Here is a 72089-nt window from a genome sequence, read left to right as displayed (position 1 = left end):
CTCCATCAGGATATTGAACAATTTGTTCAATACTTTCAGAACGCTGTGCAATGGCTGGAACAGCATTAGCAAAATGCCAATTTTCAGGGAACTCAACATCTTTCCACAAGATCTTCTTAGGGATGATGAAATCTAACTTATCTAGCATATCTGAGTGAAAGTAAGTGGTCTCACCTTTAGGACTGGTGCAAAGAGCCCCAGATCCAACGCTTGTGTTCATGCTCTTATAGGCAAACCTGGTTATGATTGAAACAGGACTGTTTCCTGGTTTGATCTTAAAGCCGTGAGTCTTAATATGCAGGACAACGGAATCTAAGATGTCTACATCTCTTATTCTAATTATGAAGTTAGGATAGCACTGGAAATAAACTGGGTCATCATTCAGTCCAGCTTGGACTGCGCCTATAATAGAATCTCGATATTCGAGATGCCTATTATCCCTTAAACACATGACAATAGAGGTGTTTAAACCTAATCTTGTCAAAGGCTTAGCTGCTACTTGAATCATACCAAAGTGTATGAAATTATAGCCATCTTTCTTATGCTTATCAATGGATCTGTTATCTAGAAGTCTTATGACTTGGTCGTCTTGTTCTAAGCTGACTGACATTTCAGAGGTCTTAATGGTATAATCTGTGAAGAACTTAAAGGTTTATTTCTTATAAATTTCTTGATTAGACACCTTGGGTAACTTCCAATCATCTAAATCATTTTGGATCTTAGGATAATTGATCTCTTAACTGTTTACAATAGTATCTTGAGAATCACTGGATCTCCTAGACATGGTTCTGAAAATTGAACTCATTTTAGGGTTTTTGAACTAGAGCCTAATAGCAGATTGACAAACCTTATGAGACGTCACCCCAACCCTCTTACAGCCTAACAAACGCCTATCCACGGCTAACAACGGCTCAACCGGCAGGGCTCGCGCTCCTAGGCACACTGCTACCTATCCTAAGATAGGCCAAGAACACCCAAAATAAGACCCAACTTCCCTCCCACATGGCTCTGATACCATAGACACCCAGGACAAGGTCATATGCAATGAAAACAGGAATTATGCCATGATTCAAAACAAAGAAGAGGGTTAGAAAATACAAAAGATATCCAACAATGAAATTTGAAGAGAAGGAACGAAAAACTTGTTAGTTCATAATAAGCTTAAAACCGACCATGTAGGCGGTACAAGAACATAAATAAAATGAAAACAATAAAAAACCATCCATATAGGAGGTAATCAAAACAGTGTCCCAAGCTTCATGATTTTAGGTGGTATAAGGAAGTCTTCCTAACATATATATATATAAAGAAAGAGAGAAAGAGAGAGAAAATGAGAGAAAGAGAGTTTTTAGATGCTTGGTTCAATTATCTAATATGTAAATCTCATTTCAAAGATGACGACCAAATTTAATCAATAAATAATAAACCTACACCTTCACCCTACTCTCAAAGAAATATGTTTTAAAAGTAAAACAATACCCAATAGTTAATACAGATCAATGATTTAAAAATCGGACCGGACTAGCTAGTCCGATTAGTTCGACCATCGAACGGCGACCAAACTCGTTCGATCCACCTAAAAAACATTTTGGGCATTGAACCACTTGTGAATCGGATGAACCAGCGGTTGAACTAATGAACGGCCCAAACCAGGCGATTCTTAATGAACAGAGCAATGTTTTTTTTATTTTTATTTTTAAGTTGAAAAAGTTTTGTTTTTTTAAGGCCAAAAAGCTTTTTTTTTAAGCCAAAAATACATTTTGATGCCCTAAGGGAACCAGAATACTCCATGAGGAGCCATCCAACCCAATAAGCTTTTAGTCTTGCAAGTTAATGAAATTTTTTTTTTGTAAGCGGGAGAGCTTGAGCCTAGGACCTTTAGGTGTAAAAATTGAAACTTAACCATTAAGCTATTAAACTTCTTCATTGTATTATATTTGCAAATCAAAATATATAGCAAAATTAATATTTTTTTTTTCAAATTTTTATTGTATAAATCTCTTTCACATTTATTTTTATAATAATTATATAATGCAATTATAAAAATAATATAAATTAATTAATATAATAATTTCAAAATAATAAAATACAAAAGACATGCAAATAAAATTAAATATTATAATTTTTTTCATTTTAAATATATATTTATATTTAAATATTATATATGTTCTATTTAATAAAATTTAAAATATTAATATATTTATATTTCTCTTCATCATTTAATTTGATATGTCAAATATAAAAAATGAAATATATTTAAAAATTTTAATTATATAAAATTTTAATTTCTTATAATTATTTAAAATTTTATATAAGATATAAATTATTATTTTTGATGTCACTGATTCAACCGCGGTCTGATCACTAGTTCGACCAGTAAAACGTGAATCGATAACTTTTTTGGTTCAATCACCAATTCGATTCTAAAAACATTGATATAGATTATGTTTTCTACACACAATAAAGTATAAAACTATAAGCAAATTACTTTAGGTCACTATCACATTAATTTCCTAGAAAAAATTTGTCAAAAGAAAAAACAAACAGAACTTATGTAGATTTCATTAGAGCAAATGAGCAAACGTGTGAGCAAAATTGGGAAGGCCTTGCTTTATCAAACCGATCACAATCCATTACAAGAGATGAAAAACCACAAAGTTGACCTCATCTTTCTTCTTAAATAAACCATTCAAATGCCTCACTGACAAATTAAAACAAATCAAACTTTTGTGTTATATAATTGTGCCTAAAGTATTCCCATTCAACAAACAAATTGGTATTGTCCTATGGAGATGTTCCCACAACTGCATAAATAAATAAAATGACACTATTTATTGACATAGTTATCTACTCTAATCTCAGTTAACAACGATTAAAAAATCAAAGGAAATCAAGTTGTTGAAGTCTCATTTGAAATCCCAAGTAAAAACAATTGGTAACTAAATTTCATGTGACATTCAAACCTCTAAACAATCACAAATAAGACAAAAAGATCAAATAATGTACAATTGAATTGAAATCTCATTTATTATATGTTTATGTCCATGCCTTTGCTTGAGATAATTTTTTTTTTTTTAAAAAAAGTAATTTAAAAAAATCCCAGATTTCTCAAAACCTAATTCATTTTAAACAATTAGCACATACATTGCAATTAAAATATATGCATCCACATGTTCACATAAAAGAAATTACTTGGAAGGCGTCCACTTGAAGCAATCGATTTATGCATAAATTGAAGCTTGAACAATAGGAAAGACCAAAAAAAAGGATTTTTTTTTTTCAATTTTTTGATAAATCAAATTAAAAACATAAATAAATAAAAAAACAATAAAATGGTACAAAGCAAAGATCTTGACATCTAAACAATACCCTAAAAAATAACTAAATACTAGCAATTCAAAATGCATAAAAATGATAACTATAATTTTGAGAGTTCAGAATCCAAGAGGAATAGGCCAAGAAATTCAAGAACAATCCTTAAATTTATGATTAACAAAATATGAAGGTATAAACCCATTACCTTAACTCGTGTTTTTTTATTTATTTTAAAACTAGACCAAAAAAAAAAAAACACCTTAATCAAATGCATGAACTTGCTAAATTCTTTTAGAAAGAGAGTTAACAAAGAGACAAAAATCTGAAAAACAAACCATTTGAGAAGAACAAAGTGTACCTTTGAGGATATTGAATTTCAAGAGAGAAGAACCCTTCTCTATTCTCTTCTGTTTTGTTTTGTTATCTTCCTTTCCCACATTTTTTTTAGAAACTACATGGAAAAAAACATACCTTAATCAAATGCATGAACTTTCTGAATCATTTACGGAGAGAATCAACAAAAAAATTGAAAATTTGAAAACAAACTATTTGAGAAGAACAAACGTACCTTTGAGGAATTTGTCTTTCAACAGAGAACCTTTTTCTATTATTTTTCATTTTGTTTTGTTCTTTTTTGTTTCCTTTCTTATTTTCAATTTGAAAGGTTTTTCTTTTGTCTTTTATCAAGGGTAATTTAGTCTAAAAATGGTCATTTATCATGTTTGGAAAAGGCAGAGATTATTTTTCTAAATACCAAGTTATTTTGCCATTTTTAACCAAATATCCTTATAAATAATCGAAATATTGAAAAATATTTATATTAAAAATTAGTGAAGAAATTAAATTTACAAATTTAATGATTACTTCATCTTTTTAATCAAAAGTTCAAATTTTTAAGAGATATTTGAGTTCTATTTCAAATTATTTTCAAAAATAGTTTTAAAAAATAGTTTTTGAAAACAATTTTTTAATATTTTATAAAATAAAAGTCTATTTGGGAATTTGAAATTTTTATGTTTTTAAATATGTTTTAAAAATAACTTTTATTTGTATTGCTTTATTTTTAATCATTTTGCATATTTGTATAATTTTTTTTATAAAAAAAATAACCTAAGAAAATAAGTGAAAACAACAAAACAATTAAAAAAAATAGAGACAATTATACTTTAGGGGCTATTGGGGTTGAAAATAGCTCTAAAAGGGTTAAAGCTTTGCATAAGTAGTTTGGAAAGTTAGAGAAGATTATGAAATTGCTTTAGAGGATATAAGGCTAATTTATCATGTGTAAATACCCAAAATGCCCTTAGGAGCATTTTTTTTTTTTTTTAAAAGTAAGGTAGAGTCTCAAATTTGAATGTGGCATTAATAAACCTAAATGAGCAAAAAAAAAAAAAAAAAAAATCCCTAAATCTCCGAAAATGGAAAGCCCTAAAATCTCTCAAACTCCCAAATCCCGACTGACATCCTTAAAATCTCTCACTGAATCATCCTTTTTGGGAGGTTTGCTTTGTGGGTCTTCAAAGGTGATATCAAAACCATGTAAAATGTCGTATTTTAGTTTGTTATTTGGTTCTTGAGAAAAATCGAGGGGAAATGGAGGCACAAGGATTATGATTTTTTTGTTTAATACTACTTATTTTGGGTTTTTGGTTGGTTGAGAAATTGATACTCTTATTTGGTTGCCGAGAAAACTTAGGGAAATTTTAGATTTTCATCATTTCGAATCCAAGATGAAATTTCAGCATTAAGATGGAAAGTGTAGCAACTCAAAACGAAGGAAACTAAAATTCAAATACAATCCAAAACATTCTTTTGATATTTTTCCTACATTTTCTCAAGAACAAAATAGAGGAAGATTAAGAATATTTTTTTTAAAACAAAATTAGGATTTTAAGACTGAAATAAAAAGTTACTAAAGCTTCCAATCAAACAACACTTGTAGAAACTCCAACTGTACATAGTGAAAAATAGCTTCTTTTAGTTTTGTGGCAGTTGCTTAGCTTTTGAGAAAAGTTAGTATGGAATGAACCATAATAAGAGCTAAGCGTAAAAGGAAATTGAGGTTTCATGAAATTAATGGGATACTAATGTAATTTTTTTTTATATCAACTAAGGTAATTTTAGGTTCTTAAAATTTTTTCTTCATCATACTTATGGTAATTAAATTTTCATCCTACTTTTGGCTTCCTTATAGCTCATTTTTTTGAGAATTTTTTTTTTTTGGGCTTTGTAGGTTTGGAAAGCAATCATTTGTTCCAACCAATGACAAGCATAGTAAGTGTAATTTTCTTTTTATCCTTCAAAATTTAATGGCATAAAGTAAATGTGTCCTTATGATTTTAATGAGGAAGAATGCACATGGAATTTTTAAGTCATTATAAGGTTATGTGATTTTGAGTGTTTTGAGTTTGTTTCTATTTCTATGGTGTTATGATCATAAATCACCGTGCAGAAGGAATAGATTTCCTCATATGACAATCATTCATTTGATTGGAGAGGAATTTAATTAGCCCTTACATGATAGTGCATTTCTGGTTAGTCATATGGCAAGGCCTATACTTTAGCACCTTATGAAAAGTTAAATTAATTAAAAAAATAGTTCTTACTTTTCCATTTTGAGGATAGATAAAAGTCAAAGAGAAATATTGGATGAGTAGAGAATTTTTATTTACTATTCAGTATTCCACAGTGTTTATGCTGTAAACATAGAGAGTACATTCTAATTACACTTGTACATTGTGTATGTTATTTCTAAAATTGTTTCTCAACCATTGAATTATAGCATTATGATTTTCAAATTTCTTCTTAATCTGTAACTTATTTGGCAAATTATAGATATGAGTCTTAGTTAAAACTTATTCTATTATGGTTGAACATTCAAGAGTCTTATTATATAAATGTCATGGATATGATCAAATCTTGGTTTTAGTGATTGGAAAAATCATTTTACTTCAAGTTATCAATATTTGTATTTTAATTGGTAATAAGAATATTAATATAGTTTTTTTTGTGAGTTATTGCATAGTATGCTATATTGTTTTAGACCTTCTGTTCTTGTATTTCCTCATTATATTATATCTTTTCAATGATAGAAATATATAAAGTGCATTTTATTGATTGATGTATGGTATTTCTTTTTATGAAAAACGTGCCATATGGGAAGGGCTTTTTTCTCTTTCTTTTTAGCAAAACAATATTAGAAGTTTTGTTTGTTGATAAACATGTAGTGGAATACTTTTTGAAGTCGGTACAAGTTCTTTTATATATTTTAGAAAGCTTTTCTTAATGTATTTCTCCTTGTTTAAACTGATGTTCATGCCAATATATTTGTTGAGTATATATGTTGAGAGTTTAATATATTTGTTAACAATGACGATGACTTCGACAAGATTTAAATGGTGTTATTTGCATTGTTTTATTTTCTAGGTGGTAGTTTGCGACTTATTTTTCCAACATGACATTAATATGCAAAAGTATGAGTTTTATATGAAGCACACCCTATCTAAAGCTATGTCAAATTTTTAAGTATTTGTTAAAGAGGTGTTTGATTTCAAGAGAATCATGAGTCTTGTTGGTTTCATTTAAAGAGAATCATGAGTCTTGTTGGATTCTTAGCAATGAGCTTAATTGTAGTGTGGCTGCATAATTCTGATAGAGAAGATATATTTATTATGGGCACCCTATTGTGTGGAATTATATATTCATTATTGCATACTTTCAAATAGAAGAAGATTTTTTGTATAATTGTCTTGAAGAGTGTCCTTTTCTTGCATATTGGTTATTGGTTAAGGTCTCTTCACCACTAATCACTTGAAATAGATTAATAGTATGCAAGGTTGTACACAATTTGTATAGTTAATAGAAGTGACTTATACACTTAATAGAAGTCACTTATACATTTATGTAAAATGAAAAAAGAATTCACATTAATGCATGTTTATAAACAATGTCTCTACTAGTTCCTTATTAAGAAACATATACATAATAAGTAAAAAAAATAAGAATATATTTTGACAATGGTAGGCTTATAAATCTAGTGCAAATACCTTGTACTTTTACTATAAGTGTTTTGTACATTTAGTACAAGTTTCATGTACATTGGTAACAATTGTATTGCACATTTAGTATAATTTTGTTGTACATCTAGTATAAATGTCTTTGTACATTTAGTAGATTTATCTTGTACATTGAGTACATATGTTTTGTACCTTTAATAGAATTTCTTGTACACATTGTCCCAATATGCAGAACACTTAATTTGAAACTATATATCCAATATAAGTTCACCTATTGCCATTTAATTTAGTGCAAGATATGTACATAGTGCTGAAACATTGATAGTCACATTTCTTTTTCCATGTTCCTAATTAATTGTTTAAAATTGCTATTGACCAATTTCCTTGTAATAGGTCAATAGAAATGAGAAAAAAAAAACTTTTGTTACATTTTTAAAGGTGACAAAATTAGAAGAGATAACAATGGATAATCTAAATATATAGGTGGACAAGTTAATCCTAACTATTAGGACATCAAGTCTTGTTTATAAGTTGACAATTTTGTTCCAATTTATGTTTGGCCATAAAAGTATTTTTAGATAGTGACTTGCTCTCCATTGAAGATCAAGGGTTGTTGTTCGTCCAATCAGAAAGTCACAAGTACGTCTAAAAAGGTTTGACTTCTGGAATATAAGGCTTATTTGAGGTATGAAAGATTTGGTATCTTTTTTAGACTTAAAAATATTTTTAAATAATTTTTTTTAAAAATTCAAAAAGTAGGGACCACTCAAGTGGTTACAGCGCTCAAGCGGTCTAAGTCTACTCAAACAGTCATGACAGTTCTATTGAGTTTAGAAATGTATTTAGAATGAATTTCAATCAAACTCAAATTTGGAAACTTTAGATACCAAAATCCATATGGCTTTTGCCTATAAATACCTCCCATATAACTCATTAAGGGTTAGAGTTTCCAACTTAGAGATTCAAGGCTAAAAGATCCAAGAGATCTAAGACTTGATACCTCTTATCCTTTTGAGGTACTCTTTGGTGAGGAAAGCCTTATTGTCATACTATTCCCGTTCTCTCATTCAAGGATTTGATTCTTTGAATTGTTGATTAAAGACCGTAATCCCTTCAAAGGGACTAAAGGATCAACTAGGGAGCAAAAAATAGTTGTTGCGTCGTAGATATGGATCAAGATATAGGTACTGGAAAGTAAGTTTTTAGGGTAAAGCGACTAATTAAATCTATGTGACTTGATTTCAAATAGTGGATTTTGATTGATAGGTCTTAGACCTTGTGGTTTTTTTATCTCCATGGTTTGTGGGGGTTTTCTACGTAAAAATTGTGTATCTCATTGTCTATCACTTTATATTTGATATTTCATTTGAATTGCCTAGAATAGTTTAATTTGTCTTAACCCAATATCTTGTAAGGCTATTCTAAAAGGTTTTATATTTATTCCTGCATCTATTCTGGTTAAAGATATTGAATATATTGGATTGATTTGTTAATTGGTTATTGAGTTTGTTGAATTAGTTATCTTGTGGTGGTTATTCCTATAACCAATTATTGATTTGTTGGGATTATTGTTAAATTTGTTAGGTTGGTCATTCTAGTAGTGATTATTATTATCCCTAACATATTTCAATATATATTACTAATATTTGGATATCAATTAACCATAAAAATCAAATTTTTAATTGGGGTGAAAATTTATTTGAATATCCAAGTTATCCCTATAATATATTTGGATAAGAAAAGTGATTATAATTTACAAATATTGTTTTCAATTTTTTAAAATCATCAATTCACCACTCATCCAAGCGTTTCCTATTGGACTTTCGGTTATTATTTAAGTGGTATTTGCACAATACCCAATTTTCACTAACAAATAAAAATGAACATTTGTACAAGTTCCTTATAAGTGAATGAAGTTGTATTAATTAGACATTTTCAAAAAGAGAAGATGATGTCAATTTTATGATCAAGACAAATTGTGTTATTTCATATTTTGGGTTGAATAATTGATTTTTCTGTATTTTTTATTTTTATTTTTTAGGTTTCTACTCAAAAGCCATTGATAATCTCCTTCAAAGAAAGAGTGATGAATAGATTGGAAAAGTGGAGACTTATCTGCTTTTGTTATAGCAATGGAATTGTGCATGATGTTAGTTGTCATGTTTTATCAACTCCCATAATAGCATGAAGATGTCCTAACTCTTTAATGAGCATAAACACTTAATTAGAAAATGATGTTTTATGGTGTTTCATGGTTTTTATCCTTTGTTGCTATGAATATTAGGTAGTTTTTCCTTAGTTGGATCCTTGTTGACAGGTTAACATTTTTTATTTTTTATTTTTTGTATTCTAGACAATCACAAAAACAAAGGCATTTTAGCAGCCTTTATAGTTTGTGGAACTACCCTTAAGCTATTATAAATAAAAAATTCTCTCCACTTAGTGGGTAAATTATGAGAATAGGTACAAGATATGTTTTGTTCGAAAGGAGTTGTTTTTGCTTTCATATTTTACAATTGCTTGCCTCTTGGAATGTTCTAGTGACCTCTTTGTTATTTGTCAATTAAAGTTTCTAATCTTCAAATTCCTATACATTTTTTTTAAAACCTTTGTAAAGGACATAACTAGCTACTTCCAATAGAAATGGCAAGTGGTAAATCACTATCCATGAAGTGATTTCTTATTCATTTTTATTTTTAAATTTTCTTTTTAGTTAAGATATGCAAGCATAATTTGTTGTCTATAGAATGACAATTCAACATTTTTAGTTTGAGTTCATTTTTGATATATTAACTAAGAAATTTTAATTAGGGATATTTTGAATGCTACTTTTGGAAATGTAATGAAACTAATTATATCAATTTATGCTTTGAAAAATGGCATGATAAACATTGTTCAACAATCATTACTAAGCCCAATTATGTCGAATGTTTCATTGGTGTTTGGATGTGCATTCTTTATGGTGGGATTGTTTTCAATAATAGTCATGGTAATTCCCTAAAACTATTAATGGAAGACCTTTCCATTGAGGGTAATGAGCAAAAGAGTTGTTCAAAAGGGAAAACCCCCCAAATTGCTTCACAAAAGATACCATTGTACACCTCTTATGCAGTTTGGCATGTAGACTTGTACAGTTATGATACATTCCTTGTACACATGGTGTAAAACCTTGGTATAATCATGGTAATTCCTTAAAACTGTTAATAGAAGACCTAAGTTAAGGAAAACGAGCATAAGACTTGTTTAAAGGGGAATGCCCATCAAACTTCTTCACAAAGGATACCGTTATACACCCTATGTACACATTGGGATATGGACTTGTATAGTTATAGTACATTCTTTATAAATATGGTGTAAAACTTTGGTACAACTACAGTAATTCCCTAAAACTATTAATAGAAGACCTATTTGTTGAGAGAAACAAACAAAAAATTTGTTTAAATGGGAAAACCCCTCAAATTGCTTCACAAAAGATACCATTGTATAGTTGGTCATATGGACTTGTACAGTTAGAATACATTCTTTGCACACATGGTGTAATACCTTCGTACAATCATGGTAATTTCCTAAAACTATTAATGGAAGACCTAGTTGAGGGAAATGAGAAAGAGAGTTGTCCAAATAAGAAAAGTTGTTAAATTGCTTCACAAAAGATACCCCTGGACACCCATTGTACAGGCAAGCATATGGACTTGTATAGTTAGGGTACACTCCTTGTACACATAGTGTAAGACCTTGGTACAGTCATGGTAATTCCCCAAAACTATTAAAGGAAGACCTAGTTAAGGGAAACAAACAAAAGAGTTTTTCAAAAGGTAAAGTCCCTCAAATTGCTTCACAAAAGATACCATTATACACTTTGTATAGTTAGGCAAATGGACTTGTACCGTTAGTATACAATCCTAGTATCATGGTTTAAAATCTTGGTAAAGTAATGCTTATTCTCTACAAGTGATAATGGAAGACCTTGGTTAAGGAAAACACTTAAAACGTTAAAAAATATTTTTCATATTTTCAATTATTGCTTACAACATCTACCAAAAACAAAAAAAAAAAAAACCCTAACAAAGAGGGAGATATCACATTCTTTGATCGGCAAACTAATGCTCTCTTCATAAATCACATACAATAGGGGTACATGTATTGTTTTTGTAATGCAAGTCTATTATTAACATCGATTTTATCTCAAGCATTAACAAAACACAAATAATTGAACATAGGTTCATGAATAAGATTTTCAGAGGCATCTAATTATGAGATGCCGATTAATGGTACTAAACTTATGCATGATAAATGCAATGGCTCAAGGCCCATGCATATTAAGATAACACCACAATTCTCCTTCTTGTCGTTTCCCCTCAAACCAATATATGTATGTTACAAACAAAAAGTGAATGGTAGTTTTAAATTTAAAATAGTCTTCCATTAATAATTATGGTAATTGCTAATTAAAATGGAGTAGTGATCTAGGAAAAATGAGCATTGAAATCCTTTGTTGCTCTACCAACTCTCTTAGACTTTGAGGCTATATCAAATGCCTTAAATTTAGCTTCCTCTAACTAGTATGCCTAGTTAGAAAACATGTAATTAATAATATTTTTCTCAATTCACTTCTTCTTAGAATCATCACATCCTTAAAACCTCTTTATCTTTTAGGGTATTAAGGTATAACACCATATCTCTTTTTTTGATAAGTCTTTTTATCTTTTATAATTAATAACTATCTTTTATTTTTATTTTTATCTTTTATAATTAATAACAATCTTTTATCTTTTACAACCCCTTAGACTTTTACGTATTAACTTTTTTCCATATTCATTGTCTTTGGATTTAATAGTCATACATTATAAATATTCTACATAGTAGTCTTTATAAATTAAAAAATATTCAATAAATCAATAATCTCTGTAATAATTTCTCTTAGTCTTAATAATATTATTTTACAGGGGTTTATGCAAATATGGTTATTGAATGGATGCATGGTATTAGAAAGCATAGTATATTGTTACATGCAAAAAACTTAATAAATTGACCGCATAGTACAATAGATTAGCACATCGGACTTCAGATCAGAAGGTTGTGGGTTTGACTCCCACTGTGGTCAATTTTTTTATTTAAGGTTAGTAATAGATAAAACCCATATTATAAGATTATAATATAATACCAATTTTTATAAAGTTATTATCTTCTCAATTCTTATATATATATATACATATATACATATATATTTTGTGTAAGTAATTGATATGTTTTTTTTTTTTTTAAGTAGAAGACAAATTTTCATGTGTTAAATAAATTCATCTTTGCATGATGTGTTGTTTTGACCTATTTTTGAGCAATAATATGTTTGGTTAAATCTAAAATAATTTGTGCATGTTTAGGTCCTTTAGGCTTTAGAGTTGTATTCTAGACACTTCGAGCATGTTGTACAATTTTTGTTTTGATTTTATTTCATCTCTAACTATTTTATTAATATTTATTTTTTAAGTACTTGTGTGTTGTCCAACTTCTATATATATATTTTGAATAAACTTCTTGATTCAACCTCTTTTTGCATAGTTTTAACCTTTTTTGACCTTTGATTTATATTATAGGTATCTTGTACATGTTAGACAAGCTTATTTTTGTATCACATATCTTTTTTATCTATTTTATTTGCATTTATTTTGAACCTTGTGCATGTTTGGCATATCTTAACTCATTTTGATGCTAGATTAGTCATCTCTGCCTCTTGATTTTGATTGTATATATCTTGTTTATATTGTTTGGCTTTTATTTTGATATTGTATCTCTTATCTTACTTATGAACTAACCTTCTTTTCTTATGTAAGCATGCTGCCCATTATGAGAATTATTGAGGTTTGCTCCATTTTTTTGTTTTATTCCTATGATATACATGGCATGTTTTGAGTGTTCTTTGTCCATAGCTCTCCATCACCATTGCCTAGTTATATTGATGTTCATGTTCACATAGAATATGCGAACTAGAAGAGGATAATACAAACCATGTAAGGTAAATAAAGACTTTCACCATTTCTCTTTGAGAATGGCAAGGAAAGGAGTGTCTTGAAAGGCACAAATGTTGATATAATGCTCGACCTTAATGCAACAACTCTAAAAATGAGCATAGAAATGATCATGTGCCTCCTGAGAGTAGAAGTACTCTATAAGAAGATCAGAAGGATCAAAAAGACCCTAAAGAGTGATGCCCTAAATGGGCTCAGGTGACCTAAGACCTCTCATTGACGCCTATGGCTAGACATAACTAGTGGAATATGAAAAGACAGAGAAATATACGAAAAAAAATCTAAACCTCTAGAAATGTCTTAAAGGATGTGAAGAATAATACTATAAAGTCGAAAACACGAAAAATGAAGAAAACTAACTCAAATGACAAAGAGATGGAGTCCTAGAGCACTTGAGAGAATAGGAAAATGTTTGAAATACAAAGGACACACTCGATGGGTTTTTATCCTTAGATGTATCGTTGGATGTAGATTAGTGCTCAAGTGAGATGCTCGATGGATGTGCTGCTGGATCTAACTAAGAGGGCTTGAGTAGTAAAAACATTGGATATGGCTTGAGCACTTGAATGTTAAGGACAGTGAATGCAGTGCTTGAGCGACCAAAGCTTAAATTGAATTCTAATAGGGAATAAAAGATTTAACTAACTAACATATAAAGAGGGGTTAACACCAGTTGAAATAAATTTAAACTAAAAAGAGTAGACAATTAAGTTCAGAAACTTTCAACATTAGCTCAATTAGTAATAGATGAAGTAAGTTACTTCAAATAGTACACATCAATCTAAACAAGAATGAGGTTTCAAGTTCACAGGTCAAAGTTAATCACAATCTCATATTAAAAAACTCAATGCATAACCATCAATGTATACGAGAGCCAACATATAAACATAAGTTTTGATTTTCAAGGGAATATGAATTACTGTCTGGTTCAATATTTCGAAATTGATCACTTAGAAGAAATCCAATCATCTCTTTAGTCAAATTAAAGAACACATCAGTTCAACTTGAACTAAGATCGTCGGATTTCTGTTTAACACGACCTCATTGATCTACATACAACACAACTTAACTCCCTCTTAATATGATATTTTTTTATTTTATTTTTTTCTTTTTCTTTTGAAAGTGGAGGCATTGTACAACATGATCAATATTGATTTGTCTCTTTGTTTTCATTCATGGTTGCCTTTGTGTCCACTTTTGGGGTGTTTCCAAATGTTGCAAGTGAGCAACATACCTTTAAGAGCATGAATCTTGAACAAGAGTATAAGAGTTATCCTTAATCAAGGATTCATTATTTTGTACTGACTTACCTCGGGAAACAAATAATGATCATAGTCAAACAGGGAACAAGGTATGTGGATAATAAATTTGAGCATGACAACGGATCCTTCCAAAGCAATCAAAGTCTACTTCATGAATTCAACTTAAGAAGTCTCCCTCTTGATCAAGTACAAGATGTAACCAATATCGATTTTTTCACATACAAAGACATTTAATTATTAGAAATGAAATATATCAATAGTGATTAACAAAAATCTATAATTCCATCCACATCACAAACTCGAAACATTACGAATCATGCTAATATATCAAGTAAATAAATAAAAATCATATGCCCAAAACAAAATAACGCCAAATGAAAAAAAAAGATATAAACACTAAGCTTAAAACCTTTGAAGTCTATACCTATGATGATCAATTGATTAGGCATATGCCCAAGGATTTCCTAAGGTACTCAAACTTAAAATAACCCAGGGATTTGGTAAGAATATTTTCTAATTGAAGTTCAATGGGGACAAACTCTAGAAAAACGACTTTTTCTTCAACGAAGATCCCTAATGAAATAATGACGTATTTGAATGTGCATAGTATGGGAATGAAGAACATGATTCTTTAAGATATTTATAGCACTAGAGTTGTCACATTCATAGTCCCTTGTTCAATTCCATAGTCTTTAAGCATTTGCTTCATCCATAGGAGTTGCATACAACAATTCCCAACAACAATATACTTAGCTTTAGTAGTAGATAAGGATATAGAGTTTTGTTTCTTACTAAACCAAGCCATAAGACAATCATCAATAAAAATAAAAACAAACACCAGATATTGTTTTTTTCTATCCTCAATATTTTCGACCCAGTAAACATCAAAATACCCAACAATTAGAAGAGAAGAATCATAGGGATACCACAAACTATAATCAAGAGTCTCATTTATATAATGAAAGTAAGCTTCCTATCATCTATAAAGCTTTTGCTCAACATCTTTTCTAAATGCATCCTTGCTAAGCTTAGTGGTAGTGCTCATAAGTGTTGCAGAGTGTTTAGAGGATTCTAACCCAAATTTCTTAACTAATTCCCTAGCATATTTGGATTGAGAAAGAAAGATTTCATATTTTAGTTGTCTAATTTGCAATCCTAGGAAGAAGGTAAATTCACCTACCATGCTCATCTTGAATTCAATCTTCATTTCGTCAGCAAAACTAAGGGCAATGTCACTTGATGTAGCTCTAAAAACTACTAACAACTCATCATTAGACCTATTTATAAACAAGGTTCTATCAACTCCACATATTTCAATCTTTTTCTCTAAAAGATAGGTTGGAAGCCTTTCATACCAAGCTCTAGGAGCTTGCTTTAATCCATAAAGGGCCTTCTTTAACCTATAGACATGATTAGGGAATTTAGGATCCTCTAATCCTTAGGTTGCTCAACATAAACCTCTTCAGTCAGAATACCATAAAGAAAGGGCACTCTTAACATCCATTTGGTAAAGCTTTATTCTCAATAAGCATGCAATTGCCAAAAGTATCCTAATTGATTCTAATCTAGCTATGGATGCAAATGTCTATTCATAATCAATCATCTCTATTTGTGAGTATACATTGGAAACTAGTCTAGCTTTGTTTCTCACAATGACCCCATTTTCATCTTATTTGTTTTTTACTATCCATTTTGTACCTATGACATGTTTATCTTTAGGTCTAAGGAGTAAGTACTACACATCATTCCTAGTAAATTGATTTAACTCTTCCTAGAGTGCGGTAGTCCAAGATTCATTTCTTAAAGCTTCTTCTACATTCTTTGGCTCCAATTAGGAGGTATAACATACAAGAATCATCTCATTTAATCTTGATTGTCTCCTAGTAATCACACATTCATTAACATTTTAGGTGGTTCTTAGGTATTCTGGATCTATGCTTATCTTTTATTTCCTGAGGAGTATCATCTAGAGGTATAACTTCATCATTATCAGGGTCAATGTCTCTTTCAAGGATATCATTAGGGTTATCTTTAATAGTCTCCAAGTCTTGAGGGTTATCCTCAAATGATTCTTGGATTAAAATTTGATTATCAATTATATCTTGATCATACCCAGTATCATTTATAACTACATTAGAAGATTCTTGGATGACTTGTGAATTTTGATTATAAACCCTATAAGCGTTACTCATAGTTGAATAGCCTAGGAAGACACCTACATCAAATTTAACATCAAACTTTCCAAGGTTCTCCCCATCCTTGAGTATATAGCACTCACTTCCAAAAGTCTTAAAATAATTAAGGTTAGGTTTTCTCCTAATCCATAATTCATAAGATGTCTTATTTGTTTCTAATTTAAGAAAAATCTTATTGGCAGTATAACAAACAGTATTAATAACTTCTGCCTAAAATTGCATAGGGGTATTATGCATGTGAATCATCACCCTAGCCATCTCTTGTAGCACTTTATTCTTTCTTTCAACTACTCCATTCGGTTTAGGAGTCATAGGGGTTAAAAACTTATGTTTAATTCCTTTTGATTCACAAAGGATGTCAATATCCATATGGTCAAACTCTTTCCCTTTATCACTCTAATCCTTACAATTGGATGACCAATTTCCACTTGTATTCTATTAAATAAAGACTTCAAATTTTCTATGGCCTTAGATTTCTCCTTAAGAAAACTTACAAAGGAGCATCTCAAAAATTCATCTACAACCACAAGGACATTTTTTTTTACCTCTACTTTCAGTTCACATTAGACCCATAAGATATATGTGAAGAAGATCTAAAGGTCTAGTATTCCTTATCTTCTTAACTTTTTGTGTGAACTCTTAGTTTGTTTTCCTTTCATGCACTCACAACAAATGGGTTTAGGTTCACCACTAAGTTTTGGGATTCTTCTATTTTTTTCAATATTCTCTAAGTGCATGAAATCCCTATAGTTTATGTGAATAAGTCTTCTATGCCAAAGCTCAATAGGATTAAGCTTAGCCCTACTGTACATAAGAGGTGTTTTAGAGTTAATTGTCCTATGTCTTGTGATGACTACCTTTCTCTCTTTATTAACTACCTTGCATAAGTTTTGGTGAAAGTTCACTTTATGGTCTTTGTCCCACATTTGACTAATTCTTAAGAGGTTTGCCTTGAGTCCTACAGCATATAGAACTTCATCTAGTTTGGGACAACTAGGGATAACTATACTACCCTTGCCTTTCACTTTAGCTAGGTTTCTATCTCTAAAAGTAACAACCCCACCATCATAGTTTTCTAAAGAAGTGAAAAAGGATTTGTCTCCTATCACGTTTAGAGCACCCACTATCAAGGTACCACTTACTAGAAAATTTAGCTTTAAGAGCATTTAACATAACTCGACATTTGGACTTATCCTTTCTCAACCAAACTTGCTTAGTCCTAGGTGGTGACTTGGAGGAACTAGATTGACTTCTAGGTTTCTTATTGGTTTTATTCCCTTTTCCTTTATTCAAGATTTTATTTTTAAGGGAATTAAAGTCATTCATAAATCTATTAATTTGACTTTCAAACCTTTCTAGAAACATACTGTAGCATCTAAATTAAGAGTGCCTAATTTTCTTACAATGTGTGCATAGTGATGTTTTTTTATGATATTCTACTTAGTTACAGGTATTATCTTTACCTTTGAAAAACATAGTTTCTCCACTATAGGGAGTTTCATCTTTTTTGATATACCTTAAACCTCTTTTATTACCATTGGTTTTGCATTTATGAAGTATTTCATTAAGCATTTTAGTTCCAGGGTGAAAATTTTCATTCACATATGAAGAAGGCTTATTATTCTTGATCTCTTGAGTAAGGGCATTATTCTTCTCAATGAGAGAATGATCCTAAAATTAAAAAATTTAATTTGCTCAAGAAGATTAGTTTTTTCAGCCTTAAGTACATCAATCTTATTTTTATGAGCATAAAGAATTTTGTGATTTTTCATATAACTCTTAATTAATCTTTCATGCTCCATAACAAGATTATCAAAGAATTAAACCCTTTATTCATTTGTAAACTACTCATCATCACTATTACTATTGCAATAAGACTCATTCTCATGCTCTATAGATGCAACAAAAGCTAACATGTCATTAGGATCATACTTTGTACCTTCAGAAGTTATAGAAGCACTGTTTTCAGAATCTGTATCACTCCATGTTTCTTGCATAGACTTTTTGATATTTTTAGGACTAGGACACTCTTAAGAGTAGTGTCCCACACTTCCATAGTTAAGCATTCAACTTTCTTACCTATGGAAGAACATTTTCCTTTTTCACTAGATGATTGTTCATTTGGTATTTTTCCTTTTCCAAATTCTTGGTTCTTGTAGAACTTTTTGTTAAATTTTATGGCTCTTTTAATCCTTTTAGCCATATGTACCAATTCATCATGAATTATATCATATGGCATTTCAATATCTTTTTCCTCATTCTTAGAAGCCTTAAAGGAAAAGTCTTTAGGATTATGGGAATTAGGTAGGGTCATTTCATATGTTTGAATGAAGCTTACAAGTTCATTAACTCTCATGGAGTCAATGTCCTTGCTTTCCTCCATGGTAGTTACTTTAGGTTTAAATCTCACTGGAAGATATCTCAATATTTTCCTAACTACCTTAGAATAAAAAATAGGTTCTCCAAGGTTAAATGAAGAATTTACAATGTTACTCAATTCAGAATAAAAGAAAGGAAAAGTTTAATTTTCATGCATCCTAATATTCTCAAACTTAGTAGCAAGCATTGCAATTTAGAAATCTTTACAATAGACATACCTTCATGTGACTTGAAGAATATCCCATGCTTCCTTTGCATGTTTACAATATGCTATTCTACGAAACTCATATGGATAAACTCCATTAAAAATACCAAATAAAGCCCTAGCTTGGCTTTATTACCTTCATTGTTGGTTTTCTCCCATTTGTTTTTAGGTTTAAGTTCTCTTGTAGATCTTCCTTGAGCATCAAGGATTAATGGTGGTCCCCAACCATATTCAATTGAGTTTCACACCTTTTCGCCTTACATTTTGAGGAAAAATATCATTCTTGCTTTCTAATGGGAATAGTTATTCCCATCAAAATCGGGTAGGCTATTCAAAGAGCACCACTTTTTATTGTTTCATATGAAACTTACAGGATCAATTTTTTTTTTATCCTATATGATCAATAAAAGTTTGATTTTTAAACAATATAAGGTATAAAAATTGAATTTTTAATCAATAGGATAAATAATCGATTTTTTATCCTGGTCTTATACCAATTGAAAAATGGGTATTGCTTAAATTATACTTGAATAAATACCAAAAGTCTAATAGGGAACACCTAGAAGGTGGGTGAATGAGTGATTTTAAATTTTAAAGCAATATTTGTTAATTATAACCAACTTTTCTTACTCCAAGAGATATCAAGGATGTTCCAAATAAATAAATGGTTATACCTAGAATCTTTAGGTATAAATAAAAATTTGAATTTTAACTTTTAGGGATACCCTACAATTGGTTAGGGATAAAATAATATAATTATTAATATCCAAATTATTCCATGTAAGATGTTAGGCAAAACAATAATAACTACTAGAATAACCAACCTAACAAACTTAACTAAGTAACCAACCAATTTAATATATTCAATATCTTCAATCAAAATATAAGCAATAAAAAAAAAAAAAATGCAATGAGGCATAAGATTTTTATGTGGAAAACCCCCACAAATTGTGGAGATAATAAACCACCATATCTAAGACCTATCAATTTAAATCCATTGTTCGAAATCAACTTACACAAATTTACTTGGTCGTTTTACCCTTAAGACTTACTCTCTAACACCTACAACTTGAGTCATGTCTGCAACGCAACAACTACTTGTTGCTCCCTAGTAGATCCTTTAGTCTCTTTGAAGGGATTATGATTTTCAACCAACAATTCAAAGAATCAAATCCTTGAATGAGAGAATGGGAATTGTGTGGCAAATTAGGTTTTCCTCTTAAAGAGTACCTCTAAAGGATAAGAAGTCTCCCAAGAAACTCTAAGATCTTTATGATCTTTCTAATCTCTGATATCTAACCCTCAATGGGTTACAAGGGAGTTATTTATAGGCAAAAGCCATAATGATTTTAGTGTCTTAAGTTTTCAAAATAGAGTTTGATTGAAATTTAATCAAAATATGTTTCTAAACTTGGCAGCATTGTCATGACCTCTTGAACGAACTTAGACTGCTTTAGCGTTTCCTATATCTTGAGTGGGCTAACCACTTGAGAGGGATTAACCACTTGTGTGGCCCCTGCATCTTTTGAAAAAAACATTTTAAAACATTTTAAGTCCAAAAATGATACTAAATCTTTTATACCTCAAATAAGCCTTATATGCCACAAATCAAACTTTTTTAGACGTACTTGTGACTTCTTAGTTAGATGAATAACAACGCTTGATCTCTAATGGAGAACAAGTCACTATCTAAAAATAATTTTATGTCCAAACCTAAATTGGAAAAAATTGTCAATATATAAACAAGACTCAATGTCCTAACACACCTAATTAGATCCATAGCCAAGGAATTAATTAATATGAGATTCTTTGCAATTAGACTTGAAATGGGATGTTGTTTAAGAACAACCCTCGATTCCACTAGTTGATCATGCCTTTGAGTGTGGATTGCTTCATTCCTTGCATTCAAAAACTCCTTTAGAGAAACTAAGTTCAAGCACAATAGGTTTTGTAAGACTTGGAAAAGTGACATTTTGAGGGCTTGATATAGGTGTGGAATTGGAAGAGACAGAATTGGGTATGGATAATGGGCAATGATGTAGGCAATGAGATAATGTCTTAGAAACTCTCTTCCATTGTTTCACTCTCCCCTTGATTCACGATTTTGGTGAAATAAGGCTGATTTTCAAAGAAAGTGACGTCTATAGTGACAAGCGGTTTTCTAAACTTGAGATCAAAACACTCACACTTTTTTTTTTTGTTGAAGTGTAACCAAGGAAAATGTACTTGATGGCTCTAACATCAAGCTTACCCATATTGTGAACATAAACATGGACAAATGAAGAATATCCAAAGATTCAAGTCAATTATCAATTGTTTTTGGGGATAAAAGGCTCGAAAAGTATCCAAGGGTGTTTTATATCCTAATAATAGTGTAGGCATAACGAGGTTGTAAGATTGGCATCAGCCAACAAGTATTTTGGAACATTGACACTGAAATGAGAGATCTATAAAAAAATAGTAAGTGTTTGTTTCTTCTTTCAATTACCCCATTTTGTTGTAGTGTAGCAATGTAACTAATTTGGTGAACAATACCCTTAACTTTAAGGAATTTCTAGCGACACCAGAAAAATTAACTTATGGAGCAGTCTTCCTCTTAACATGGAGCTTTCACATAGGGATTTTGGTTGCAGTGGCAGTTGGTGGAGGAGTAGGAGAGAGATTCTTTCTAGCAGACCTAGTTCTGGGTGTATCACTAATCACCACCCTGGACTGCAACCAATGAAGTAGAATGTTTGGCATACGTTGTAATTTTTTTCTTATTGGTTCATCAGAGTTAGAATTTGAAGATCCAGATTTTGGCACTACCACTTCCTTTCCTTTGTCTTTCCTCATGGTAAAACTTGAAATGAAGATCGAACCCAATTGATATCAACTTCATGAAACCAAAAAGAAAATCCAACATGCTATGAAAATAAATAAATAAAAAATGATAGAAAGATTAAACTATAGCTACTATGGTTATGGAAAAATATATTTACATGATAAGGAACGAAAATGCAAAATAAATGAAGCAAACACTAAAAAATTTCTTGAAAAAAAAAACATAACTTTGGGGTTTAGGAACGACAAGTATGTACCTAGAAGCGAATGCAAGCTCTAAACGATGAATAAGGAAAGGGTAGTACAACACTAGAGAAGCAACTAGTTTAAAAGCCTAAGTCTTTAGAATATGTATGAAAATGAATGGTCCATTAAGTAGTTTTTATATGATTTAACAAAACGATACCAATCGACACATGGTTGTTTATCACATTGCATTTCAATACCAGAAATCACACAAAATACTCTTAATCTATTGATTTCTTTATCGATTTAAAGAGAGGCACTTAACAATTGTTATGCCCTGTTTCATTCGATATCTCAACTCCATCGTAGTGTATCGAAATGAAATTTTAATAACGCTAATGTAAAATGTAGTCCTGGTATTCCTAATTTCAATACCTTAATGGTATTGGTAGGTATTGATATTAGAAATCAATAAGGGAATTGTAGATCACAGAATCTAGGAATGAAATTGAGATAAACTATTGTTTCTAGTATCGAAGCAATTCTAATAAAATCCTCAACGTTAGTTTAGTGAAAAGAATTGATACCTATGTATCAAAACATATTGATTGTAAATTTCGATATAACACCTAATATCTAGATGTCTATTTCGATATGGGTGGGTTATTAGTATGTATCAAATATGCAGTTTGATAAATGTTCAAACTTTGGTTATCAAAATAGATATCAAAATAAGTACAGAACACAGAAATAAAGTTTAATATAAAGCGGTAAAGTCCCAAACCTTTTGTATAAAATTTGAGGTGTTAAAATCAAATTAGAGACATGTCTTGGCATGTTTCTCCTAATGGCCTTGTGTAAAAGCAAAAGAACTTCATTTCTTAGTTTTTGGCATCAATTTTATTTCCTCAAAAGATAGGCTATATTGCGCGAACAAGAAGAATAAAAAATTTCGTCTACTATTATTATACAAGAGAATACCTTTTCATGCGTCATTTTCATGAATTATGCAAAAGACTTTCTTTTTGTGGTATGACTTGTTGATTCAAGGATATAAAATGTAAACTCGACCTAGCCTAAAACAAACAAATAAAAAAACACAATAGAAGAGGATATTTATTAGTTTAAATGGTTGAGGTGTGATAGTGTACTATCTTTAAAGTGGATCCATCCTTATCTAAAATGAGCCCAGTGCACGATGGAACTGACGTTCTACCTCTAGGATTCAATAGCCAAAGAAGTCTCACCTTAGGTGCACTCTATAGGCAAGATGTGGTGTAATGTCCCAAACCCAACTCAGGGGTAAAAACATAATTAAAAAATTAAAAAAATTAATTTAATAAGGGCAAAAAGGTTTTTTCATATTTAAAACCTTTAGGTATAAATTAGATTTTTTCTATCTTCTCTATTCTGAAAATCCTTTTACATAAAGATAAGGGAGATCAGAGAGCATAAGGTTGAAGATTTGAAGGCTGAAGATCAATTTTTCCAGGTAAGATTTTAATCCTTAAATTAGTATTTTATATTCGTTAATTAGTTTTGAACACTTTAGATATTTTTTGGAAGATGTCAATCTAGATTAGGTTTTCTTATATTAATTTTTAGATAAAAAAGATTAAAAATTTATGAATATGAATAGAGTTATTAATAAAAATTGGAAAGTTTGAAAATAAATTCTAGTTTTGGATATAAAAGAATATATATGTATATATATATATATATATATATATATATATATATATATATATATTATATTTTGGTTGAAAAAAAAAAAGATTACGTGATTTTTTGGAGGTGTGATAAAAAAAAAACAAAAAAAATAAAAACAAAAGAGACGTATGTGCACTAAAAGAAGAAATATTAGGAAAACAATAATTATAGTAGTAAGAATTGTGTGATTTGGATGCTTGTGAGTGACGTACAATAGGGTTGTTTGGGTGTTGCTAGGTATTGAAAAATATAGTAGTAATAATAGTAATTGTTTTCAATAAAAGTTTTAATTTATTTTAAGTATACAAAAGAAATAAATGGTTAGAATAAGATTTGGAAGAAGTATGAGTTTATGCATAGGCGTTCAAAGCCACCACTTGCATAGGCATTCATAGCCACCATCTTCATAGGCGTTCAGAGCCACCATTTGCATAGGCATTCAGAGCCACCATTTCCTCCTAGGCGTTTAGAGCCATCATTTTCATAGGCGTTCAAAGCCACCATTTGCATAGGCGTTCAAAGCCACCACTCCCATAGGGGTTCAGAGCCATCATTCCCATAGGTGTTTAGAGCCACAATTACCATAGGCATTCAGAGCCACCATTTGCATAGGCGTTCAAAGTTATCACTCTCATAGGCCTTCAGAGGCTTCATTTGCATAGGTGTTTAGAGCCATCACTCCCATAGGTGTTCAGAGGCACCATTTGCATAGGCGTTCAGAGCCACCACTCCCATAGGTGTTTAGAGCCACCATTTTCATAGGCATTCAGAGCCACCATTTTGCATAGGCATTCAAAGCCATTATTGTCATAAACGTTTAGAGCCACCATTTTCATAGGCGTTCAGAGCTATCATTCTCATAGGCGTTCAGAGCTATCATTCCCATAGGCGTTCAGAGCCACCATTTCTGTAGGCGTTCAGAGCCACAACTTGCATAGGCATTCAGAGCCATTATTTCCATAGGTGTTCAAAGCCATCACCATTTTCATAGGTGTTCAGAGCCACCATTTTCATAGGCATTCAAAGCCATCATTTTCCTAGGCGTTCAGAGTCATCATTCCCATAGGCGTTCAGAGCCATCATTCCCATAGGCGTTCAGAGCCATCATTCCCCTAAGCGTTCAGAGCCACCATTTACATAGGCGTTCAGGGCCACCACTTGCATAGGCGTTCAAAGCCATCACTCCCATAGGCATTCAGAGCCATCACTCCCATAGGCATTCAGGGCCACCACTCTCATAAGCATTCAAAGCCACCATTTTCATAGGCATTCGAAGCCACCATTTTGCATAGGCATTTAGGGACACTTTCTTGCATAGACTTTTAGAACCATCACTCTCATAGGTGTTCAGAGCCACTTTCCTTGTTAGGTATGCATAGCCATTCATTTTCCCATTCTTAGCATTCAGAGTCATAGTTTCCTAGTGTTTAGAGATGATAGTCTCCATTCTTTATCCTCATCATTCCATTGTGTTTGTCATGTCGGTCAACCCATTGCTTTGGTTTCCTATAACCTCTTATTTAGGGTATTTGTTCTCTTATGATTAGTCTATCTTGCGGCTTATCAAGTCATGTGCTAGGACAAAATTTTTGGTTTTTTCTTAATTCTTTGGCATAGTTTACTTCATTCCACTCATTACTTGTATTTCTACTCATATTCCTTACACTTGGGATCTCTACCTAAGAGGGGCATATTTGTAGATCCTCAATTTTCTCCTCTTAGTAGATGTGACACTAGGTGTCTTCCCATATTTCTCTCTTGACTCGTTGTCATCCCTTGGTGGCTCATTGACACTTATGTAGTTTCATTTTCTAAGCCACCTTCAGGGACCCTTTTTTGAGGGATTATATTTATTTATTTATTTTCTTACTCATGTAATCAATTTAGTAATTTGGTGAAATGCTCCCATTTGATCTAATAATGTGGTAAATATTTTTGTTTAATTTAAAGATTTTATAAAATATTTGTATTTAATCCAATAGTTTTGTAAAATTCTTTGATTCAATTTAGTAATTTTGTAAAATGCCCATTTTTAGTCTAAATAATTTCGTAAATTGCTTTTATTTAATTAAAAAATACTTTTATTTAATTTAATAATATTAAAAATATTTTATTATTGAAACTAATACTTTTGAAAAATGCTTTTATTTATTTAATATTTTTATAACACATTTTAATTTAGTTCAATACGTGGGGAAGAGGAGTTTTGAGAATAAGGGAACAGTAGCCCACATTGGGAGAAAGCAAAACAGGCAGTAGAGAGATGTAAGGAGGGTGATTGAGGGAAAAGAAAAAGAAAAAAAAGAAATGGAAAAGGAAAAAACATGGGAACATGTTAAGGGTTTTAGGAAAGAGTCCTAGTGGGAGTTTCAAAGAGTTTTTGCATGGAAAAAGAAGGGGGTTTTGAAAAAAATAAAATAAAATAGAGGAAGGGCTATTTTGAGGAGAAAAGTTTTTGATATAAGGGGCATGGGAAAAGCAAAGAAGGAGGTGGATGATCTTGGGAGGATTTTTTCCAGAAAAATTGAGAGGTTATGTAGGAAAAAGAATGACGGAGCAAGAGAAGTGGAGAGAAAAAAACAGAGAGAGGTTCTGATTTTTGAGTAGAGGGGAAAAAAGTAGGAAAAGAAAAGAAGGAAAAAAGGAGAAGGATAAGGGAGCGAAGTAGAGGATCAGAGGGGGAATGCTAGCTTGAAGCCAAACAACTCCTGTTTGAGAGGAAAGATATCTAGTAAAATTGTTTGGGTTCTTCATTTACTTTGTTCATTATGCTTCTTTTATTTTATTTTTCCTTTTGTTTCCTTTGCATCATTCATGAGTTGTTATGGGTTGATTATTGTTGCTTCATCCTTTATCTCTGGTTTGTTCAAGGGTTTTCTAATTGCGTTTTGGTTGCTATTTCACATTTTGAGGTTTTAATATATTCTATGCTTTCTTCTTAGTATTATTTCCTGGATTAATCCACTGATTATGAAACCTATAAGTAAATTAATGAAATGGGTTCTGCATATTTGGTGAATATTTATGCTATGCACCTACTTCTCTTTTTTCGTTCTTTCTCTGTGTTCCTCTGTTTCTGGTTTTTTTTAGCAAGTTTATGATGTCATTGTTGGGGGTTTAATCTTGTTGAACATTAAGGTCGATCCTGTCATGAATATCCACATAAAAGCCATAGTATAAAGACTAGTATAGTTATAAAATGTACGCTCAAGGTTCCAGGACATGAAAATTTGTGTCGATGCATTGGAGGAGGCTGCCATATTGAAGGAGAGCTATTGTATCTTCCGAGAATCAAGAACTTGATGGAGAATGCAGAACACCTTCCTATTACATGCGCCTCCAGTGCTCTCTACAGCTCATTGATTGATGAGGTTAAATGGCTTAAGAAAGCATAAGAGGTAATTCCTGCTTCATGCAATGGCAAAATATGTAAATTAAGTGATGCTAAAGAAGTTCTTTCCGAAGTTCAAAGGATTAAAGTTTCCTTTCCATTGATGGTTGATCAATTTTTAAATGTTATCGAGAAACATAAGTTGTGGAAAGAGCAAATTATTATTATTATTTGGTTTGAAAACTGAAAAGCGATCTTAGTCTAAATTGTTACAACTTAAGGGAAACACGTAGAGGAGTTGTTTCAATTAGGATATTGAAAGGCTTTGAAATCATTAATTTGGATTGTCAGTGGGCCTGAATGTTAAGTTCTTGTCCAATGGAACTTGGAAAGGATGATGCTTTCAGTTGTTGTGAGTTAAATATGGTTTTATCTAAAACTGAAAAGGTAGAGAAATAGAAACTACACTGCATGGAAATCGTGGGGTACACCTTTATTCTGTTCAAGCATAGGAGCAATGCTCGGAAGGTGATAAAGCAGCCACAGAAAAATATTGGGAACCGAATGACAGCATGCCAGCTTGTTTCGATTGGTCCGGTATTGTCTCTGGCGGTGGGGCAAGGTGCCATGTCTGTATTGACAACCCAATCAATGTCAGAGTATATGCAGAGGAAGATATTTGTGAGCAATGTGGAGGCGGGACTCAAGAGGTGGGAGACTGGAGAGATTGCATCTCAAATTGCACAACCTTATTTTGGATAGTATATGAGGACAAGTGAGGCAGGTTACTTATCAGAATCTTATGTATTCTATGAAGCAATACATGAGCAACTACCACCGTAATGAGGCCAAGTTTTCGGAGCTCACTCTTGACACTTTTAGGACACTTCGATGTTTGGAGTGGGAGCTTAGTGGCTCATTCAACCAGTCAGATGGTGCTTCTTTAAGTGGGATGGGTACTAAAATTGGTCAAAATGGATTCCCTGGTCGTAGCCACATAAACTACTCTCATGATATTAGAGATCCTAGATTGCCACCTAACTATTCCATCCCGGGCCCACACTTTGCAAGGCCACCTTTGGCATGCAAGTCCCACCAGCTCGTTTAATTTTCAAATTTTCAATTTTCAAAACTCCAATTTCTAAATAATTTTTAAAATTCCAGTTTTTTTTTTTTTTAAATTTAATCTTCAAAATTCTAAATTTCAAATTTAATTGTCAAAACTTTCATTTTCAAATAATTTTCCAAAATTCAAATTCTCAAATTTCATTTTCAAAGCTTCCATTTTCAAATAATTCTTCAAAATTCTAATTTTAAATTTAATTTATAAAACTCCAATCTTTAAATAATTTTCCAAAATTCCAATTTTCAAAATTTCTATTTTCAAATAATTCTCCAAAATTCCAATTTTCACAATTTCCATTTTCAAATAATTTTCCAAAATTCCAATTCTCAAATTTAATTTTCAAAGCTTCCATTTTTAAATAATTCTTCAAAATTTTAATTTTAAATTTAATTTATAAAACTTTAATTTTTAAATAATTTTCCAAAATTCCAATTTTCAATTCAAAATTTCAAAATTTCTACTTTCAAATAATTCTTCAAAATTCCAATTTTCACAATTTCCATTTTCAAATAATTTTCCAAAATTCCAATTCTCAAATTTAATCTTCAAAGCTTCAATTTTCGAATAATTCTTCAAAATTCTAATTTTAAATTGATTTATAAAACTTTAATCTTCAAATAATTCTTCAAAATTCCAATTCTCAAATTTAATTTTCAAAGCTTCCATTTTCAAATGATTCTTCAAAATTCTAATTTTAAATTTAATTTATAAAACTTTAATCTTTAAATAAATTTCCAAAATTCCAATTTTCAATTCCAATTTTTAAAATTTCTATTTTCAAATAATTCTCCAAAATTCCAATTTTCACAATTTCCATTTTCAAATAATTTTCTAAAATTCCAATTTTCAAATTTAATTTTCAAAGCTTCCATTTTCAAATAATTCTTCAAAATTCTAATTTTTTTTTAAACTTTAATCTTTAAATACTTTTCCAAATTCTAATTTCTCAAAAAAAATTTCAACTCTTCAATTTTTCATCATTAGAATTTTTAGGCCCCAAAAGTCAAATTTTTAATAAAATTTGCTGTCGTTTTCTTTTTGGCAAGCATCATTTTGCATTTTCCTAGTTTAAAAAAAAAATTGTTTTAAAATAAGCATGAATCAAATTCTACAATTCCAAATAATGGAGTTCTTGGAATTGATTCATGCAAAATTAAATTGGGCTTTGCTGGGGGCCCAACATCAGTGATGTCTTCTTAAAAAAAAATAAAAAAATTGAGTGAAGTGCAATGTTTGCCATTTATGGTTTCGTATCATATTTAGTGATGCATGTGACATATTTTATACTCATTATTATACACTAACCGTATTTCTTGATAGCATATTAGTGTTTGTTGCTAAGGTACGCTCACACTCTCACTTTGATTATCCTCTATGCATGTTTTGGCTTCTAGTCTGTGATCATTTTGGTATCCATTGATTCCCTCATCAATTACCATATTTGTTTCATTTTATTTAGTAGAGACCCATTTTAGGGGCTTAAAGGGGTGCTATGGTATTTATCATACCTTCCCAATAAGTAACCCGACCCCCGAGCCCAGATTTGGTTTTTCACATACCATCTTTCCCAAATAAGGAGTCACACTTAGGGTTTTCTTTCTTATTTTGTTTTTCCTTTAAAAAAAAAAGTGACGACTCCAAGTCATTTTCTAAAAAAATAAATATTTTTCAAATAAAAAGCGAGTTCGCCATTGAGTGGAAGCGCATATGCAAAAATACGAGGTCCACATGGAGGAAACTAGAATCAATGCATCAATACTGGTGCCCATAGGCTATGAATCAAGCTTAAGATAAATAAGTATTGAGTCACAAAAACATGGTGAAAAATAAATTTTTATGAATCGATGTTTCTTTATGTAATTCAAGGAACATATTATCCACATTGGTTGCTCAACTACAAGCTGTACAAAATTGGTTAGTGCAAATAGGCCATGTGCCCTGCCTAGATATTCATGAGAGCTTCAGAGAATCTGTCTAAGTTCTCATAGGAAACGACTCCACTTCCACTCTCATATAGGTGAATATATCAATTGTGTTTTACACTAAACACATCATCCATAAGGAATATGTTATTCATTAAGAGTAAATACTCAACCTCAATCAATTCAAAATACACTCTATTTGCACCATAGGGATAGACCTTTAGATAAGCATAGTTGATAGGGCACCTTATAGGCAATGATTTGTTATTACCCATATGAACCTACTTCATGGGGTCTCTATTCTAATAGGTTATGTTACCATCACTCTTGACTTCTGTAATAGGCAAAAGTCTTGTCACCCTTGATGTTTCATCACTAATTTCTTATTTAGTGGTTTTGTCAAATGATCGACCAAATTCAACTTTGACCTCACAAATTCTAGAGATATAATCCCTGTTTCAAGTAGTTGTCATCTCATTAAATATTTTACTCTTAGCCTTAGCAATTGCAGCTTGGCTATCACAATGCATAGACACAAGTGGAGTTGGTCTCATCCTTAGAGGGATATTTGCTAAGAGGCTTCTAAGCCACTCAACCTCAAAACTTGTCTTTTCTAAAGTAGTAAACTTAGTCTCCATAGTAGAATGAGTAATGCAAGTTTACTTGGCAGATTTTAAAGAAATTGTACTTTCTCAAAGGGTAGAAGCATATCCACTAGTGGATTTCATCTCATATAATCATACATCCAATTGGCATCACTAAATCCTTCAAGGACATTTGGAAATCTACTATAGCACAGACCATAGTCAATGGTGCCTTTCAAGTACTTATGTACTATATGACTATGGTGTCTTTCAAGTACTTATGTACTATATGAATAGAAACCCAGTGATCCTGATTAGAACTATAGATCAATTGACTTAATCTTCCTATTGCATAAGCAATGTCAGGTCTAGAATAATTTGCTAAGTACATTAGGCTCCTAATAATTTGGGCATACTTAGTTTAGGCAATCCTATATTCTTTATTTTTCTTCAACTGTGAGCTAAATCATATGGAGTTGAAACTGGCTTACAGTCAAAGTGTTCAAACTTTCTTAAGATCTTCTCAACATAGTGTTCTTGAGAAAGTTTAAGCCCATTAGACGTTCTAGTTATCTTGATTTCTAGAATCACCTTTGCCTATCCTAGGTATTTTATGTCAAATTTAGATCCTATGAATTTTTTTGGTCTCACAAGCAACCTGTAGGCTAGTTCCAAAGATAAGCATATCATTAACATACAAGCAAATGACAACACATGTTATTCTCAATCTTACTGTAAATGCATTTATCAGTGCCATTAATGGAACATAAAATCTAATAGCAACATATACTATGACTTTGAGGTGAAATTTGAAGTACTTCCTAAGGTTATTTTTAGGCATACTATATATCATTTCAAAGTTTGAGAAGTCAGAAGTCTAATGCTTTAAATGGTGCACAAATCAATTTTGAAACAAGAAAGTTATGAATGATTGAAGAGGTCTACATAAAGAGAAATGAAAGGAGTGTCAGTTTTGCATGAACATGTGAATTCTCGCATGACTATGTGAAATAAACTAGAGAGCTCAAATTATGCAGCAACTTAGAAACATATGGGAATCACTTTGGCATGAACATGCGAATTTTCACATGACCATGCCAAATGCACCTTAATGATGTTGGAATGCTATCAATCCATTTTTATTTTGCATGACCATGCGAAATAGAGCATCTCTATGCGAGATTGACATTTTTTCATCAAAAACTCCGGTGATTCGAATTTTACAATTTTTATTGAGAGCCCTTGATTTGGAAAAAAGATTTTATATGTTCTCTAGGATTTTACCATGTGTCAACTTAACTTTTAGCCGATAAATAAGATATTAGATTTGTTTTTTAGGAGTCTTTGGAAGATCTTGGATTTTCTATGGGAGATAAGATAATGTTGACGATTCTTGGATTGTTTTCTCTATTTTAATAAATTGTTTCTAATTTCTTTTATTCAAGAATGGTTTTTTATTCTTCTTTCATGAATTGTGTGAATGAAATCACCACCATGAGAGGCTAAAAAGCCATCTTGGGATGTGAAACATAAAAACTTAAGAGTTAATGCCAAGGGAAAACAAAGGGTAAAATTGAATTAAAAATGGAATGAATGAAGGATTGAGGAATAATAAATGAAAAAAAAAAATCCTCTAATGTTATTTTGAATTAGGGGGTGGTACAATGGCCAATTCCTTGATACTAAGGATTCTTGGTAATTCTTGATCCCTAGTTATATGAGGTTTTGCTATTTTTATCTACCATAAGACAAATCTACATAGAGTGGTAAAAGTCTAAATACTAGACCTAAACCCAATTTTCATACTCATTCATCTATTTAGTATTTTAGTAATGGAATGAAATATTGAAAGTTAGGATATAGATGCAACCTTGAGTTATCAAACTCAAGTTGATCTAGTTTGACCTCACATTCTAAATACCCTAAGACTAACTAAACTTGATACTCTTGTTTTGCTTGATGCCATGTACCCAAAGTTGGATTGTGGAACCCCCAATCTTGAATCACTTAAATTAGAAACCAATAATTCTTTTGCAATTTAATTAGGTTTATTTTAGTAAATTCAATTTTATTTAAATCAATTTTGCATATTCAGAAAGGCAGCAAAAAGCAATCATTTCCACCTAGTTTGACAACTTCCATAGGCTAGTCCTTGAGTATGATACTCGAAGTACTACAAAAGCCGTAGTGACTCTTTCTCTAGTTTTTCTTGACTAGAATTATTACATCAAAAGGCTTAGTATTTTGGACAACATAGAATCACAGTGAGACATTGAATTTGTGTTAAAGTTTATAGTGACTTTGACTTATGGGTGAGACCTTAAGGTAATCATATATTTCATATGGATGGTTGATGGAGGTTAGTGACATTTACATTCTCGATAAATACATTATGATATCTAATGAGATTGAGACAGTGTATCATCTTGGAAGATAATAAGGATGTGTGTTAAGGAAATCTATGGTCATAGTAGTTCTTTAATTGGAACTTGACATAAGCTCTTTGTAAGTTAGAGTATGTCAGTTGATTACATAATAAGAGGATTTAAGATTCAAAGATTATAGAGGTAATCTTGACAGGTCAATAACATCCACCTTATTAGATTACGACCAAGGATGAAAACATCAGTAAACACAGATGTATGAGTACTTGGATTTTATGGATATATTGAAAATATTAGTTGATAAAAAATATTGGTAGGGCTTAAATTGTTCAAAATTCATGGAAATACTTAAAAAAAACTCCAAAAAAAAAGAAGATAAAATAAGCAGAAATGCACATGTTTAACTTATTTTGTAAGTGTAATTGATGTAGGTATGATTAAGGATAATTTATCATTTTTTTTATAAAAAATTATCTTAAATTCCTTTAATATATTTATATTTATTTATTTTAAAATTTTAAAACTACTTTTATTAAAACATATTCTATTACATTTTAAATAAAAAATTAAATTCTTTTTAAGATTTATATAAAATATTCTATTTGAGATTTAATTTTTAAAATTTTATTACTTATGGTGAAAACTTTTTGCTATTAGCATTAATTTATTTAAATAATTAAAGTTATTAAAAAATATATTAATAATTTATCTTATCAAATTAATTTTAATTTATAAAATATTAGAACATTATTATTATTATTATTATTATTATTATTATTATTATTATTGTACTTTAGCAATTTTTGAATAAATTTATACTTTTAATATTTTAAAATAAAAACATTCAAAGTTAAATAAAATTAAAAGGATAAATATAAAAAAAATTAAAAGTGAAGTGATAGTAATTTTTTAAAATATGATTAATGAGATAAATGATGATATATTTAACATTAAAACTATAATTTATTTAATTCAAATGCATTCAATAATGTAAAATAAATTATGATACATGTATGATTTTTTTAATTTTTATATTTTTATATTTAATTATCATATAAATGATATAAACAAATTGTTAAGAAAATTATAATGATGGTTTTTATACTTTTAGTAATCAATTAAATAAAGCTTAAAATAAAAAAAGAATTAATTAATTTATTAAAATATTCTTTTAATAATGGACTTTAATATATTAATATTTGTGCACATACATTACCAAGGGCAGATTTGTTTGAGCAGTTGCCAAGCTTCAATCCAATTCTTTTGGCCTAAATTGCGACATTTAGATATTAGTTCATGGGAAGGCACTGTATGATGTTGAGTTATTGAGGCTTTAAAAAAATCTTGTTATCTTCTAAGTAATTTTTAAAGATATAAGATAAATTCATACTTTTATTCTCAATTGTTTTGAGGAACAAAATTTTGCTTGTGAATCCAAATATGAGAACATCTTTCTTGACTTATTCTTTATGATTTAAAAATTTTCTCATTGAATATAAATGAATTTGGTGATTTCAATTCTTGTGTTTGATTTCACGTTGGAATGTAAGATTTAAATGACTATTTGCTTCCACTTCAATGTTTGGTAACAATGAAATATGCATGAAAAAAATAAATTAACAATAATACCCTAGTTTAAAATATTATTTTATTTTTATTTTAAAAAAACATCATTTAAGAGTTTTTGGCTAAATAATAAGATTAAGAAAAACAATATTTACTTAATAAATAAAAAGTTATCATAAAAAATTACAAAAACTTAATGAAAATATAGGGGCAAAATAATAATTTTAAGATATTATATATCAATTTTTAGACTAAAGGGAATCTAAATACCTCATTTTAGAGATAAAACAAAATTACACTTACAAGTGGGATGAAATCATTTTTTATTTCATTCCTATTGTAATTATGTTATCCAAAGATAAGAATAGATGAGAAAATGAATGAGATGCTTACAAAATCGTGTTAATTGAAAATGATGGGATACAGATATATCACTGAAAATAATATTTTAAGATATCCATATTTATTTTGTCTTGGGAATTGATAGTACGGATGACATTTTGATAGTATAGTAAGGCATTTTTAAGGGTTGATTACATCAATATTTTCATCATAAATAAAAGAGTGAGGACCAGGCAAATGACAAAGGTTGATTGCGTTAATATTTTCATCATAAATGAAATGGTGGGAGACCACTCAAAAGTGATGAATATTACAAAGGCAATCATGGAGAGCCAAGAAAAATTATAAAGTAACGTGACAATTAAATTTCTTTTTGGTAGGCCATGGCCAGTCCCCACCAGCCTTCCCGCCCCAGAGTTTCACCATCAAAGGACTGTTGAACTGACCAATACGGAAGAAAAGTGAGCACAAAAGAAAGTTATATGGGAAAATAACTGTTACTCAAACTGACCAAGCCAAATTAATCCATTTTCTAGAGTGCTATACTAATTAGTTGAAAGCATACAAATTTTATGCTTATCGTTTTCAAAATGTTGTTGCCTCCTGGTTAGAAATAATTAATGCCTTTTTTCTATTTTAATTTTTGGTATCAAATGATTAGGTACTTTTAACTCCTCTGGTAAGTATTCATATCCTTGGTATCTATCTTTTCAAGGGTGAGCATCATGTCGAGAAAGTATGACATTGGATGCCAATCTTCCCTCATTTCCTCATCTTTGTCTCCTTTGTTTGTTCTTTTACTATGATTCACTATCTTTACATCATTCATCTGAAATAAAATTTTAGCTTGACAGACACTATGATTTTAACACATAAATAATACCAAAAGACAAAAATTAAAAGATTTTTCTATCTTGTTAGGATATGAGGACCTTGAGAGATAATATGATTGTAATTGGATGTACCATATTTAAAGGATAACTTGATCATATTAGAAAGATAATTTGATCGATTGAAGCATGAGAATTATAATTTAAATAAAAAAAATTCATTTTTATTGGATCTCATGGTTAAAAATGGAAGCCCCATACGTATATGATATGTTAACAAGATCACGCACAAACACGAATAGAAAATAAAGAAACATGAGATTTTTAATGTGGTTCGATGATCAATGTGATCTCTCTATTCACGGAGTGCACAAACACTCAACAATCGATTAATCAAAAGGAATAAGACGAGTGTGGACCCCGCATTTATGCTCAATGCGTTTCCCACTCGATGGCGAGCTCGATTTTTATTTCGAAAAATTGATCTTTATTGATTAAGAAAAATTGACTTGGAGTCGCCACTTATTTTTGTTTTATTTTTAAAAAGGGTAAACAAAATAAGAAAGAAAAACCCTAAGTGCGACTCCTTATTTTGGAAAAGGTGGTCTGTGAAAAACCGGATCGGGTTCGGGGGTCAGGTTACTTATCAGGAAGGTACGGTAAAAAAACCGTAGCACCCTTCTAAGTCCCTAAAAACGGGTCTCTACTAATAAAATGAAACAATCATGGCAGTGGACGGGTAGATCAATGAGTATCCAGAATAAATCATGCACACGTGAGAATCAAGATATGCTTGGACAATTACCAAAGTGAAAGTAGGTGCGTACCTGGGCGATGAGCCACCGTGCGCTATCAAGAGAGAGGTTAGTGCACAATTAAAGAATAATTTCAAGCATGTCATAGGGCAGAATAGAAACAATCATGCATGGCAACTAAATCAAGCACTTATAAAGTCGCATATGTCGGGCTCCCACCAATACCCATTTATTCTGCAGGGGCCAAATCCGTAAATTCCATTATTCAAAATTACAAAGTTTGATTCTTTGCTTATTTCAAAACATTTTTAAAATAGAGGAGCAGGAGATTGTTTGAAAGCCAGAGCGGAATTAAAACTATTCGGGAGAAAATTAGATTTTTGAAATTTAGTTGAAAAATTGGAATCTCGAAGATCACTAGAAAATTGGAGTTTTAGAGTTTATTTGGAGATTAGACTTTTAGAGATTGAATATGAGAATGAGAATTTTTAGAAACTGAATTTGAAAGAGGTTGGATTTTGAAAACGATTTGAGGGTTCGGGATTTTAAAGAAAGATTAAGTTGCAAAAATTGAGACTTTGGGAGTTGAATTTTGAAAGAGATCAGAATCATAAGTTATTTGAGAAATAGAAATTATGAAAGTTGATGTGTAAAAATTAGAAATCTCGAAAACCATTTGAAGGTGGACTTTATAGAAATAACGAATAAGATGATAATGATAATGATAATAATAAGTAATGGGATAAATACGAGAATTGGAGCATGGGAAATTGAAAATTAATTTTAGAGATTGGACAATTGGAGTTTCAAATAGCTAAATTTAGAAATCGGAATTTTGAAGAATTAGACCTTAATGATTGAGATTTTTAAGAAAAATAAATAGGTAAATATGGAATAATGTTATTAATTAATCAAAACGATATTTAAACGGATGAATAGTGAATAGTGGGATTTTTGAAAATAAAGGTTAAGCTTGGAAATCCGGTTTTGAAGAATTGAATTTTTATGATTGAAATAAATGAATAAATAAACACGGAATAACGATACTAATTAAGAAAAATAATGTTTGAACGAGTAATAAAAGAAAATATTAGTGGGATTTTTCTAATTGAGAATTTGAATTAGGGGGTTGGGTCTTTAAAGGATATGGCTTTGAATAAATTAGTAGGTATGAGATTATAATACTAATTAACGAGAATAATATTTAGGCGAATAAGGACGGATAGTGGTATTTTTGGGATTGAAAATTGAATTAAGACAAAAGATTTTTGAAAAACTAGGTTTTGAATAAATAGATGAATATGGGATAATAATCCTAATTGCTGAAAATAAGATTTAAACGAATTGCTGAGAAACTAAATTAAGACAGGGGATTTTTGAAGGGTTAGATTTTAAATAACTAAATAAACATGGGATAATAATTCGATTTATGAAAATATGATTTAAACAATTATTTGCAAAATTAAATTAAAGTGTGAGATTTTGAAGGATTGGCATAGATGGATAGGAGAATATAGGATAGTAGTTCTAATTGACAAATATGAGACTTAAAAGAGTATTTGAAGAATTAAATGAAAACATGTGACCTTTTTCATAGATTGGACTTTGAATAAAATAATAAATACGGGATAATGATTTGATTTATGAAAATATGATTTAAACAAGAATTAAATTAAAACTTAGGATTTTTGAAGGATTGACATAGATAGATAGGAGAATATAGGATAATAGTTCTAATTGATAAATATGAGGTTTGAAAGAGTTTTTGGGGAATTAAATTAAAACATGTGACCTTTTTTTGTAGATTGGGCTTTGAATAAATAATAAATAAGGGATAATGATTTGATTTATAAAAATATGATTTAAACAAGAATTAAATTAAAACTTAGGATTTTTGAAGGATTGGCATAGATAGATAGGAGAATATAGGATAGTAGTTCTAATTGATAAATATGAGATTTTAAAGAGTATTTGAGGAATTAAATTAAAACATGTGACCTTTTTTATAGATTGGGCTTTGAATAAATAATAAATAAGGGATAATGATTTGATTTATAAAAATATGATTTAAACAAATATCTTGAAGTATTAAATTAAACTTAGGATTTTTGAGGGATTGGCATTGATAGATAGGAGAGTATAGGATAGTAGTTCTAATTGATAAATATGGGATTTTAAAGAGTATTTGAGGAATTAAATTAAAACATGTGACCTTTTTTATAGATTGGGCTTTGAATAAATAATAAATAAGGGACAATGATTTGATTTATAAAAATATGATTTAAACAAATATCTTGAAGTATTAAATTAAACTTAGGATTTTTGAGGGATTGGCATGGGTCCTATCGTCTACACGAACTGGGCCTGGGCTCCAACTCAAGCCCAAGTCCAATGATGTCAATGGGCAAGCCCAAGGCAATTAAAGCCTTCACAAACTTGGGCTTCTCTTTTGGGCCCAAACCATTAAATCCCAAATCCATGTTCATCCTCTCCTTGGGCCTTTCAGCCACGTGACCTTCTTCCTCACCTCAGGAGGACCATGACGGAGAAAACGGAGGTGAGAAAGGCATCGCCGGAGGTCTTGGAGGGTGGTCCAAGCTGCAGCCGCTCCGCGCCATCTCGTCGTGTCGCGCTGCCTCCTCCGCCATCGAACACATCCAGCTGCAGCGGCTTGGTGCCGGTGTGGAGCCTGCTGCTGCAGCCTCCATGAGAGCATGGAGAGATTCGTCGGCTGACATCACCCTCGACGCCGCCGCCAAGGAGCTCCTATAGCATGCAAGCTGCGTGGAGGATTTAAACCCGGTGCCAGTGGACGACGAGGCTGCGGCGAAAGCTGACGGCGACGGCGTTATGCGAAGTGTGAAAGTGCATGGGGCTCGCCGGAATGCTGTAGAAGAAAGCCACCGTTTCCAGAGCCGCGTCCTAGGCTGGAGGGAGTACAAACGTAGGGGGGTGCGCGTGAGAGATGATGGTGATTGGTGTTGGATGATAAGGGAGTGGCATGCATGAATGATACGTGAAGGTTAGTGAGAGAAAGGCGGTGAGTATAAAAATGGGTGTGGTGAGTATGATAGAATGGCTATGGAAGGATGGCCGGGTTTGTATGGATTCCATGCGCGTGGGTGAGTAGATTTGGAACCTCAGTGAAGCCTATGGATGAGTTCTGGAGGTTATGCAAAGTGTAGGAAACGGGCTGTGGAATTTTTGATGTAGGATCTCTGTCATGCATGCAATGCCAGGGAGGATGGGTTTCGGGTGGAACCAAAAGAAAGACACAGAAATGGTCTCCAAGAATCAGGTGCTATGATGAATCCAAACTCAGAGCCTTCCCAAAACAGAAAATAAATTACACAAATGGTCTTCAAATGTCAAAGGAATCCACACACTGACTAGGAACAGAGGAGAACAGTTCAAAACGGGAGAAGCAAAATAGATTAGAATCATACCTGAACCAAGAGAAAATCCCTGGTGAGTAGGTCCAGTCCGGCCTCTCTCTCGATCTCGGGCTCCTCTGCGGACGTCCTCTGCTCCAGAAAAGTCTCCCTCCTTTCTGCAGATATCTCCTCTTTTTTTTTTCCTTTTCTCGCTTCCCCTGTTTTTTTTAGTCTTCCTCAGCAAGTCACCCCTTGCATCCTGCCATCCGCCGCACTTCTCTGCCCGAGCCAACCTCCCATCAGCCGCCTGAGAACAAAAGAAAAAAAACAAAGAAAGTCCTCCCTGCTTCGCAGCCTCAGGGGGGGTCTACAACGAGTTATAATGGTGAAGCTATCGAAAATACCTTTCAATTGTGGCCACACTTTCTAAAAAAACAAAACTTTAAAACAAAAAGGTTAAAATATATAATAGGGGCAAACTCATAAATCATCACAAAAAAAAAAAAAAAAAAATTAATTGTCCAAGAGGCATTGCCCCCTTCAAACCCCATGAGCTGACCGAGCAACTCAACTTCCAGCATCTCGAACGAAACATAATAAAATTGATTCTGACTTTACAATTCAACATAATAATAATATTGTAATTTAATGTTTATTTGGATACACTTTTTGTTTTTTTTTTTAAATAAAAAACAATATTAATTGATAAATAAAATTAAGATCTAACACATATTTACATTTGAAAGGTAATAATTTTAATAACTATTTAAAAAAAATATGAGGCATCAAAACAATTTTACTGCCTTAAAGTTCAGAATTTTTAATAGTAATTTTTAAGGATATAAATTAGGAAGTGTTTAGTAAAACTTAATACTTATTACTTAATGATTTAAGTTGAATTTAAATTAAATTATACTTAAGTTGTTGACTTAAAATTTATTACTTAATTCTTACCTTAAATATTGTGGTTGTTTAATAAAATTAATTTAATATTTATTTTAAATAATTAAATTAACATATTTATCCACATAAATTATAATTAGGGTAAATAAGGTCCAATAACAATATAGGTCGTGGACTAGGAAAAGAGATCGTGGAAGTAATTAGGACAAATGAGGATAAAAAGATAAAATAAAGATGTGAATTTAAGAATAAGTTAATTATTTTTACTTATTACTTAAAATTGTTTTTACTTTAACTCGTACTATTAAGTTATTTTTTCAAATATACTTAATTTACTTAATAACTTAAATTAAGTTATTAAGTCACTTTAAATTATTAAGTTGATTTACCAAACACCCACTTATATTTATAGTTTTTATATAAAATATTGCATTTTTGATATAGAATTTATTACTACTTTTGAATTAAAAATATAAAATTAAGAAATAATAACACATCCAAACGGACATATAATTACTAAGAAATTAATTTAAATTCATGTCCAACAATTTCAAAAGAAAATATTTACATAGTTGATTGAACATGGAAACTAAAAAAGTGTCATGACTCATGTATCACGTTGGACATCTTTCTTTTGTCCTATAGTTTATTCAAAAATTAGCTTTATGACATTGATAGACACATTGCTTGAATATCAAATAATAATATTGAAAGATACTCCTTTGCCTTTTAATTGACAAATGGAGAAGGAAATTATTATATTTCTTGCTGCTTTCCTTTACTTGGACCTTCCTTTTTCAGCCAAAGCATATTAAAAGAGATAATTACATGGGTAAGAAAGTGATTCATGACGATCATACACCTAATGTAGCAAGCACCAATGGTTGCTTTCCGCAAATGCTTTAAGCTTTCTTTTCATGCATTCATCACCATATGAGGTAAGGTATGGTAAAATATAATCAACTAGCTCATTGTATGATAGTGAGGTTAGGATGGTTTTTAGGCTTAGGTTTTGAAATATGTATTCATATTTGATAACTCAAAGAATTTTTATTTTTCTAAATAATCATGACATAAAATTATTCAAACACTCATAAAACCTATTGTTATGTTTTAAAATAACTTTTAAATTTTCTAAAAATCAATTCAAATAGAAGTAGAGGATTGAGAATGTCTTGGAACTCCCTTATAGCAACTTCCATGCCTTTCCTAACAAAATAACAAAATAGATTTTTTTTTCTTGATATTCTTTTTTCGTTAATTATCTTGTTATTAATTATTTAATTTTTTATAAGACCATATGAGGAAAAAAATAATAAATGATCATCAATTTATGAGCTTTAATCCATAAGTTAATCTTATTTGCTATAAATATTTTATATCAATTAATTTTTATGAGCACTTATTTTATTAAATATGAAAGATGATATGGCCTAGTGTTATTAGCCTCCTGGCTTAGATGGCATGGTTCCAAGGGCCTCAATGGGTCATGAAAGGGCTTGGTGGTGACTATTGGTGCAACACACGTAGTCATTAGCACAATGTAGTGTCGTGCAACACACAATTCAACACATTGTAGAATATAACCCAACTTGCGACACAACTATTGGAATATCTAGAAAAATCCATTCCAAGCCTTGGATCATTAGGTTGCATGCAACTATCTTCCTAAGGATACTAGTTCTAGGAACTCTAGATTACTTCGTTTCCTGGCCTCAGATCACCAGGGTGCATGCATTCTATCCTAGGCTTGTCTAAATCTATCAGAGCAAAAACATATGGCATTAAAAACCAATAATGAATATAGATCTAGAGATAGAAACAAAAACCTAAGATTTATATGTTCCCAAATCGATTCCAAGCCAATGAAGTCATCAAAGAAGATTAAAAAACTATAGAGAATGCTATGAAGCTCGTCTACTTGGTGCTCTTTTACCCGATCTCTCCCTTCATAGGTGTCTAGCATGAGAGAAGGGTATACTTCTCTCTTTTCTCTCTCCCTCTCTCTCTCTCTCTCTCTTTCTCTTCTCTTTATCTCTCATTGAGGGTGGCTAAGGTTCCTCTCTTTGGAATCTAAAAAAATTGAATAGGAAGAATAAAGGCCTAACCCTTCAAGAGGTTTATATAAGTCTCCCTATGGACTTAAATGACTTGAGCCCAAATTAGGCTTAGGTCTAATCTAGTCCACTTAGGTCCTAATTATTTAATTTGTCTTAATGAAGTTCAATTAATTAATTGGCTCATTTTAGAAATTCAATTAATAAGATCTAGTGCAATCTTATATTTTTACCAAAATGCCCTTATGTACACTTATGAATTACATACTTAAAATACATTAAAAGCATGTACTACCATGAACTAGAAGCTCAAGCAAGGACCATTGGAACCCATATAAAAATATTGGCTTTTTTTAAATTCAATTATGAAGTCGATTCAATACTCCACTCAAAAAAGTCAACTACATTCCAGTATCTTATGAAATTACAATAAGACAAAGCTTGGGTGCATGACCTACTATTCATTACATGCAAACTCCCTATGAATTAGTGTCTGTAATCTAATAATGTAGTATTATCAACCTATTAAGATTACCTTTTCAATCCTTGACTTATAGGTCCACCTATTATATGATCAATTGACATACTCTAACCCCAATGAGTATATGTCAAATTCCACTAAAGGAATTACTACTGCCACAAATTTCATGATCACATGTTCTTTGGATCACCCAAGGGGACACATTGTCTCAATCCCATGAGATACCATGACGCCTCTATTAAGAATACATGTTGCCACCAACTTCTATCAATAGTGACCTAATTTGTAGGGATATATGACCACATTAAGATCTCACCCATAGGTTAAAGCCTCCTATTGATTTCAACACATGCTTAATATCCTATCAAGGTTAAGAGTCCATGTAATATAGTAGCTTGGTAAATGATGACTATCTAATATCATTATGTGATGATTCACCATAGGTCATATCTAATGTGTTATCATACATATTAGTGCACTCACCATGGGAACCCTATCCTCTTGTCCAAGACAAGTTATCCCTCAAATTAGAAGTAGTGCATTATAGTCTCTATTAGGTTGCCTAAATCCATGGATCAACTATGAACAACTTATCATCTTGTACGAAACCCATGATTTTTATCTTGTATACAACTCCTAATGCACCCTAATCATGTACAATGCAAATAATATGGGTTGAATGTTTAAACCAATGTCAATGCGTTAAAGGGATAACAAGGGAACAGTTAAATCTAACTTTGTTACATCATGTCTTGTTTTTAGGGGCTTAATCCTAACAAACTTCCACTAGCTCAAAAGCATTGGGCACCATAAAAGGAATTTGCTCCACAATCACATCATTTCCATGAACTATCTCATATAAGAGGTATTAACTCCTCTATATGCATTTTCTCTTCTAGTGGTACCTTGGTTCTTTAGACTCCACCATCATTCTACTGTTATTACAAAATAGGATCTTAGACGATACAACAAATGGAATTGTCCTTAAGCTAAAGACTGCATTTATTGCCTAAAAAGTAGTAACAACTTGCAAGAGTTCTCATTAGACTAAAAGTATAATTCCTAGTACCTAAGGAGTACCAACTAATCGCAAAGACTCACAAGCATATAATATTTCATTCTTTTAAGATACTTGAGCATACGTTTGACATCCGCTTAAAGCTCTAATCATGGATATGACTAATATCTACTCACTATCCCTATAATAAAGTAGATAGTTGGTTTAACACATAGCATCACATACATAAGGCTATCCATTGTAGAAGCATAGGATACCACTTTAATGCAAGTTTTCTCCTCAAATATTTAAGGAAATTAATCTTGAGAAAGACAACTCCAAACCTAAGTGTAGCAAACCATTCTTGGAGTCCTGTATCATGTGCTTAACCAAATACTCATTAGTGTAGGTGATATAGTGCAATTTTACTATTCTTGCAATCCTAAAGGACATTAATCCCAAGAATATATTACTCTGTTTCTAGATTTTCATCTAAAACGAAGTAGACAACTGGATCTTGTCTGATGATAATATCTCTACATCGTTTCTAATGAAGTGGATTATCATTTATTTATAAGATCTAAGACTACCACAGTGCTTTCCTACACTTTCTTGTCAAGTTTTCCATTAAGAATGCAGTCTTAATATCCATTTGCAATATCTCATAATCACGATGTGTTGTAATGGATAGTAGTATTTTGATGGACTTGAGCATGGCTACTGATGAGAAGGTTTCTTCATAGTCAAAACCAATTTTCTGATTTTAACCCTTTACTAAAAGCCTAACATTACATGTCTCAACCTTTCCATTTACTTCTCTCTTTCTCTTGTAAACCTAGTTCTACCCTATGGGTATTTCTACAAAATCCTAGATTTGAATAAAATACACTGATTCTAACTTTACCTTCATAGCTCCTTGCCAAAGATGTGCATCCACTTACCTTATTGCTTCATCATAATCCGTGAGATCGGTTTCATATTCTTCTAGAATTTCCTTGCAAGACTCTCCTAAATACATGAACCTATTCGATTGTATAACAACTTTCCCACTACAATGGAACTAGTGTACTAGAAATGAAATGGTTGGTACTAGATCCATATTATTTTTTGCTAATGTTGGAGTCTTATTTAGAGCTCTCCAATTGACTTTACTCCTAGACTTATTACATATCATATAGTCATCTTCCATAAATTTGACATTTATATTGACAAACACCTTTTGGTTTACTAAACTATAAAAGTAATAACTCCTTATTCCTTTTGGATAACCTATAAATCAATAAACTTTTTATTAAGGTTTCAACTTATCTACCTTTAGCCTTAACACGTGTGTGGACACCTCCATATGTAAACATGGTGAAACTAGGTTTATAACCCATCCAATCTTTATAAGAGTCAAAGGTACCAATTTAGATGTAACTAAGTTAAGAAGATATCTAACACTATCTAAGGCTATCTTCAAAAGGATGTAGGTAGTATTGATAAACACATCATAGATTTCACCATGTCAGATTTCTTCTTTCGTTTACTCCATTTTGCTATGGAGTTCCAGGTTACTTGACTGGGAAATAATCCCATGTCCCTTCATGATGGAATCAAACTTGCTTGACATGTACTTTCCACCTTGATCAAGTCGAAGCATCTCGAGGAGTTTACCTAGAGCAATCATGAATAAAGGTTATAAAATACTCATAACCTCCACATGCTTGGACATTAAAAGGTTCGTACACATTAATATGCATTAACTTCAATATTCTTTTGCTTTAACTCATGTAGTAGTAAATGGCCTATTGGTCATTATAAAAAAGAGTCCATGTTCCAAACTAAAATGTAGCAATAAATTTTATCCTTAATAATGTACTTTGTTGTAGTGATTCATTGGCTCTAATTTGTGTAAAAGTAAATGGCTTCTTGGTCATTTTATCTTCTATATAGGATTTGTAAACTAGAAGGTCTTCTGAAACCAATGAGGGTTATGTTCCAAACTTAACTAGTATTTGGATTCTATTTACATTTATATGACCTAGGTGTAGATGTCATAAGTATGCTTTATTAGTGCTAGGTATTTTCCTCTTCTATGAGATATAATAATTTTCAACAATAGTTTAAATAGAAACAAAAGTGATACAAAAAATATTGTTAATCTATGGGTTTGAGCAAATAAATGAATCATTCTTTCTAATAAAAACAATTTTATTGAAATAAACTAAATACTTCTATTTAAATAAACTAGAAACTAAAATAAGATTATTTCTATAGTTTATAATACATAAAGACAATCCTTAAGTTCTAGATGACTAATATTCTCTAGTTTTAAAGTAGCATCTCCCATACCTTGCATAACTATCCTCGTAACAAATTTTAGAGTTAGGTACTTCTTTCCTTCATTCAATCTTTTTCTTAGTTGAAACCCTTGTAAATAATTACATATATGGTCAGTGAATCTATCCACTATGAGATGGTGGAATCAATCACTAAACAAGATTCAACTAAAAGTGAATGAATTATACGTTCTTTTTTCTTTAGGTACATAAGGAATTCCTTTTTCTAGGGACATTTCTTGCCACAAAGAAAACAATTGTCCTTTTCCTATGAGGAATCTTGGATCTCTTTGTTCTCTATACTAGGAATAGGTTAAGTGCATGTGAATCTTCCTAGGCTTTTCTAAATCCTATACACAATGGAAAACATTCATTTTAAAATAATACTAAGATTCAAAATTTAAAATTAGTGTGCTTACCTTCAATTGGAGTATTCTGAAATTTATTCTGTTCGGAAAAGATGAAGCTTGAAGTATCCATAACTCTTGTACACTCAAGATCTTCCACCCGATGACTCTAACTTGATTTTGGCACTCAAATGGTGGGGAGGCTTGGGAAGAGGCTATGATTTCCTATACTCTCTAGATGGTAGAAGAAGACTAACTAGAAACCCTAATCTTTAAAGGGTATTTATAGAGTTCCCTAACTAGGCTTAAGTAACTTGAGCCCACCAAGGGTTTGGGTTACTTAATCTAGCCCAAATTGGGTCTTAATTGATTAATTAACCCCACATGATCTTCTAATTAATCAATTAACCCAATCTAGAGACTTTGTTCACTAACCCTTCTACAACCTTGTGTAATTACCAAAATGTCCATATGCACAAAAGTGAACCAAGAGCTAATCTAACCCTTACAAAGCATGCCACCAAGGTATATGAACTTGAGTAAGGACCATTGGGACCATTAGGATAGTACTAGTTTCCTCATAATCTAATTTTAAAGTTGATTCAACATCCCACTATAGAGAATCAGTTGCAATCTAATACCCTATGTAAATAATAATGAGACCCTATGTAAAGGGGTTTGTGATATGTTAGTGAATAAGGTCTTTGGATTGAGATAATTGATTAATTTAATGGTTATGTGTGGTTAATTAATCAATTAGGATTTGATGGCCCAAATCAAGATAGGCTTCATCTTGGAGGGTTTGGGTTTGCCAAGGGCTAACTCCTAAATATTTTGAAATAATTAAGAGCTTTAAAGCCTTAGTAATTATCTTGATGAATAAATTATCTTCTATAAAAATTTTCAAAAATATTTATTTTCTAATTGGAAGCCTAGTGTAATAGGAGAATGTAATTTTTTTTTTTAATTTCTATGAGTGTTTTATCAAAAAATTAATTTTGATAAGAATGTCTACTCTCAAATTTTAAAATCTATTTTCATAAAAATCTTATTTCTTTACATAATTTCAATTAAATAAATATTTTATTTCAAAGAAATTTATTTCAATCAAAATACTAAGTTTCCTTAAACCTTTTTGGTAGTTTCATTTATGATAAATTATCTCTTAATGAAAATTTCAAAATATTTATTATCCAAATTGGAAACTCTAGTGTAATAAGGAAATTTTCAATTTGTAAAATTTTAAAAAAATTGATAGCATGTTATCCAATTAGAATAGATTTAATCCTCAAGAATTCTAAAAAATATATTTAGAAAATATTTTAAATCCTTAAGAATAAATTTAGAAAAGAAACTTTAATTCTTGTATTCAAAATTTCTCATAATATTTACTTCTCTTATTCCTACACCTTTCTAATTTAATAAATATTCTTAGATATGAATTTTATTTTCATAATAATTTATTCCATTAAAAGGTTATCAAAAAAAGAAGTTTTTTTTGTAATTTCTTTAGTGATAAATTATCTATCTTGAAAAATTTTAAAAATTATTTATTATTCCAATTAGATTAGAGAGCACCATGGGACTTCATCTCATTAAAGAGTGTAATCATACAAATCATATGATCATTAACAAGAGTTTTCTTTGTCATCCTGGTATTCATAATGGACCTTAGGGTAGCTTGCCTAACTAGCTTGCCCTTATTATCAAACATGTTCTACAAGCTTAAAAGAATCTCATAAATACTGATAATACTCATGTGTTATTGTTGTAACACCTTATTAAAAGACCCAAGTATAATATAACAAGCTTTTTCATCCACTCTTTGTCACTAGGAATGAACTTCTTTTTCTTCTTATGTGGAAAGCTCATTGGGAATGGGTGGAGCAAACTTTTAAGTTATCCATTTCAATTGTTTTGTTATGAGCACTATGTCCAAGTTTCTTTTCTATTCAACATAATTAGTTCTAGTTAACTTATTATTAGTGAGAATTAGTGGGAAATCTTGAATCTGTCTATTTCCTAAGCCCAAATCAAGTTAGGGACATGCTTAACCATCCTAGGCTTTTTTAAATCTTATGAATAGAGGGAAAATTGCATTTTTAAAATTAATACGTATTTAGACTATGCTAATGAAAACCATACCTGGGATTTAGATGCTCTCGAATTGATTCTAGGCGATGAAAATGAGAAACAAAGTTGTTGGAAGTCTCATAAATCTTGAGTTGTTGCCTGATGACTCGAACCTTAATCTTGACACACTTTTAGTGGGGATGGAAGAGTGAAGGCTCTATTTCTCTCTTTAGATGTGGAAGATGACTCTCTAGAATAAGTTATGGAAACCATAACCCTTAAGGGGTATTTATAGGGTTCCTAACTAGGCTTAAGTGACTTGAACTCATTAAGGGTTTGGGTTACTTAATCTAGCTTAAAATGGGTCATAATTGATTAATGAACCCAACATGGCATATTAATTAATCAATTAACCCAATCCTAAGACCTTGTTCACTTACCCCTATAGAACCTTAGGTAATTACCAAAGCGTTCTTATACAAAAAAGTGAACTTAGAGCCAATTCGACCCATATAACTTGTGCCAACAAGGCATATGAGCTTAAAGCAAGGAGCATTGGGACTCATAAGAATACTAGCTCCCTTAGAATCCAATTTTGAAGTTGATTCAACATCTTACTACAAAGAATCAACTAAACTCTATTATCCTATGTGAATAACAACAAGACACTATGTGCTCAAGTCCATGACCTACTATCTATTATGTTCAGTCTCCTTATAAATTGGTGTTTGTAGTATAATAAGGTGAAAGCTATCAGCCTTTCAAGACTACCTTTATTATACTTGAGTTACAGTTCCTCCTATTGTATTTTCAACTGACATATCTTAGTTCTCTAAGATGTATTGTCAAGTTCCACTTAAGGAACTACTATGACCATAGTTTTCATGAATACACTTTCTTAAAACCACTTAAAGGGACACATTATCTCAATCTCGTGAGATATCATGGTGCCTTTATTGATAATACTTCTTGCTACCGGCTTCCATCAACAGTGACCTAATCCATAGGGAATATATGATCAGCTTACAATCTCACTTATAGGTCAAAGTCACTACTAACTTTAACATAAACTCAATATTCTCTTAAGGTTGAGAGACAACACAATGAAGTGGCTTAGTGGTGACATGACTCACCATAAGTCATGTTTAATATGTAACCATACACACTAGTGCAGTCACCATAGGAAACCCATCCTGATAACTAAGACTAGTCATTCCCCCAATAAGGAGATGATGCACTACAACCTCTAATGGGTTGCCTAGACCCATGAACTGACTATGACCAAGTCATTCATTTTGCAAGGAACTTATGATTTGGATCTCTCGTGCAACCCTTAATGCACCCAAGCCACATATAATGCAAAAGATGCAAACTAGAGTGCTTACAAGATATAATGCATGAAATAGGACAGATGAAAGTAAAATTGGAACTTTATTAAATAAATAATAAAAATTCACATGTTTATTACATCATGTCATTCTTTTAAGGGCTTTATCCCAACAAAAATAATGGTGGTAAAGTTATAAAACATGATTCTTGTAACAACTAAAACATTCCATGCATTAACAAAGGAAATCAAGCATTTAAGACAAGATGGTAATAATTTAACAGAAATGTAATACTCTAAAACTACATATATCTAGGCAAGGTATTCTAATATCATAAGAACTAAGCCTACTTCAGACGGGTCATGATTATTACTAGAGTAGAGATTCTTTATAATTAAACAACCTGTCTTAAACCTCAAAAGGTTACCCTAAGACATTGATTAACATCCCTTTGTGTTTAGCCCTTAGCACAAGTAAGTGTAACCACTTTATATGATTCTACCACGTCATGTCTAAGTTAAGTGTATAACCAAAATCCTTAACATCAATGTTACCAAGTGAAGAGTTTCATATTCATAATTGGCGACTCGTACTACAAACATATATAGTCTTGTCTAATGAGGATAGTCCATGTCCCTTAATTCCTTGGCTCACCTCATCTTTAGGATGCTGATGGGTTCAAACTCAATATAGACTTGATCTTAGAGGTTGGGGACTTGTTTATGGCCCTTTCCCATTTAATATTTTAAAATAAGAGGTTTTAAGATAATTTTGGTAACCTTCTTAAAATAAATTATCCATTGTGAGATTTTTCAAAACCCTTATTTATTACTTTAATTGGAACACTTGTATTAAATAGGAATTGCACTCATATTCCTTGTCCTTGAACTTTCCTTTCCTAAATATAGTTTTTCTTTTCTCAAAGAGGAGGTCTGAAAAACTTGGTGTCATCCTCTTTCTCTCAAAATGGGAAAGCATAGAGAACCACGTAACCCAAAATAATATAAAAGTTATAAGAGGAATGACAATCTAATAATAGCAACATCCAATCCATGAATAAATAATAATTGAAAACAATCCTCATGAAAATTTATTTTTGAAAAATCTTTTAATTAAATTTCCTATCATATACAATATTAAATAAATGAATAAAATGAAATAAAAAAAAAAAAAAGGGAATCCTAGGGTTAGGGATCTTGCTGCTTATTTGGTAACCCAAATAATCGGATTTTAAAAATCCAAAAATTCCAATAAAAACCTATAACAAAAATAGGGTTAGTGGCTTCACAAAAGACACAAAATGCCCCTAAAACCCATAAAAAAGTGGTTGGTGCCACCAAGAGCGCTTGAAGGAACATTAGAGTGCTTGAAGTGCTTCAAGCATTAGATGTAGCTTTGAGCGCTAGAAGGAGCGCTAGAAGGAGCGCTTGATTAGTGCTCAAGTTCTAATCTAGTTGCTTGAGTGTTGCAACAAATTTATAGGATCCAAGAACAAATTTATACACCTTTGATCATTGGTTTTTTGTGAAAGAACTTTTTTTCTGGTGGGAGAATGTGTAAAATTGGCTTATGATAATCCAAAATGCTTTCATACTCTTCATGGGTCACATAGATTGATGAAAAGTAGATTTTTTTATATCAAAATCCTTTACTCTATTGATTTGGAGTTTACTAACCATTGTAGAAATAAATAAATAAATAAATAAAATTTTACAATGGATAAAAATTCATTTTTAAGGTAAGAAAATTGTTAAATGTAAAAGATAATTCTTTGTTGATATTGTCTTTCATGTTTTTTTTCTTAATAAAAAAACAAATGGATTCTTTCCTAATGCTTATTTGCTCTTTATTAATTTATAATTAATTATGTGATTTTTTAAGGATAATTTAGGGGAACAAATTAATAAATAATCATCCTTTTGTTAACTTTAATACGTGCTTTAATCTTATTTGATGATAACTTTTTGCATTAATTAATTTTTATGAGCACCAATTTTCTATGGAAAAAACAAACATCATATTGTTGATTAGAGATTAATTAACATTTCAAGCATTTTTTTCCCTATTATTTTATCACCATGTATGTTATAACTCTTATTTAGAATTACATGCACGCATAATCGTAGGAAAATTCCTAAAGACTCAGGTCTTGTTTAGTTGATCGTGTAGAACATGATATAAAATAAGAGAATTGATAACATATTTTATTCCATGTTTGGTTGGTAATGTAAGATATGATAAATTATCTTATCATTTATTCTATTTTATGTCGAGTCAAATATGAGATAAAATAACCGATGAGATACATTATCCACTTTTTTTTTTCTTTATATATGAAATATGTTAATCCTATTCTAAGATCTAAGATATATATATATATATATCACATGCATCATAAATTTATTTTTTCATCAATTCTTTTATTTTTTTTATATTACTTATTTTTTAAAATAAAAAATTTTGGTTTGAAATTTAAATTTGTGATTAAAAAAAAACTAAAAAAATATTTATAAAATATATTCTAAAACAACACTAATATATGTATAATTTACTGTATATAAATTATTTTTATATATTAAATAATATGATATAAACTTCATATTTTTTTAATAGCAAATATTAAAATGAAATATGATTTTTATTTTAAACATATAACATCAAAAAAATAATATATATTTTATTTATTTATTTATTTATTTTAATTCATTTAACAAACTAAATATAAATATGATAATATTTCTCATTAGATGTATTATCTTAAGATATATATATATATATATATATATCATATTCAATGAGATATAATATCTTATGGTATCTATATCATATCTTTAACGTGTCTTGTAATCAAAGGTAGGATGACTTCTTGAGTGTATCATTTCATGCCCTTCTTCTTTGATACCAATAAATGTAGATTATTTAAATCATTTAAATTTCTACCACTAAACAGTTTGATACAGTTGGTCAAATTTTGATGAAGTTTTTGTTTTCTTTGAACACCTAGAAGCAGAAATATCATTTTGCTTCGTCAAACTCATAATAACTAGACCAAACATATTACATTCACAAGTCAACAAAACACATGAGAGTACATTTCCTCAGAATTTACAAACACTTGATAATATTAATATATATATCAAAATTTCTCACCAATTTTTTTTTTTTTTTTTTATTTCTTAAAGAACTTGCGCCAATCAAACAACAAAATCTTCGTCAACCTTTTTGATGAACACAGATCATGCATATACATACATACATTGGAGGAAAGAAACCTCACCAAAACGCGAAAACAAAAACAAAAATATACATGAGAGGAGCTACAATCAATTTGACACACAGTGGCCTCTGAGGGCTTTATACTCTATAATCCCTTTGTACAGAATACGCCTGTTGAGGGGCATGGCGTCCTCCATCTTTTTCATTGATGCAACTCCGCCAGCTCTCGCGGCCTTCGCGGTGTGTTTCAGTCGGTATTCTTTGTTATTAGAGGATGGTTCCACCACCGTTTCCGCAAACCTGACCTTTTTCTTTGCCTGGTAATTTCCGGAACCTGTAAAGGAAAATCCCATGGGGACTTCAAAATTAATATATACTGTAAACAAGATCAGCCGGGAGATGCGTGGAAGTCAGAAAAGAGGGTACACATACCACCAATTTCTGACTCAATCTTCTTCATGAAATCAGAAAGGAGGCGCTTGTGGAGTTGCAGTGCAATAAGGACTGCACTCCCTGAGACAGCGAACACCGCCATGAATCCGACTCCAATTCCTGCAGAACCCTCCATGTTTCACCCTTTCTTTTCTTCTTTTTTTCCTTTCTTTTTTTTTTTTTCCTCCTAATTTGGATCAAAGACTGTGAAATGGATCATCATCAAATACAAAACGAGAGTTGGTGAAAATATGGAAATCGCATAAACATACTAAGAGAAGAGGAAGAGAGGATGATGAAGAAGAATGACAAAGGGAGAAGTGGTAGTTGGGGCTTTTGCGGGGCTTTCAAGGAAGCTGCCCTTACATATCATGAATGCCCTCCAATCCTACGTGGCAGGCGAGAATTGACTCGCCTGGGGACCTCAAATCTAATATATATATTTTTTCTTTTTTTCTATTTTATTTATTTATTTTTAGATCTTTAAACGTCTCCATTCATCTACCCCACGCTTTTTTTTTTATTTTTTTTTTATTTTTTATCAAGTAGAGGGCAACCACATCCCGCCATTTATTGGCGCAAATGGACATAACTGCCCTCCAAAAGAAGGCAATGGGTTTGTGTACAAAATCTTTTTGTTAGACCTCCTTTAATAAAAGGTGTGTCCCTACAAAACTCGAGAAAAGTAAATGCTCATAGAAAATTTTCGTCCGTTCAGCAGTCTGCTGAATCGGCAAACTAGAAACCGCTCGCGCTTCTAGAAGCCGTTTCAACTAACCGAATCCGACGCCGACACCTGTTTTGGAATGTTGTGTTTTCACGATATTACCCCTGAAAGCCCAATGGCTTCCGCATGATGCCAAAAATATCTTGAATGGAATCGTTGCCTCCCAACAGCCACCAAACGACGGACTTCCTCAAATCGACCATTACTGTATCATATAATATATATATATATAATATTATATTCTGATTATTATATTTTGTAATAAAAATTATATTCTATGATGTTTTGTTTTTTTATTTTTGTATTTATCTCTTTGGGAATGCGTGTGATCTTACAAATGGACCTCTTTTTTTTTTTAATTATTATAAAAATGTATAATATTTCTTTTGACATACATTGAAAAATTGGCAAGCATTAAGGGTCTATTTTGCAACTCTTTTCAAGAGCAATTTTCAATTCTCCATAATAAAAAACTATGAAAATACGTTTGAGAACTAAAAGCTATTTTTTATTTTTAAGAATAAAAAGTAAAATATTTTCAAATAACATCTTTAAATTATTTTATATAGTTTTCATTTATTTTATGAGGATTGTTTTAAAAAATAATTATATAAACACATGGTTAAAAATAAAACACTAAACATAAAAATTATTTTTAAAAATATTAAAAATGGGTTAAAAATATTTTAGATTTCCAAACAGACTTTTGTTTTATAAAACATTAGAGAACTTTCAAAAACTATTTTTCAAAATTATTTTCGAAAACAATTACCAAAGAAGTCCTAAACTATTGAAAAAAAAAACTATCCAAATGTTAAACTTAATAACTTTATTTATTACAATATCCAATGCTTAGTATATAGCACTCCTAATTAAATTAAGCTCATGTTTTCTTAGTTTATTAGAATGATTTTTTTAATAAATAGTTTAGTTTTTCCTAGGATTTAAAATTATATTTTCATTATGAGTTTGTTTTTTATTGGAATTATTTTTTTTACAATTGTTGTTCTATATACTTAAAAAACATAGAATACTAGAATGAGTGTTAAAATTTTCTTCTATAATTATTTATTTCCTTCTTCATAGTATTTCGCCTTTTTTGTGTGGAGGAATTATTCTTATGTTGAAAATATATTTTTTGGTTGTTCACATATGATATTAGAGCTTGACGATTAAAGATGCACACAACCAACAATAATACTATCATAGTTTCCAAAATTCGATGAAAAAGTTAATTTTGAATCCTATTGTTTGAGTAACAAGATATTTGACAAGTAGTAGATCAAGGATTTGTAATGCCAACAAATCAAACATAACTCACATAACTACAAAGAGACAATTTGATGAATTATAGTAAGAAAGATTTGAAGACTCATCTTTACATCAATCAATAGATAGAACCATCCATTTTTTTAGAAGATCACAAAATGCAATCATGATGAGAGATGCATGGGACATCTTGATGAACACCTAGAAAGGGGTAGAAAATGTAAAGAATGTTTGATTACAAACTTTGAGAAGATAGTTCGAGCTTGTCTAGATGGAGAAAACAAAAAGAGTCTCCAATTATTTTTTGTAAATATTAACTCTTGTCAATTAGATAAAATCTAATGGTTAAAACAATTCATATCTCCAAGTCATGGAGAAAATTTTTTTGAACCTTAACCATGCAAATTAGTTACCAAGTAACAACAATTAAAAAATTGAAAAATCCTAGTACCATGATGCTAGATAAATTGATAGGTTCCTTGCAAGACTATGAAAAACCTTATATGAATGGTCCTAGATTAAGGTGGAAGAAATATTACAAAGCCAACTAAGTCCTAAAAAAGAAAAAGAAGAGTCCTAAAATCATTTGAAATCAAGTAAAAAAGTTTAAAATTCATAGAATAGAAGACAAGGAAATTCCATATCAAACCCAATAGGAGGTAGAGATAATATTTCAATTTAAAGAAATAATAAATCTCATATTCAATGTTATGTTTGCAAAAACTATGGTCATTACAAGTTTGAATATAGAGCTTAAAGATCAAATAGGAGGAATTTTCAGGCTAATGTTATCAAAGATCAAGGTAAAATTTTAGATGTCCTATTATTAGACTACAATGTTGCAACAAATGAAAACAAAAGTACATGGTTTTGTCGAAGTTTGGAAATGATACAACAATACCCATTAAGAGTAGAGGTAGGATTTTGATCAAGTAGAAGGATGAATCATGTTCCACGTCTATCAAAATCTATTAAGTATGGGACAACTTTCATGAAACATGTATGATATAGGAATCTTTAAAAGCATCTATACCATCAATGATAATAAAAAAAGGACTAGTAGCAAATGTAAAAATGATACAGAATCATTTTTTTCATTAAATATTTAACTTTTAAAATTTGATTTGCTTTATTTCTATAATTGATGATAAGAATGGGTTATGATACTCACATTTCAAACTGTTAGCCCAAGGGTTCTCCTAATCAAGTTTTAATGATAACAAACCATGGTTAAGTTACTAATTAGTTTGAATTGCAAAGAATCTCAGGTATTAATTTGGAAATTCATTAAAGTACCTAATGGATGCAAGATCAAGACGTTTGGAAGACCTTTAATCATAAGAAACAAATGTAAGATGAATGCATGGGTGCACTTAGGTTTTACATATCATTTCATGCATCTTTCAAAACTCAGTTTATTCTTTAAAGTTACTGTTTCATTAAAACCCGAGTTTTATCAAATGTACCTTAGGCAAATAGTTTCAAAATTGACATATTAATTTACATAAAGATCTTGCGTAAGTGTTAGAAAAGAAAAGAACAAAAAAATATATATATAGGTTTTCGGGCCCCAAAGGGTGAACCGATCAAGGCACTGGTCAATCGGCTCAACCGGCTAGGGTACTAGTCGACCAGTTCCCTTTGCCTAGTCGAGGTCCGGTCGAAGAGTGCAAAAAACACACACTCTCTCTCTCTCTCTCTCCCTCTCTCTCTCTCTCTCTTCCAGTAGTCTTTCTTTTCCGATCGAGGTATCTTCCTTCCTGGTCGACCTCTAGTCGAAGTCTGGTTGAAGTAACGGTAATCTATCAAAGCATTAAATGCTCCAACGGTTAGTGAACGGTCGAACCCCAGCTCGACCGGTTGATGCTGCTTTTTGATTTTCTTGACTCCTGAGTTTAGAAACCCACAAAAGAACACTTTCATTTACTTGTCTACCCACTTGTTCTTGCCTTAAAAGCTCTCATTTCTTTCTTGGTGTATTAAATCTTCATTTGCATATCCTTCGGTGCACCTTTGTGATTCATCCTAACTTTGATTTGTATTTGAGCTATTATTGAGCTAGGTTGAGCGAAGTTCATTCTTGTAAATTGAGTGTTAAAGTCTTCAAGTGAGTTGAATCTTGAAGAGATTGTGTAAGAGCCCATTGGATCCAGAATCCAAGTGTAAAGGAGATTAAAAGCTTGGTTGAAGCTTCAAGCTAGTGGAACCTTCACTCAATTAGGAGCTTGATGAGAGTGGATGTAGGCAAGGAAGTGTTGAACCACTATAAAATCCGAGTTTGATTTCTCTAACTCTATCTCTATTTACTTGCTTCTATTGTGCTTAAATTTGTTGTGTTTAAAAAGAATTTTTTTAAAAACCCAATTCACCTCCCCCCCCCCCCCCCCCCCCCCCCTCCTCTTGGGTGTTTTTTCTCATTTAAGATCAACCTTTATTTTCTCACAAACATTTAAAATTTGAAAGTCTAAAATTACTTGCTTCTAGGAAGATAGTTTTTGGGTTACCTTTTATTACTTTTCTAAATAAAGTTTGTGAAACGTGTATTTTGGAAAGAAGCATAGAGACCCTTTCCCTATAAGAAGATTATTATGAACTATGAAGCCTACTAAATTGATTCATTCAAAATCTATGTTCTATGGAGGTTCCCTCAAATGGATATCACAAGTGTTTTATTACCTCTATTAATGATTTTAGTAGGAAGAATTGAGTTTATTTTTTTAAGCAAAACGAAAATGCATGTGACAATTTCAAGTTTTTAAAGCTTATGCAAAAAAACAAAGTGGATATACTATTAAAATTTTAAGAACAAATAAGGGTATTGAACATATTATTTATGATGATTTTTTGAAAAAAAAAAGAGTATGGTTTGAGTATTAATTGACTACAAGATACACCCTGCAACAAAAACAAATTGCAAAGTGGAAAGAAAGAAAAAAAAAAGAGAACAAAATAATGATGAATGAGGTAAGGTATATGTTTCATTTAAAAGAATTACTTTTGTTTTTTAAACAAAAGCAATTTTTGTGCAATTTATTTATTGTATAAGTGTCCTACTAAAAGTTTTATGGAAATAGCCTACAAGAAACTTTAAGTCATAGGAAGCTGAGCATTGGTCACCTAAGGGTGTTTGGTTGCATAGCATATTCTGAAGTGCTTGCACATAAGAAACAGAAAACCTTGATAAAAAAAATGTAAAAAGTACATTTTAATTAGTTATAGTCATATAAAAAAGGCTATAAATTAATTGAAAAGGTTATTGTCACTCATAATATGATTTTTTATGAGCAAGGAGTATAAGATTGATCTTGTGATGAAACAAGCGTTAAGATAAAGCCCTAGAAAGCATAACATGATGCAACAAATTTTAGTTTCATAAATAAATTTATTTATTATGATTCTGATTATTTTATTATATATCCTCTTCACATTATTTATATTATGAGCATTCATGCTTTTATTGTAGACCCCAAAATTTGTCTCAAGTTTATTTTTACGTTGATTTTGAGCCCAATTTTATCTTTACTTTTTAAATCCCAATTACATCTTATGTTTTGGCCCACTCACTATTTAATTATTGGTTTTTATTATTTTGTATATTATTATTATTATTATTATTATTTTAGTTTTTTTTCTTTCTTTTCTCTCTCCTCTCTCTTCCTACTTTCCCCAACCACTCCACTTATTCCCCCATTCCCAAGACCACCACCCCCATCTCCTTTCTTTCCCACATTTTCTCCTTTTTTTTCTTCTTCCCCCAACTCCTATACATGACCAGAGACCATCCATTTTTTTCCTTCCCTATTTTTCTTCATATTCTTCCTCCTCCAGCACCTACACTCCACGACCATTTCCAACACACACCAACTGACCCCATTTTTTTTTTCCCATTTTCTTCATCTCTACTTCCTCTTCTTCCTCCACACTTGCCATACGCCTCCCTCATTTCCTTCCATTTTTTTTCTTTTTCATTTTTTTCATTTTTTTTATTTCCCAAAAACCCATCAATCCCTCACCGTTGCCGACAGGACCACCGACTAGTTGTTGTCGGCAAGCCACTTCCAGCCAGTAACCCCTTTCTCTCTTCTGTCATTCTCTCATTTCCTCACTTTCCCATCTCACCCATTTTCCCGTATTATTCTTCATCTTTCTTTCCTCAAGTCTACTACCAATTTTTTTTCTCCTATCTATCTATGGTCTCCAAAAAATATGTAAGTTTATTATATATATATATATATATATATATATAATTTAATTTAATTTTCTTTATTTCAATATTAATTGTTTGTGGGATTTGTTGTTATTGAGTTAATATGAAATTTAGGCTTTGTCAATTAATATGGAATTTGGCTTAATTTGTTGTTTGTGAATTAATATGAAATTTGTGCTAATTTATCGTTGGTGAATTATTTTGAAATTTGCCAATTTGGGCTAGATCAGTTGTTAATTTATATGGTTGTGTTCATTTGAATTATTTAATTTGGACATAATGTAATATTGTAGTATGTTTTGGATGTGGGTTTTCATATTAAATTGGGTTGATTTTGATTATGGGTTTAGATTTTTATATTAAATTAGGGATGAATTATTGGATATTAAGTTTAGGTCTAATGAGATTTATTTTAATTTATCATGTTTTGGGTTTGATTAATTAAGCTTATATTTTGACTACTAATTTAGAAAATTTTTCACTATGGCTATTGGCATGGGGATATTTATGTTGGGTTGTACTTGCTAATTTGAGCCCATTTTTAATTGACAAAATTTATTGGACTAATTTGAAGTTTGAATTTGGGTTTGAATATTTGTTTGAGATTTTGTACATCTTTGGATATTTACATTTGGACTATTTTTGTTTTTGCATGGACCCATTCTTCAATTTTGTTGGTTGAGTATGGATTTATGACACGTGGAGTATAGAATTTCATAGATAAAAGTGAGACTCGAAAAGTTGTAGGAAGATAGTGAACTTGTTGTAAGCTTATTGGGGTACACATTTTATTTCTCACTACTATTTGGTTTTATTTCTATTGGTTTCTATAAATATTTATTTGTATAAATTGACTCGTTGTGTACAAAATTGAATATCGAACAAACAAATTTTTTTGTTTAAATAAGAACAATTTAGTAAGCATATTTTAATAAAATAATAGTTCAGAAAATATTCATTTTGATAAAAGTAAGTTTTCTTAATAAAAATCCAGAAAAGTGTTTTTAGGAAAATCTAGAAAATTGTTTTTAATAAAATTCATAAAAATTGTTTCTAATAATAATTGTTCGATTTTTTTTTGCAAATAAAGTTGTCCAAAAAATTATTTTTTAATAAAATTTTCCAAAAAAAATGTTTTTTAAAATAAATTATTTCTCAATTAAAATGAGATTAACAACAAATTTTCAAAAATAAGGGATTTAAAATTTTTTTCTTTTTAATTAAAAATTAATTTTTTAAATAATTTGTATAAGTCACTTTTCTTAAATGAAAATAAATCGAAATACTTTTTTAAATAAAATTATAAAAATTCGTTCATCTTTGGTAATAGTGAGTAAAAATAATTTTTGTACAAAAGTTGAAATTTTGTAATAAATTATTTTGATACAATAAGTGTAAATAACTTTTTGAAAATGGAATACAAATGAAATTAAGAAAATAAATTGACTTTGTTTTTGTAAATAAAAAAATTGAAATCATTGATTCAAAATATTTTTTAATAAAATCTTTTGAAATTTCTTGAAAACTAATTTTTATATCTTTTTTTATTTAGTTTAATAAATCATTTTGCATAATTCTCTTGTTATTTATTTTGTATATTCTTGTAATTTGATTTTTTTTTTTTATCATGATTTGTTCATACTCATTCGTGTGATTCTTTTTCTTGGTATCTATGACTAATTAATTAATTGCCACAATTCTCTTAATTCGTTTAGTAAAGACTGTATGTATACGAGCTTAGAGGGGTGCTACGACTCACCATCGTATTTTCCCAATAAGTAACTTGACCCCAAAACCAGACTTGATTTTTGCAGACATGTCTTTTCCAAATAAGGAGTCACACAGGGTTTTCTTTCTTATTTTGCTTTTCCTTTAAAAATAAAACAAAAATAAGTGGTGACTCCAAGTCTTTTCTAAAAATCATATTTTTCACCTAATGAAAAGTGAGTCTCGTCGTCGAGTGGTAACACACATGAAAAATGTCAGGTCCACAAAATGGCGACTCCACTAGGAACTATTTAAAGGGTCAAACTCAAACTCAAGTTGAGGAAAATGTGGTGTTTGATTAATCAATCAGTGGATACCCTCTCATTGTGTCTTTATTGTATATTTGCTTATTTTAGCGCACATGAGCATTGATATGTTGATTATTTGGTATATATATTGCATGTGTCTTATTATATATTGATTCTTGTTATCATGTGTGTTTGTATGTATCGGTTTTATATGATTGTGTGTTACTTGATTACCTTTTTTCTTTATGATGTTCACATGTTGATTATATCGATTGATTCTCTTACCTACTTTTGCATAGTGACTCTTCTTGTTGTATGATTATCTTACTTTCCTTGACATGTATATTCTCATTTTTGTATATCTCATTCATCTTAACATGATTGATTCTATTTGTTGTATAACATCTTGTTTGTCTCAACATATTGTCTATTCTATTATATACCTATCTTGCTCATCATATTTCTTGCCTAACTTATGTATAGATATTAGTGATATACTTGTTATTTGCATGACTACTTGGTGCATGACTGTATTCCTCTATGTGATGCATGTATTGCTTGTCTGTGTGGGACACACATCTATCTTCTTATCTCCAACTCCCTAGTCTTGATCGGCTTTGTTTCCCTTGATCTCGTATTTGATATGAGACTTGTTGTTTTGTTTGTTTTCCGACCAAGCTAGTGATTCGGAGTAAGGTTTAATGGTGGGTTATATATATGTTTGGGAGCATTTTGGAGGGGGCCGACACATTGATGTTGATTGGAGTCCGATCTTTGAAGACTTGTATAGCCTAGTGCTAGATTTCAAGATATTTGTATGACCAGAGTGTTTTCTATCTACTTAGTTTGATAGAATTTTCAGATGCACCCACACCATTCACTATGCACTTTAGATTACCACTGAGTGTTGAGAGATGTGAAAGCCTTTACCATTATGATACACTTTAGGATGAGAGATAGTGCATATGTAGAGGTGATGACCACCTTGCATGGAAACACTCCTATCTCTTTGGAGGCATGTAGGAGGTTGCGTACCATCGAAGGGTATGATATCTTCTGCTAGGATTTTTTAAAGTCCACTCATTTTTCTTTTTAGAGTTGCCTTGAGCTTGTAGGTTGAGCCTTAGATCTTTTGATTAGGATTTCCTTTCCTACACGTGTGGGCGCATTTGAGAGCTTTCGAGGCTGTTTTAGTCGTAGTTTGGATCCAATACTCCCTCTTTTGGTCTCCAGTTGAGAGTGCTTAGAGATCAATGCAAGTTTGAGTATCAGTTGAACCACCCCTTGCTGTATGGTTTTGGTTTCTTCTTGTCGCCCATTGAGTCTAGCACACTTTCTCCCTAGGGCTTTAGATAGTCTTTTTTTCTTGAGTTGACACATTCTTTCGGTTTGCTGTCACTTTTTACTTGATGTTTTGGGATATGCTAATTGATCATGCTCACATTTTTACATTCTTCAGCTATCATGGGCTTGGTACTTCATTTTTTGGTCAATTTGCCTGATTCTATTTTCAACCCGATATTTTCATTATAGAAAGGTGAAAGACATGTTTTCACATTCACACCATTTTTTAGAGATTCGCCTTTATCACCTTATCATTTTTCTTTATGGAGCTTGGGTTAAAAGTGAATCATGGATATTTTATTATAAATGGAGTATCGATCTCATGATAGTGTTGTTTTTCACACCTCATTCATTTTCTGGATTATTGATAAAAATTATTTAGTCACATTTGTAGTCATCTCACAGTGGACACCTTTCTGACCTTAGAGTTTTTCTCATTTATCCAGTTTTAGATTACCATCATAGGACTATATATCATATGATGTGTTGTACTTTTGACTTTAGACATTTCTTCACTTGCATATTGTGGTCTTGGGGCTTAACCTATAATGGAGGACATTGAGGCTATTAGCCTAGGACTTGAGATTTGACTTAGGGAGTTCGAGACTACGACCCATCCTCTTATGATCATAGCAGTACCTTACTCACTCCCACACCTAGACTTTGTTTCGGCCTATATTTACCTATTGTGAGTTTTACACAGCATCACCTTTGGCACCATTACGTGACCTTTCCTTCCCTAGTTGTTCTAGATTTGCATTTTTCCTCTTTGATCTGACCAGGTAGAGTGTGAGGAGTTTGAGCCTAGGGTTGATCTTGCATGGCGAGGGATGACTTATGATCTTTGGGTGGCTTATGATGTGATGATTGGTTGATTTCCAAAATGGGACTATCACTTATTCTATTATAAGTATAGAGATTGATCTTGTATGATGAGAGTTGGCTTATGATGAGCAGTTATGCCTGATTAGATTGTTATTTACTTTTTTTTAGAGAATTATCTTTGAGATTATTATGGAGCATTTGGAGTATGGTTTGGCGCACGATTCTAGAGGGTTGACATGATTATATCATATGGACATTGATTTTTATTATCGATCATTTGAGGGTTTGAGAGCATGATGTTTGAGACTGTGGTTGTTGGATAGGTGGCCTTCATTTTGGTTAGCTCACACCCTATTACCTTTATTGACATCTAAACCATTGCTAGCCATTTGAACTTAGTATGAGCGTCATAACATTTTCTTTCTTATAACCTTGCTCACCTTTTTCACCAAGATAGGGGACTTCTGGTATATATATGCTTTATTCGAGAGTCTCATGAGCCATGGACTTAACTTATTGACTCATCTTCTTCATCATTCTATTTGTTGTCCTACCATCATTTTTCATCATACCTCATTGTTTATATCCTTTGTTCTATCCTTTTTCTTTGTCATCACGTGTCTTTTTATGGCATGAGTGATGATATTTCACATTTTAGTGCATGAAGGACAATCACATCATTTTCCACTCCTATTTCATGGACATTGGTTCAAAGATCCTTAGTTGAGAAAATCATTTTGTCAGAGAGAGTTTCTATACGTCATTGTTTGAAAGTATACCCATTTCATTATGTATTCTCAAAGGACATCATTTATTGATATTCAGAGTATCAATGGGTAAAATAAAAAAGTAATAAGTACATGTATACAATGTCATCCTCCATTGAGTGTATATATTAGTCATTGAGGCTGCTTTATTGAGTTAGTTGCTTATGAAAGTTCATATGTGAACTTTCAGGAGGATTTCATTTCTTTGTGTCTATCTCATTATGTATTTTATGTGTGAGAGATGGATGACCATTTCCTAGGGACTTCAAATTATTGTCTCCTCCATCAATCCATACGTTAATGATTTGACTATTCTTCATGTCTTGATTTGAGTAGATTAGTGTTTATTCATTTTCCTTCGATTTATTTGTTCTTCTTATGGTATCTCATTCACTTTACCTATATTGTTTTTTGTTCATATCAATTTACATTCTATGTTCGATATTTTCCACACATCATTCTTGTACATCCCATCAGTAGTTTGATATTATTCATTTCTTCTCTTTCATCGTTGATATATTCATCTTGGATTTTTTCTTCATCACCGATATGTTCATATTGGACGTCCTTAGGTCCATGATTTATGAGACTCTCTGTACATATTGCATTTTATACATGAGGGTATGGGGTTTTATCATTGGGATTATTGAGACTAGTTTCCCTTCATTTCTTCACTTTATTACCCTAGCCTACGTTACTTCACAAGTCTAAAGACCACCTTGAGGCCATGATATCACGCATTGTGTTTTGATAGCTCTCATGTGGGCGATACTTGGGATTAGTCGGATAGCATTTTGATTATGATGGTTCAGGAGTTGTGGTATGACACCCCACATTAGGGCATAGCCATCTCAGAGAATTTGTTGGATATGCAGTCTTTCAATTAGATGTATTGTACTGAGGCATACCATTTTTAGCTAGTTACGGATTCTTGAGATGACAATTTACATCGAGACATGCTCATTCCCTCATAGTAGATCAGACACTCTTTTTCACATTAGAGCATGAGACATGATTGGTATATTTCATTCGGTGTACTTTACACAGGGGCATATTTCTCAATCGATGATGGTTTTTGAGGCATAACTGTTCCTTGGAGGTGATTAGATTCTTTTCCCATTGGAGTGATATATGGTTGGGTGATTTGATTTGATGTGTTTATACAAAAACATAACCCTCTCATTGGCATTGACAGATTTTTTGAGATGATTAGATCAGGACACAAACACTTGTGAGAGCTTGCAACGAAGTTTAGTCATTTCAGAGGTTGCCCTATACTAGGGCATAACACTTTCATTGGTGATTGATCTTAGAGGTACCAACTTACATCTGGGAATGATAATGTTAGAGTGAATTTTTGTTGAGGCATACCACATTGCTTGATCTTTTTCACATTGGGACATGCTCTTTCTTTAGAGGATGTCAGATACTCTCTTCACATTACCACGATGACTTTGAGGAGTAGAGATTCATTTTGATAAGATTATGTGTGATTGGTTGTATTCCTCTCATCGATGTTTGATTTGAAGAAGCTTAAACTGGGGCATAGCCCACTCATCGGTGATAGATTTTGTGAGATAACAGTTTATGTTAGACACATACTTTGCAGAGATTATCTTACACTGGGGCATATTCGCTCTTTAAGTTCATCAGATCTTCCGTTAACTTTGTATTTGCTCAACCCATTTGCTAATACTTGCGAATCATCACGTTGGGGCATACTCCATCTCTGGGTTCATCATATCTCCTATTGATTTCATGGCCATTAGACCCATTTACTGATTCTTACGAGTTATCACTTAGGGCATCCCCCTTTTTAGAGTTCTTCTATTGGGGGATACCCCCTTTTCATTAATTTCATTATCATAGTTGAGCGTTCAAAGCAATCACTTTCCCTCATAGGCGTTTAGAGCTGTAGTTTTAGGCGTTCAAATCAATTTCTTCTAGTTTTAGGCATTTAGAGCCATTTATTTTAGTTTAGGCGTTCAAAGCCACAATTTTAGGTGTTTAGAGCTATTTCTTTCAGTGTAGGCATTCAGAGTCATTTATCTCAGTTTAGGCATTTAGAGCCACAATTTTTAGGTGTTTAAAGCCATTTTTATCAATTTTAGGCGTTCAGAGCCACTTCTTTGAGTTTAGGCATTTAGAGCCACAGTTTTAGGCATTCAGAGCCATCTCTTTCAATTTTAGGCGTTTAAAGCCATCTCTTTCAGTTTTAGACTTTTAGAGTTATCTATTTCAGTTTAGGCATTCAAAGCCATCTCTTTCAATTTTAGACGTTCAGAGCCACCTCTTTTAGTTTAAGCGTTCAAAGCCACCATATTTCCATTTTAGGCATTCAGAGCCATCTTTTCCAGTTTAAGCGTTCAAAGCCATCTCTTCTAGTTTTAGGCATTTAGAACTATCTCTTACAACTTAGGCCTTCAAAGTCATCTCTTTCAGTTTTAGGCATTCAGAGCCATTTTTAGCAGTTTCAAGCGTTTGAAGCCATTTCTTCAGTTTAGGCGTTTAGAGTCATAGTTTTAAGCATTTAGAGCCATCTCTTTCAATTTTAGGCGTTCAAAGCTATCTTTTCCAGTTTAGGTGTTCAAAGTCATTTCTTTATGTTTAGGCGTTCAGAGCCATCTCTTCCTGTTTAGACGTTTAAAGTCATTTTTTTTCAGTTTAGGCATTTAGAGCCACCACTTTCTCTCATAAGCGTTTAGATCTATAGTTTTTGGCATTCAGAACCATCTATTCCAGTTTAGGCCTTCAGAGCCATCTTTTTCAATTTTAGGCGTTTAGAGTCATCTTTATCAGTTTCAAGTGTTCAGAGCCACATTTTTAGGCGTTCAGAGCCATTAAGCATTCAAAGCCACCACTTTTTCTCATAGGCGTTCAGAGTTGTAGTTTTAGGCATTCAAAACCATCTCTTCCAGTTTAGGCCTTTAGAGCCATTTCTTTCAGTTTTAGGCATTTAGATCCATCTTTATTAGTTTCAAGCGTTCAAAGCCATTTCTTTCAGTTTAGGCGTTTAGAGCCATCTCTTCTAGTTTTAGGCATTCAGAGCCATTTCTTTCATAAGTTTTAGGTGTTCAAAGCCACCTCCCTCAGTTAGGTGTTCAGAGCCATCTTCATAAGTTTAGGCGTTCAGAGCCACCTTCATCAGTTTAGGCATTTAGAACCACCTTCTTCAGTTTAGGCATTCAAAGCCATATGCGTTCAAAGCCATTGTCTCAAATAGTCATTCAAAACCATAGTTTTAGGCGTTCAGAGCCACCCTATTTCAATTTAGGCTTTCAGAGCCACAATTTTAAGCGTTCAAAGCCACTTTGCTTAGTTTAGGTGTTCAGTTCCACTTTGCTCGGTTTAGGCGTTCATAGCCACCTTGTTAATTTTAGGCATTTAGAGCCACCTCTATTAGTTTAGGCATTTAGAGCCACTTTGCTTAGTTTAAGCGTTTAGAGCCACCTTGCTCACTTTAGGCATTCAAAGCCACCTTGTTCGATTTAGGCATTCAGAGTCACCTTTATTAGTTTAGGCATTCAGAGCCACTTCGCTCAACTCCACCTTTACCAATTTAGGTATTTAGAGCCACCTTGCTCAATTTTGGTATTCAGAGCTACCTTTATTAGTTTAGGCGGTCAGAGCCACTTTGCTAAGTTCCAACTTACTTAGTTAAGCGTTCAGAGCCACCTTGCTCAGTTTAGGCTTTCAGAGCCACCTTCCTTAATTAGACGTTCAAAGCCACATCTTTTAGTTTAAACATTCAAAGCCACCATCTTTCAATTTTAGACGTTCAGAGTCATCTCTTCCAGTTTAGGCATTTAAAGCCATTTCTTTTAGTTTAGGCATTTAGAGCCACCTTCTTTAGTTAAGAGTTCAGATCCACCTTTCTCACCTAGGTGTTCAGAGCCACCTTTTATAGTTTAGGTGTTCAGAGCCACATTTCTCAATTTGGCTTTCAGAGCCACCTTGCTCAGTTTAGGCATTTAGAGCCACCTTTATTAGTTCAAGCATTCAGAGCTGTAGTTTTCTAAAATCTCTCATCCTCTATTACGTGTGATATAGTCCGTTGAGCTTATAACATGTGTTTTGATCGTATCATTGGTAACCCTCGCCTTGTGCCCTTGTATAGAGCACGTGTAGTTTTCCTTCTGTATGTGTTCATTTCTATGCTCCTTGGTGTTTCTGCTGCTACTCGACTTTGACATCGATTTTCGAGTCACTTTTAGAGACTTTTTTTAGGGAGTCTGGATCCATAGTGTAACATTAGAGATATTTTAGGAGTCTTCGTTCTTGCAATTTTTGTAGGGTTTTAGAGCTTGTTTGTTATTGTTTTGGTTTAAGAAAGCTCGTGTCATACTAGGACAAATTTGGTGGTCTTTCTTGTTTTTTGGTAGAGCTTACTTCATTTCGCTTGTATATACACTCACTTTACTTGTGAACTCTACCGAAAATGGGGGCATATTTGTAAACCTCAAAATTTGTCATAATTTTATTTTTACATTGATTTTGAGCTCAATTTTATCTTTAGTTTTTAAATCCCGATTACATCTTATATTTTTGGCCTACTCACCATTTAATTATAAGTTTTTATTATTTTGTATATTTTCTTATTATTATTATTATTATTATTATTATTATTAATTTTTTTTTAATTTTTCTTTCTTTTCATTATTTTATTTTTTCTTTATTTTCTCTTTCTTCTCTTTTTCTACCTTCTCCAACCACTCCACCTACTTCTCCATTCTCTCTTCTCCCCATACTTTTCCCCATTCCCAAGACCATCGATCCCTCATCTCTTTTCTTCTTTCTTTTTTCTTTTTTTCTTTGATTTTTCTTTTTCCATTTATTCCCCATATTTTCTCCTCCTAGCTCCCACACACGGCCAAAGACCTTCCATTTTTTTCCTTCCCTATTCTCCTTCATCTTCTTCCTTCCCCCATTATCCACACTCCACGACCACTTCCAACACACACCACCTGACCCCTTTTTTTTCCCCATTTTCTCACTCTCTACTTCCTCTTCTTTCTCCACACACTGCCTCACACCCTCCTCATTTTCTTCCTTCCATTTCTTTTTTCTTTTTCATTTTTTCATTTTCTACTTTTTTTATTTCCCAAAAACCCATCAATCGCTCACTGTTGCTGGCAAGACCATCGGTCAGCTGCTATCGGCAAGCCACTACCGACCGACAACCTCTTTTTCTCTTCCTTCATTCTATCATTCCCTCACTTTCCCATCTCACCCATTTTTCTGTGTTATTATTATTATTATTATTATTATTATTTTCTTCATCTTTCTTTCCTCAAGTCTACTGCCAATTTTTTTTCTCCTATTTGTCTATGGTCTCCAAAAAATGTGTAAGTTTATTATATATATAGATAATTTAATTTAATTTATTTCAATATTAATTGTTTGTGGGATTTTTTGTTGTTGAATTAATATGAAATTTTTGCTAATTTATCATTAGCGAATTAATTTAGAATTTGCTAATTTGGGCTAGATTAGTTGATAATTTATATGGTTGTGCTCATTTGAATTATTTAATTTGGACATGATGTAATATTGTGACATATTTTGGATGTGGGTTTGCATATTAAATTGGGTGATTTTGGTTATAGATTTAGATTTGTATATTAAATTAGGCTTAAATTATGGGATATTAAGTTTAGGCCTAATGGGATTTATTTTAATTTATCATGTTTAAGGTTTGATTATGTTAGAAAAATTAGGTTAATCCAATCTAAGGTAATCACCCTAGAGGGGGAGCGTGAAAAGGGTGATGGTCTCTTTTTACAAATTTTAAAAGTATAAATGTAAGAGACAACTATATGCAAGTATATAATAAACCAATATAAAGAAACTGCATATAAAGTAAAAGAGTATGGAAGAGAGAATGCAAACACAAGATTTTATAGTGGTTCAATGCAACCCGACTTACATCCACTTTCCTCTAGCTTCAATCCCAAGCTTGAGGTTCCATTATTTCAAGGCTTCCAAACCGCTTCAATCAATACAATTGGATTATGGTTCCAATCCCCTCTTTTGGACTTTTGGCTCTAAGCACCTTTTACACTTCTCAAGAGATACCCTACTCTTGAATAATCCCTCAAGTGATACTTCTCACTTGAGAATCCCTAAGTGATACCTCACACTTGGACTTTTCTTCTCAAATATTTACAAATGATTTCACAAAATCCTAGTACAAAACTTTAGGCTCAAATGATACAAGAAAACTAGGATTGAATGGTGTATTAATGATATGTAAGTTTTATAACAATGGTGCACTAAAAAATACTCTCCCAAGGCTCAAAGATATTCAAGAAAGGTTTAGGAAGGTTAAGCTCATGAAACAATGAAGATGAGAGCCTTTTTATAGAAGAAAACGACTAGACTAGTTGTTGAGGGTTCGACCGGTCAAGTTGGGGGTCGACCGGTTGACTAACCGTTAGTATTTAATGCTT

The 72089-nt window shown here is 31.4% G+C and overlaps 1 protein-coding gene across 1 annotated transcript; it reads right to left on the bottom strand.

Moving 5' to 3' along the window:
- Nucleotides 1-53957: 53957 nt before the first annotated feature.
- Nucleotides 53958-54885, bottom strand: LOC100854533 (uncharacterized). Its single transcript, XM_003632512.4, has 2 exons — nucleotides 54487-54885; nucleotides 53958-54388 (listed from the first exon to the last, which is right to left on the bottom strand). Exons 1-2 carry the CDS (start codon nucleotides 54620-54622, stop codon nucleotides 54162-54164), a joined length of 363 nt encoding a protein of 120 aa, XP_003632560.1. The 5' UTR covers nucleotides 54623-54885; the 3' UTR covers nucleotides 53958-54161.
- Nucleotides 54886-72089: the final 17204 nt, after the last annotated feature.

Source organism: Vitis vinifera, chromosome 8 (assembly GCF_030704535.1).
Source record: "Vitis vinifera cultivar Pinot Noir 40024 chromosome 8, ASM3070453v1".
Classification (NCBI taxonomy): domain Eukaryota; kingdom Viridiplantae; phylum Streptophyta; class Magnoliopsida; order Vitales; family Vitaceae; genus Vitis; species Vitis vinifera.
Note: the sequence above shows the minus strand (reverse complement) of the source record. Positions and strands in the feature narration are given on the sequence as shown.

Bases quoted from the DNA above. Each gene is read 5' to 3' on its own strand.
- LOC100854533 (XM_003632512.4), bottom strand. From the start codon at position 54,622: ATGGAGGGTTCTGCAGGAATTGGAGTCGGATTCATGGCGGTGTTCGCT. The intron at 54,389-54,486 runs GTATGTGTACCC...TTTCCTTTACAG, and splicing joins GATTGAGTCAGAAATTGGTG to GTTCCGGAAATTACCAGGCA.